This window comes from Gadus morhua, chromosome 18 (genome assembly GCF_902167405.1).
Source record: "Gadus morhua chromosome 18, gadMor3.0, whole genome shotgun sequence".
Taxonomy (NCBI): domain Eukaryota; kingdom Metazoa; phylum Chordata; class Actinopteri; order Gadiformes; family Gadidae; genus Gadus; species Gadus morhua.
Genome location: NC_044065.1, coordinates 8,311,397 through 8,373,896, shown reverse-complemented (window position 1 = coordinate 8,373,896; position 62,500 = coordinate 8,311,397). Strand labels below are relative to the sequence as shown.

The 62,500-nt window shown below is 45.7% G+C and overlaps 2 protein-coding genes and 1 long non-coding RNA gene across 5 annotated transcripts; 1 reads left to right on the top strand and 2 right to left on the bottom strand.

The window, feature by feature from the left end:
• Positions 1 to 7,503: 7,503 nt before the first annotated feature.
• Positions 7,504 to 10,344, bottom strand: pts (6-pyruvoyltetrahydropterin synthase). Its single transcript, XM_030340916.1, has 6 exons — positions 10,060 to 10,344; positions 9,651 to 9,730; positions 9,499 to 9,521; positions 9,270 to 9,326; positions 8,343 to 8,413; positions 7,504 to 8,196 (listed from the first exon to the last, which is right to left on the bottom strand). Exons 1-6 carry the CDS (start codon positions 10,149 to 10,151, stop codon positions 8,073 to 8,075), a joined length of 447 nt encoding a protein of 148 aa, XP_030196776.1. The 5' UTR covers positions 10,152 to 10,344; the 3' UTR covers positions 7,504 to 8,072.
• A 562-nt stretch (positions 10,345 to 10,906) lies between these two features.
• On the bottom strand, positions 10,907 to 22,447 carry glp2r (glucagon-like peptide 2 receptor). Of its 3 annotated transcripts, none has more exons than XM_030340836.1 (14): positions 21,375 to 22,447; positions 20,879 to 21,189; positions 18,420 to 18,510; positions 18,195 to 18,296; positions 17,285 to 17,406; positions 16,320 to 16,426; positions 15,776 to 15,932; positions 15,390 to 15,549; positions 14,043 to 14,103; positions 13,821 to 13,890; positions 13,476 to 13,564; positions 12,847 to 12,985; positions 12,714 to 12,755; positions 10,907 to 12,531 (listed from the first exon to the last, which is right to left on the bottom strand). In XM_030340836.1, exons 2-14 carry the CDS (start codon positions 20,981 to 20,983, stop codon positions 12,154 to 12,156), a joined length of 1,623 nt encoding a protein of 540 aa, XP_030196696.1. In that variant the 5' UTR covers positions 20,984 to 21,189; positions 21,375 to 22,447; the 3' UTR covers positions 10,907 to 12,153. The 3 variants fall into 3 exon arrangements, with proteins under 3 accessions (XP_030196696.1, XP_030196697.1, XP_030196695.1); XM_030340837.1 differs by having other exon boundaries at positions 21,526 to 22,447; XM_030340835.1 differs by having other exon boundaries at positions 20,879 to 22,445.
• Positions 22,448 to 48,149: 25,702 nt separating this feature from the next.
• LOC115530749 (uncharacterized) lies at positions 48,150 to 49,389 on the top strand. Its single transcript, XR_003973781.1, has 2 exons — positions 48,150 to 48,487; positions 49,332 to 49,389. It is a non-coding gene; the product is annotated as an uncharacterized LOC115530749 (long non-coding RNA).
• The last annotated feature ends 13,111 nt before the right edge of the window (positions 49,390 to 62,500 follow it).

Here is a 62,500-nt window from a genome sequence, read left to right as displayed (position 1 = left end):
ATTGCAGAAATTGATTTTTTTATTTTTTTTTGCTTGCTTTTTTGTATTTTAGAAGAGGTATGCCAAATGTACTTAGCCAACAATAGGCCCATGATTTTGTAGCAAAGTATTATCCATCCTGTTGCATATCCTTTCCACTAGATGGCAATGAAAACTCAAGAATGGAGACCATTGTTAGAATGTATCTGTTGGCGGAATTATTTTTTTCTTGTTGTGGCGTGTTGAAATATTCTGAGGGAAATTAAGGTATATGTTGTTGGCAATTATTTGCCCAGCAATGAGGCTTAATGTAATGTATAGGGAACATGGTGTCATAACTTCAAAAGCTCTGAGATCTGGAGCTTTTGAAGTGAGATTCAGGTCCCGAAAGCCTGCCCCCCGCTCCGCACCTACATCTATCCATCCTTGCAACTTTTTGTTCAAACAAGCAACTGGAATGAATAACACAAGAACAACATTGACAGCCTGTTCGAGAACACATGTCCAATTATCCGACGTGTAGTGGGAAGAGCTTCTATCCAAGTTGTCTAATCCTGTTCTCTCCAAGCCCTTCAGCACTGCTCGTGTTTCTGTGAGGGCCTGTTGGTGTTGGTTAACATTGAGCTGCCACAAACACACCCTTTAAAGCTGCCCTACGAGGTGAGGGTTGTAGAAGGAGAAAGCAGTAAAGAGAGAGAGGGGTCAAGAGGTCAAGATTATCAATCGTTCTGACGTTGAGAAGTGTTGCAATCATAAACTTGTGATGGAACCCAACCAATCAGGGAAGAAATGCCCTGATTGGACAGAAATGACCCGGGAGAGCGGTCTAAAATCTTAATTATCTCAAATCAGAGGCAGTCGCACTCCAGAACTGATTTTCTTGAAGAGCATTTCACTCGCTCATAGCTGAAAGATGGCTCTGGCATTCCTAACAAATTACGCTCCAAATATGAAAATGTTGACAACAGCAACATCAACAATGTGGGGAGAAACGTGCCCCGGCCACAGACAACCCTGCTTTAACTAGGCTTGGGTCGACCACACGCATGACATGTGGTCATGTTCAGCGGGATAGAAGGGGGTCGTGTATTTTGTCAGAACAGTCAGGACCTAATCCGTCCTAATGCTGTAGCTCTAGGCTGAAGTCATTTCCTTCGACGTGACACGGGGAAAGATGAGGTCGGCCCTCATTGGTTGTTCTGTGTTATTAACAGCATGCCACACATTCCTCACGCAGAGTGGAGTTGAATGGAGCAATGTAATAATAACAGTCTTTCGTTTGATAAGCGCTTCTATGTAATAACAGATCTGGCGGAGGTGTTTGGCATCGAGGGCCTGTACAGCATTTATGAAGATAGGCTGTTTCCGGGGAGAGGGTGCGCATTTGAACTGTAGGGTTTAATCGGTACTGGTACACGTTACTGGTATAGCTCCTTGATTCTGGAAAAAATCATAATCACGTTATGGTCAACATTGAAATCTTGATTATTCAAACGATTATTTTTGAGTTTGAAAACATGATGCATTTATTCAGCATTTCTCTCCAAAATAACTGAGAACATTGAAATGTCCCCTTAAAAAAATAAAATAATAATAATAGTTCAAATCAATAAGAATGTATAAATATGTGTCGGTCACACGTGTTGTATATATATCCAGCTGTTCTCTTAATGAATAAAAACAATATACTTAAAAAAAATACATATACATAGTTTCAACTAATAATCGTCTGTCTATCGTTTGACTCAAAAATCGAAATCGCAATCAAAATTCGATCAACTGCACGGCACTAGTTTAGGCTCAGAGATATCTACCACCAAGGTACCACCAGCATCACGAGAGACGCGCTACTCTGTCATGCAGCGGCACGTCCAGAGATTTGTTACCGCATGACAGTCGCATTATGGAATTTGATTGATTAAAGGATTTAGCCGACCTAACTGTATGAGTCTCACCTTCGTGGTTTACTTCTGACATAAAGATTACACCCTGAGTCAAAAGTCCCCCCCCCCCCCCCCCCCCCTCCCCGCGCCATTCTGCTCGTTACTTAGCTTATTCATCCAAGTGTATAATTTACCTGTCACACCTGAAGAGTGTGCCAATAAAGGCGGGGCTGGGAGGCAATTGTGAAATGTGATTGTTTTATTTGGCACATTTTAAATATCGTTATTTCTTTTATTATTATCATTTGTCAAGAGCCTTTTGTGATTTATATATTCTGAGAGAACACAATGTGAGAACGTAGAGTGCAGGAAGTGCAACAGGATGCGTGGCGGTAGATTTCCAACATGATGGAAGGGAGTAAGTCAGAGTTAGGTTCAATCACCAAATGGGTCCGATTATTTGGTATGGAGCCGCCGGTCACAAACAGATTATGTAACTGGCTCACAAAATGGGGTTTATTCATGATTTCATGGAGTCAGGCCCGCTGCTCCCTGTACGCAGAGTAAGCAGAGTGCATAGGGCACCAAGTAGGCTACCTGGGGGGGGGCACCTCAAATTATTGAATTTAAAAAAATAATATATTAGTTATGAAGAGGCCCACCGTTCTTTTTTCCTGCCGGTCGGAGAAATGTACAAGGTCAAGATCTACGAGATGGACAAAAACATTGTGGTGTATAGAGGGGAGTAACACCGTACCGCCACCGGTCCAGTCACCTTACGAACAGAGTGCCAGGTCGTATTCCATACACTCTTTTTTTAAAGTGCCAGTATTTTCGTCACTCTTCTGTGTGGGCGAATGCAGAAGCGTGAATTGTAATCCCAAATGAAAAGAGTGGGTGAAACTCCTCATGAAACAATCACACACTTGTGCGAAACACACCTCAAACAAACACTGGAAAGACGATGAAGCGGACAGACAAGAAGAACTAGCTGATCTGGATGAACTTGTTCTCATTCAAGAGGTTTCAAACCTATCATGAAGAAATTGCAGCTAATGTATGAATAGACTAATGCCTGCAGCCTCTGACAACATAGTGAAAAAGGTTGATTATTGCTTATTCAGTTAACTTTATGACCTTTTGTTTGTGTGCATTATTCCTCAAGAAATGTTCTCCTATCTGAACGTCAGTTAACTATTTAATTGATTATTCTGTAGACCAATCAACGGACGGCTTGTGTAGCTCGAACTTCCCGGCACCCTTTAAGGCGTCTCATGGTTTGTTCCTGAATCCTCGGACGCCAGCCTTCCGAGTTGTTTGACGTCACTTCCGGTCTCGGAGCATTCATAGCGTTCCTGTTCGACTTTGTGATTGTGGCATGAAATTGGCTAGTCGTTGTTAATTGTTAGCTACATTAGCCTCTTTAGCAAACCAGCCCGAAAACAAACAACACAACTTTACATTGTATTGCACCCACAGCAAGACCATGCAATATATAAATTGGTGACCGGAATAAAGTAGCAATGTAATCAAGTATGTAAGAGCATTTCAAATCGACATTAAGATGACCAACGTGGTACAAATACAAAAAATAATCTCGTCACTGGCGCAGCCATTTTTGCCGCGTTTCCACTGCAGGGTGCGGAACGGATCGGTTCGCAAAGGTGCGGTAGGGAGGGGGTGGTATAGCCCAGGGCCCCGTTTCCCGATAACGATGGATCTTCGCTCGTACGATCATTCTCCCGATGGATCTTGCGATCCATCGATCATTTCTTTGGAGCGTTTCCCGAAACTCCTCTTAACGTGAACGCGCATTCGCTGCACTCACGACGTCGTAGGATTGTAACTGTCTACTGACACGGTGCTGAAATGGGCTCCGTAGGAGGGGGAGACGCAGGAATGTCGCAGGAAAATTGTGTTAAAAAGGGTTAAAATATATCCCCATCAAGGACAACAGCAGAGTAGCCTACGGAAAAAATAGACTGCAATTATATGAATGCTAAAGACATTAAAACACAATTGATTATGCTTAAACCGACATATATCAGTCCTAATCCTGAATGCACTGTGCGTTTCACGGCATTTTCCCCCCTGAAATAATTCCATATGACAAAAAATTAAAAATAGCTTGTGTGACAACTACATTTATCTTAATGGGCTGATTTCTGAAACATGCTTTGCGCAGCAAAGAGAGCCAACTTAATCTGATTCCGCATAAGGGTTTCCTTGATTGATAATTTGATTGGCTATAAAAGCCCCTCCGGAAATAGGGTAAGGTATGTATTGATGAGGAATACAACGAAGCCCACCGTCTGGCCCGGTGCATCGTTGAGCGCACGATCGGGAGGTGGAAGTTGCGCTTTAGATGCCTTCACAAGTCAGGCGGAGGGCTCCAGTTTTCGCCGGCCAAGTCATGCGCCGTGATATGTGTGACGGCTATGTTGCACAACATTGCAGCTAAGGCTGGGGTGGCATTGCTTGAACCGGAGGACGCTGAGGACGATGACGACGAGGAAGATCGGTGTGAGGACGGCCTCCCTCATAACTACGCGGCTGGTTTTCATGCGCGTCGAAGAGTGATTGAGACTTTTTTTTAACCCCCTCCACCCTCCCACATGTCACTAAACATTCCCGTCAACGTGACCAATCCCCACCATATCCCAGCCTTTTGCCTGCTCCTTTGCTTGTTTTTTATAATTTATTTTATTTCTTTATTTTTTCTTTATTTTATTTTTTTTAATTTAATTTATTTTTTACATTATTTTATGCTACGTTTTATGAGTAGCCTATGTCAGTCTGCACAAATCCCCCCACTTTCTCTCACACATTTTGAGTGCCCTGCCTGCGCAAACATTTTCTGGACTGTCCCGTTTTATTTTGGCCATTTTAACATCTTTATTAATAAATTAATTAATAATCTTTATTAATTACCAAACTAAGAACATAAAGGCGCAATGCGTTTTAATAAAACGCATCCAATAGACGGAATGCCCGATGGTGTCGCCACTGAGGCTATAGCTGACGATGCTCTTAGCGTCCTACGAGTACCTACGAGCACCCCTGGAGTACTCGTTAGCTACGAGCGTTTTCAAGACGTTCGTTCCCCACGATGCTTTCGGGAAACGCGGTGAAAACTCTACGATGCCCTTTCGACGCACTTCACGATCCACTTAGGCTAACGACGCTTTCGGGAAACGGGGCCCAGCTCAGTTCCGAGGTCGCGTTTCCACCGTCGAAAGTACCCTTTAAGGTAGGCCGGATGTCGATCGCCGCGGCAGCTACGTAAACATCGTAAACAACGTCTTCCAACCCCAAGAATGCAGACGAACGTCTCCACCTCCTTGTTCGCCCAAGCAAGCGTTTTACGTGACATGTTAATTGTAAAGAATAATACCTCGAGGCTACTGTTTGTTTGTTTTTATCCCCACGTCGCCCGCAAGTGATGATTCTGTCGACCAATCAACGGAGGGGGTGTGTAGCTAGAATTTCCCGGGACCCTTTCAGGTGTCTCGTCTCGTTTTCAGTAGGCCTACCCCATCGGAGGAGTCCTGAAAACGAGGCCAAAACGGGTACGGCTAAGTCCGGGTCACGCCCACTTTTGGCGGTGGAAACGCAACCCGTACCGCACCTTTGCGAACTGATCCGTTCCGCACCCTGCAGTGGAAATGCGCCATTTATTGAGAGCGTCATCAATGCTCTCGGTCTACTCTTCGAAAGATGAAGACAAAGAGGGGGCATGCGTTCGAGGAATGACGCAACAAAGCTGGGTGATCTTCGACTTTTGACTCGGAAGTCTGGCGTTCGAGGATTCAGGAACACACCATCAGTACCCCAAAGGAGGAGTACTGCGAGAAGAGGACGGCTCAATACGGCTCAGTCCGGGTCACACCCAATTTTGGCGGTGGAAACGCGACCCGTGCCGCACCTTTGCGAACTGAACCGACCCACACCCTCCTGTGGAATAGCTCGTTACGAGCTAAAAACTGTGCCTGGATCGCAGCATTAGTATTCATTGTGCTCACCGACTGTTGCTTCCATCTGCAGATGTTTTTACTCAGTGTCTGCAAGTATTGTATGGCAAGTATTTGAAATTGTTAAGGCCAATTATAAAACATTCCAAAATTAAGTCTTGGAACACCATTTCCTATTTCTCAACAGCAGTTAAAAATAGCATCATTCCTTGCCACTAGATGGCGATGGTGTTCGGTGTTGAGGCATGGCTCAAATGCTTCAGGCGTTCAGTTCCATGGTGTAGTTCCACAACCTTGCCTGTGAAACCTGCTCTTTACGAGTGAATCATTTTATAACCGAATAGGCCCAAATTATTATACAACTTCAAAATAAATTGCAAGAGCTAACAATTAAACGCTTAATCAGATTTTACGTTTAAAAGCTAAGTAAATTATGTAGAGTTTAGCAGTAGGCAGGGCCGGCTCGAGACATTTTGCTGCCCTAGGCGAGATTCAGATGTAGCGCCTTAACACGACCAAATAGACCAGGATAAATGTACTTGTTTAAAATCCTAGCGCTAACGACCAAATCTATCACATTCCAAATATCTGTTTTTTTTTACATAAAAATCATAAGTCATAAATCAGTCAAAATGCACGTGTCAGATTGTGTTGGCAAACCAAGTTCTTTATAGTCTATCCAGTAGCAGTAAAATAAAACAGATAATTTTATAAATTACACTTTCAAATATACACAAATATACACTCAAATATACAGTATTTAGGCCAACCTGGTCTTTCATCTGCTTTGCTTAAATCAAGGTACATCGAATTCCAATTTACAATATGTACAGGCATCTAAAAGCTGAATTCTAAATGAGAAGATGGCAACATAACTTCTGTTAGCTTTAATGGAAAGTGTTTAATATTCTGTATTCTTCTGGTTAAAGACAATAATCTTCTGTTAAAAGACAAGTTGAGTCTCATAGAAATTCGAGTGGGAAAGCAAATACAAATGTTGTCCCGAACCACCTAAAAAATGGCAGAGATATATAGGTCTTTGATATTTTCAAGATCAAGACCACTGTTAGAAACCGCAAGTTTATTCAGCTTGACCTCCCCTCCACAAGGGACACCAAGTGGTGATTCAGGGTAATCAATAGCTCCTCCCACTATAAATAGAGGCCTAGTTAGGCCTTCCCCCCTTTGTTCTCACCACATCCTCACCACACCTGAGTGTTTGAAGGTGTTTGCCGTGTGTCTTTTGAATTCCCTTCACTGTAAGTTCCCCTTTACTCATTGGGTTATTGTTTGTTTAAGTAATGATTGTGATGGTTTAATGGCTAATCTTTACTTGTTAAATTATGTTATGAAGTACTGCAATGTCAAAGTATTTCATTTGATTTAAAGGCCATATTTATGTTTGTCAAGAGAGATATTATAATTCATCTTTCTTTCTGTCTAGAACCATGGCATTCATCATGGCAATCATCATGACAAAACAACTTTGCTTGCAAAATAAATTCAAGTAAATGAATCGTTGTTTCCTGGTGGTTTGTGGCTCCAGTAGAACCTACTCTTCACTACAACCACCCTATACGTTCAAACAAAATAACAAGATTTTAGGTTCACTGATACATATTCGAGCACGTTTATAGGCTTAATGCAAGTTATCGGGAGGTCGAAAATGGTTTGAAGTTTAAACCGATTTATTTGAACACTGAATAAACAGCAATTTGCAGGGTGACATGACGGTTAATAGACCAACTAGAGAATTAACTGTTGGGACTGCTAGGCCCATAATCAATTAAATAGTTAACTGACGTTCAGATAGGAGAACATTTCTTGAGAAATAATGCACACAAACAAAAGGTCATAAAGTTAACTGAATAAACAATAATCAACCTTTATCACTATGTTGTCAGAGGCTGCAGGCATTAGTCTATTCATACATTAGCTGCAATTTCTTCATGATAGGTTTGAAACCTCTTGAATGAAAACAAGTTCATCCAAATCAGCTAGTTCTTCTTGTCTGTCCGCTTCATCGTCTTTCCAGTGTTTGTTTGAGGTGTGTTTCGCACAAATGTGTGATTGTTTCATGAAGAGTTTCACCCACTCTTTTCATTTGGGATTACAATTCACGCTTCTGCATTCGCCCACACAGAAGAGTGACGAAAGTCCTGGCACTTTAAAAAAATAGTGTATGGAATATGACGGTGCACTCTGTTCGTAAGGTGACTGGACCGGTGGCGGTACGGTGCTACTCCCCTCTATACACCACAATGTTTTTGTCCGTCTCGTAGATCTTGACCTCGTACATTTCTCCGACCGGCAGGATCTTCACCAAGCCGTCCCAAATGTAAGCCGCCACATTCTCAGTTGTGCTACAATCACAGAAAGAGAGAGAGATTCCTTTTGCATGGTATCTCTTACTGATTACATCTTATTAAACCTTCTTATTACCATCATCACCTCCCCAGTTCCCCCCCTCTCATGAAGAAGAAAAAAGATTAAAACACTCGGTGGTCACCTGACCACGTTGGCAAAGTACGGGACATCCTTGTCCAGGTTTTTGTGGTCCAGGGGAACCATGATCACTTCCTGTGGTAGAGGAAACGTATAATTAATATACAGACCTGGGCCCAATCCCATTTCTACCCCTTACCCCTTCCCCTTGTTTTGAAGGGGTAAGGGGTAGAAATGGGATTGGGCCTCTTTTCTGATCTTTATTGTGAACTCTGCTGTTAACCCATCTCTATGAACAGTGGGTTCCACTGGTGCCTTGGTCAAGGGCACGGGCAGGAGTATAAAACTAACATGTGTGTCTTATTATATATATAACATGTGTGTCTTATTATATATATAATATATATATATATATATATATATATATATATATATATATATATATATATATATATATATATATATATATATATATATATATAGTTGCAAAGTGTAAGATTGAGCCAAGATACAGTATGTCCAACATATTTTAAGCTCAGCGGGCCACAAGCACATTCTATATACAACCTTTAGCTTTGGATACGTTAAGGAATAATATATATATATATATTTATTAATAAATGAAAATGTTAATAATTATTATGACTAAGGAATGTTAATTTCAATGAATTACGGAGAAGGGATGGGATTAAATAAGTGTAAACTTCTTCCCACCCTTTTTCGAACATGTTACAATTATCAAGTATTTATCATTTATGGATCGACTTATGCTTTCTATTTTGTTTAACATCAATTTGTGTATGATATATATTTTTTGTTTTCTTTTACATGTTCGAAATAAATTTAAATCAAATCAAATCAAGTAGCTGAGTAAATTTAAACTGCCTCAAAGTACTACATTATTGAGAATGGAGCTATACCGAATAGATAGAGAACACAAGTGTTGACTATTAGAAGAAGAGGACATAGATGAACTATGGGAGAGTCTTACCTCAATACACTCTTTGAGGTCTGTCAGGTTAATAACCATACCAGTCACTTTGTTGATCTGCACAGTCACCCAGTAATACACATGTCATTAGTCATGTCTTCGTCAGGAAGCCATTTGAAATGAGCTTCCCTTGGTTAGAGGTTCAACCCCAAACACCGAAGATGCTTAGGAGTAAAAAAAACATCCACCAAATAGCATACATTGATGAAAGGAGGCTGAAGATGCTCACCTTTCCTCGTACAGTAACTTCAGCTGGAAACAGAAAGAAAAGACTTACAAAATCGCACCATCACACTGTCTGGAGGGTATCTGCCTCAAACAATACTTCCCCTCGAAGGGGACCAGTAAGGTTGTGATATTAGTATATTAGTAGACGCACACCTCTGTAGTTGTGTCCATGTCCATTGGGATTGTTGCATTTTCCAAAGATTCTTTGGTTTTCATCGTCACTCAATCCCAAACTAAAAGGAGACAAGTGACCGTACGGTTGACTCTCTTCGTTTCACACTGGTCACTATATAGCCATTAACCTGATTCTCGTTTCTATCATTGGAGTGAAGAGAGATTGAATGAAGTAGGCTACAACAAACTACAATTCCCGAGAGCCTCTAGGAGTAACGCAACAGGCTGTACAAAAGCAAGTCCAGGAAAAGCATCAGAAGGATCATTAAACCGTAACAGTTACATTCATTAACACATGTTGTAATGTTATAAACCGAGGGTCACATTTTATGAAAACATGCTGTCGGCCTATATATCAGTAAAGGCAATAATGCGAGTCCGAGCAAACCTGTGCAATCGATGAGAAGCGCTGAAGCACTGAACTCGCGTCAGATACGCGATGCGTTCTCCCGTTTGGTGTTCGGCATTCGTGTTGGCCATCTTTGCTTGGTTTTGTGGGAACAAGAGCCTCACAATGTCTGACAGAGGATAAATCGGCTTGCTCCTAATAAGAGGGCTATGACTCAGCGAAGTGGGGGCTGTAGGGCCGCTACTCACTGATACCGCTCAGCAATTGGCTCTCGTCTGGGCGTAAAAAACAGCAGGAAAACCCAGCATGGACCGGCTCAAACGTTTCATTGATTATGAGCCGGTCAAATAAACCACCTCAAACTAAGGTCAACAAAGCACGACCACTTTGTTTTTTTTACAAAGCAGGAAGGAAAGAGTATTTCATTTCAATATGGGTTGTTATTTTATTTATATAGTTTAATACGAATCCGATCAGGTCCTCGAATAGGACTCAGATTTAAACCCTCACATTTAGATATTTTGAGTGTCTCCTTTGAAACGTTATTGTATAGCCGTTATCACACTTAATTACATTGGTGTCATTAAAGATAATAAGCAATAGGTGAGCTTTTGGCTAAACTGATTGAATCATTGGTATCTTTAAGCTTTTTACTATAATTTGATGATATGCCTTGAAATAATTATATATATGAAGTAGGCTTCATATATATATATATATATATATATTTACATTTTTGTAAAGAAAATGTATTAATTTGTTCTGACTCGGTAAATGCTCTCTCCTTGTGTCCCACTGGGTAGAATTGGTAGGCCTACTAGTTGGTATAGACCGCTCGACATTCATTTGATATTCATGCTCCTCCTCACCATAGAAGACATGTAGATTGGATTAAATGCCTGTAAATGCTTTATTGTTAGACAGTAATGGTTCTTGGTAGCAACTGACATGGTTCTTTTATTTGATTTTTGCACATTGATACATCCCAGACAAGGTTGGTTTTTGCCGTAAGCTACACAGGACATAACTGGAAATACAAGATATCGTCTAACTTCTTCACAAAATGCCTTCAATATACACACAAACACACATCCATACATATATACGTATAAAATATACATAAGCATGTGACATTTGCAACACATATTCTGTACTTATATTAATTGTTTTTACATATTCACAATTTTTCCAAAAAAGACAAATACATTGTATTCATATATGATCAATCCATATCTATTGATGTACAGATTATTATTTTTGACTGGCTTCACATTGCAAGACATATATTAAGCGATAATAGACACTTTTAACATCTTTCCATTAATTTGTCCCGCTGGAGGTTCGGACACAACACGAAGGGTTTCTGCTATTAGTAGGAATGTATCATTAGCTGCGTTTCAATCTAAAAGGTGATGCGAATCTTTAGAAAGTTCGCAAAAAAGTAATTCGAATTAGGTGCGTTTCCATCAAGTGGTTGGAGCAGAATAGGGTGATGACGTTACACGTTGATGTCGGCAGGGTTGCTATGGCCGGTCGTTATGAGGAAATCGGAAATACTGTCAGTCCTGTGTGTTCAAAGTTCGCTACGTCACAGCTGATTCGCAAAATGTGTTTCCATCTCCCATTTTGCGAATTTACTCTGTTTCTCATTTCTCAAAAACCACCTCAAGCGAGCGGATAAACTTTTTTGCGAATTGGAGGATTTTGATGCAAATTTTGGTGTTTCCATCACCGTTTACTAATTCGATACTTCAAAGTTCCCATTAAATTAGGGGGATGGAAACGCACCTACTGTTTTCCTCCTCTGAGAGAAGCCTTCCGTGCAAATGGACGCTCATCTTTAAACATCGTTATTCGCTCCATCCTCCCTGTTCTTGGCCAGCGCCATTGTTTTGGAATTTTTTTTGCAAACGGCGGCATTCCTCGCTTCCTCATGAACCGATACTCCCCCGTAGCCCTGATGAGTTCATCATCCTCAGTGTCGGGATCGTTTTCAGAGATCCTTCCAGTGGGGCTCTAGGCCAGACCGACCAGCGGAGAGAAACGCAACGGGAACTCATGACGACCTCCATCAGGATGCGGTGATGTGTCTATACGGGCGGTGTTGGCTGTACAAAGACGGTGATGGAGGCTTCAGAACGCCACCTCCTCCTCCATAATCTCCTCCAGTGTCTCTCCCTGGGTCATCTCTACGTCGCTGCTGGACGGCCTCTTGCAGCTTAACCTGTGCGCCCTCTGCCCTTTGACCTCGCCCTCTAAGGACGAGGGGGACCCGCAGCCGCCGTGGACAGCCACCTGCAGCAGGTGGGGGTTTATGGACGTGGTGGTGGTGGAGGTGGAAGCCCCGCCCCCCTCGTCGCACGATTCGCTCTGCTGCTGGGAGTGGTGCGGGCCGCGCCCCCTGGAGCACTTCCACAGGTGCTTGAGGGGCGTGGCCCGGAGGCAGCTCCTGAACTGGAAGCGGTTGGTGAAGAGGAAGAGCTGCCAGCGTTTCTTCAGCTCTGCTTGGACCTACACACACGCACACACACACACACACACACACACACACACACACATTTTCTCCAAATGTGAATAACGATCACCATGTGATCACTTCACTGAAATTGGTCGGACAATATCGCCCCACACACACACATATTCACACAAACGCAGAAAATGTTTCAGTGCCACTTCCCCAGAGAACTTCTCACCTCTCCATTGGCGAAGCAGTACAACACAGCAACCACAAACCCCTGAAAATGAGTGATGCATGAGCTTTAATACATTGCGGTCATTGATGTGGCCTACAGGATTGTCTTTAAGTACAGTAGGGAGAGGGTCTACCTGGAAGGAGCAGAGCGTGAGATTGATGAAGTTCCTAGCGTAGCGAGCGCTCCCATCCAAGCTCTCAGCATACAGCACGGTGAACACCACCTCGTGGATGCCCAGCAGAGCAAACAGGATCAGCGTAGCGCGCAGCAAGCTAACGGAAACAGCAAAGTTGAGGAACAGTAAGTGACCAATGCTACCAATGATGAGCTCATGCACTAGGTCAGGTCAGGGGGCATGCATTACATTAGGTACTTGTATTTTCATAGATTTTTGGTTGAACAAAGAATGAAGGAGGTACATTTAGGATGGAAGGACACATCCTTGTTGGCCTACAGATCACGAACAACCAATATCTCAAACCCTACCCCCTAATCATTTCTAAAATAAATGACTACAAGTGGGTGGGTGAATTGGAAATTTAAATAGGTATGTTTTCATAAGCGTGAACATACATCTAAGTCGAACTTGTTGAAAATAAAGAAGGTTTTAATGTAAAAGCAGAGAGGATAGTTTCTTTCGAGACCAAATTCTGTAAGGTTAGATGGATAAAATAATGTTACCATCCCCTTTGCTTAGATGGCTATAAATGTACAAATACCTCTCTAATACCATCTGTAAATGCAGGTAGAAATATACAATACCTGTATCTGTAGTCTGTGAACTTCCCCTGATCTGCTTTAAGCTTGGACAGGAGCAGCATCAGGATCTTGATGAAGATCAAGAAAATGATCTAGACACAAACACAAGGTCAAAACCTCAGACAAACGTGTGTTAAACACTTTGACCGAATTCTGATGAATAACATGAAAACCTAATCATTACTAATCCTACTTCTTTGTGACTGCTAAACAAAAAAGCAGCTTTTCCCCCTCATCTGTAATCACCTTGGAAGATATGACTCATCTGCATTTGGGTCGGCGGTTGTAAAGTCCACAAAACCGTGGACTTTACAACCGTGAAAAAATTGTCTGACAACATTAACTCACCAGTATAGCTAGCGTAATCGGGCCCTGGATAATCCACCAGAACCCTGGATTCTCATTTTCACCCCAGCATCTAGACACACACAGGAGAAACAAAACCATCAGTTAAGGATACCCCAGCATCTATACACACACAGGAGAAACATAACCAGCCTTCGTCATCAACATCCATGCGACATTGAGGCACATAATATTGTGGACCTCCAGTTCCACCAGAAAACTCACCCTCTGTTCTCGTACTGAATCTTGATCGCGGTCCACGGCGTCACGAACAACACTGGAGTCACTGCAGGGACGAATGAACACGATGCACATCTGTTAATGATGACAGCTGAACTATGACTGAGCTGGAGCGGAAAGGTTAAACTCCACAAAAACACAAACGTTCATGCTGTGATCGTGACTGATGCGATTACATAATCTAGTTTATGTTTTCATTAAAGCTCTATGAAATGCTCTTTTTCCATAAATGATTGATTACCGTACATCTTTTATATCCCCTGCTGAGACGACACTAATCCAAAACCTTATGTTCTCCCTCCCCTCTCTCTGTACCTCCCTCCTTCCTCTTCCTCCCTCCTTCCTCTTCCTCTCTCCCCTCTCTCTGTACCTCCCCTCCCCTCTCTCTTCCCCTCCCCTCTTCCTCCCTCCTTCCTCTTCCTCTCTCCCCCCTCTCTGTATCTCCCTCCCCTTCCCTCTTCCTCCCTCCTTCCTCTTCCTCCCTCCCCTCTCTCTGTATCTCCCTCCCCTCTTCCTCCCTCCTTCCTCTTCCTCTCTCCCCTCTCTCTGTATCTCCCTCCCCTTCCCTCTTCCTCCCTCCTTCCTCTTCCTCCCTCCCCTCTCTCTGTATCTCCCTCCCCTACCCTCTTCCTCCCTCCTTCCTCTTCCTCTCTCCCCTCTCTCTGTACCTCCCTCCTTCCTCTTCCTCTCTCCCCTCTCTCTGTATCTCCCTCCCCTCCCCTCTTCCTCTCTCCCCTCTCTGTACCTCCCTCCCCTCCCCTCTTCCTCTCTCCCCTCTCTCTGTATCTCCCTCCCCTCTCTCTGTACCTCCCTCCCCTCCCCTCTTCCTCTCTCCCCTCTCTCTGTATCTCCCTCCCCTCCCCTCTTCCTCCCTCCTTCCTCTTCCTCTCTCCCCTCTCTCTCTACCTCCCTCCCCTCTCCTCTTCCTCTCTCCCCTCTCTCTCTGTACCTCCCTCCCCTCCTTCCTCTTCCTCTCTCCCCTCTCTCTGTACCTCCCTCCCCTCCTTCCTCTTCCTCTCTCCCCTCTCTCTGTACCTCCCTCCCCTCCCCTCTTCCTCTCTCCCCTCTCTCTGTACCTCCCTCCCCTCCTTCCTCTTCCTCTCTCCCCTCTCTCTGTACCTCCCTCCCCTCCTTCCTCTTCCTCTCTCCCCTCTCTCTGTACCTCCCTCCCCTACCCAGCCTCCTTATCAAACATCCGCCTGAGGAGAAACTTTGAGCAACGACTCCTGTCCCGTTGGCCACTCTGGTCACGTTTCTACGACCGGATTATGTGTATTATCTTCTCTCCGGTGTCACACACTCTGAACTTCCACACTCAACAGTCTGACTGACCCCATCCCAGGAACATGTATCTCTTCAGCAGGCGTCTCTTGGTGAGGACGGCGGTGAAGAGGAGCGTGTGAAGGAAGATGGCCTCCACCAGCAGCCAGAAGTAGTTGCACGCCACAAAGTACTCCATGGCCACCCGGGCCACCCTGCACATCACCGCCGTCTATACAGAGGTTGAAAACATCATGCAAAATAATGATCTATGGGGATATTGATTTTTATGTGTGTGGTGGGGTGAGATGAGATGAGATGTGATGAAGTGGTGAGATGTGATGGTGTGGTGTGGTGAGATGAGGGGGTGAGATGTGATGAAGGCGTGAGATGTGATCAGCGGGTGAGTTGAGATGAGGTGGTGAGATGATAATGAGTGGCGTGCTAGGTGAACGTACCGCAGAGTTGTAGTAGGAATTCCAGCCTGCGTCGTTGGTGAACGTCCTGTTGTACAGGATGTGCAAGAGCAGCTCCTTCAGGATGACGGACAGGGCTCTCAGGATGAAGGAGCCAAACAGGTTCATGTGGATGTAGTTCCTGGTGCAGTGCAGCTTCCTGGGAGCCAGGAGACAGTGTGTGTATGATGTTTAGTCAGGCATGGTATACAGTCATGTCCTACCATCCACCACTGCTGTCCCAACCACATGCTATGGCTCTGGGGCTGGGTGAGGCTGCACACCTGTTGCACAATGGCACAGGTTGAACCAGCCGTCACCACACACACTCGGGCAGATCTTCTGCATGGACACATGGAGCGCCAGGTCATGTATCATTGTCTGCTAACTTTAACAATAAGCAGGCTTCCAACACCACCGAGCTACGTCCTTGTCTGGAGGAGCCCAGTTAAAGTCCCCACGGTGGAGTGTGGCAGCCAGTGTTTGTGTGTCTGTGTCTGTATGTGTGGGGGGGTGTTTGTGTGTGTGTGGGGGTGTGCGCACTAACCTGAACAAGGCCATGAGGAGGGTAGCCAGGGAGAGGGAGCAGAGGGAGAGGGAGTAGCCCACAAGGGACACCACTCTGAGGGCACTATGAAGGGGCACCATATCTGCCTGGAAGACACACACACACGCAGATACACACACACACACACACACACACACACACACACACACACACACACACACACACACACACACACACACACACACACATACGCAGACACACACACCCACACACAATCACACACGCACACACACACACACACACACACACGCAGACACACACACACGCACACGCACACACACGCAGACCCAGTTGGTATTTCTATTGATTTCTAATGGAACTCAAAAGTACAAATTTGAACAGAGGGATTTCAGTTAACATGTACAGCAGGACTTATCCAGCTGTCCTACGATGTTACTTCCGTAATAAGAATGTGTGAGTGGACGAAGGGTTCAGAGGGGATTCAGTATCTGTATTGCTCGTTCCTCACACCTCCTGACTCCCCCCTCCTTCCACCTCCTCTCTCCCACCTCCTCACTACCCCCTTTCCCCTCCTCCCCCCTCATCCAACTTCATCACTCCCCCCGCCTCCCTCCCCTCTCTGCCCCCTCCTCCCACCTTCTCACTCACCACGCCTCCCTCCTCCTCAATCCCCCCTCCTCCCACCTCCTCTCTGCCCCCTCCCCCCCCTTTCATCACTATCCCCCTCCTCCCCCTCCTCTCTCCCCCCTCCTCCCAACATCTCTCTCCCCACCCCTCAAACCCCCCCAGTCCCCCCTTCCCCGTCCTCCCATCTTCTCACCCTCCAACCCTATTCAGCCTCCTCCCACCTCCTCAATCCCCCCACCTCCCACCTCCTCACTCCCCCTTCCTGCCTCTTCATCCCGCCCTCCTCCTCCTCCCCCCTCCCCAGTCCCCTATCCCCCTCCTCCTCCAGCTCCTCTTCCCCCCCCCTCTCCACCCACCTCCTCTTGGTAAGGGTTTGTCCCCTGGCACTCGGACTGGTCCCTCCAGAGGTCCGAGGAGTTCTCCTTCCGACGCCAGCTCCCGTCCTCCAGACACTCCCGGTGCACACTCCTGGAGCTCTCTGGAAGGGGGTGGGGGGGGGGGGGGGGGGGGGGGGGGGGTCAGGTAAGGTTTGGTACGTTTGAGAGTATCAGGCTTATACTTCAGAATCTTGGGATTTGTTGTTGGTGATGCACCACCATTTTGTGATGGGTCAAATCCTCGTCAACGTAGTCTTGCATGAGAAACGCTCTGGCAGTTTGAGAAAAAATGACACATAATAATGACAAACATCTCACGATTAATTATTTAACAATGACCAGAAGACCATTACGACGAATAGCATTCTCCGATACTTCCAAAATGCAGCCGGTCATTGCGATGTGATGTCATTACATTTACAGGACATTTACTTTTAGGGCATTTGTCATTAGGAACCAGCCCTATAGCCATTAAGCATCTACAACATGTTCTCTCGAAGGGCTTCTCAGAAGGAGAAACTCCCCTAAAGTGTTGATGGTAAGAGGGGAAAGAGCAAGGCAGGGTGGGAGAGAAGGAGGAAGGGAGAGGGTAAGACAGAGTGAGAGGGCGTGGGAGAGGGAAAGGGAGAGAGGGAGGGCTAGGGAGAGAGTGTGAGAGAGAGGGGAAAGGGAAGAAAGAGAGAAAGAGTTGGAGGGAGGGTCCCGATTACTGTCGGCTCAGCAGCTGATTTCAATTATGAAATCTGTCAGTTTGGGCGAGTGTCGATTTGCATTGACTGAAATGTGGACATTGGCTGATTATTTGATTGCTATAACTAGACTGTTATGGTCATTTCTCCAAAGAAAGCACTAAATGAAGACAACTATACGGCGTAGAATGTAAGATTACCATTATTGATCCACGGTAGGTAAGAGGGACACGGGACAGAAACCTTCCCGGCTGGAGAATGGGGCCAACACACAAACATGTCAAAGCTGCCGTTGCAGATTCCTGCAACCGAATAGAGACACGTACAGGATTAAGACAAAGAGGAGAACGTAACGTAGTAGGCCTATGCCGTTATTTTCACATGCTTAACTTTGTTGAGTTATTTCAATTGCATATTTTACTCACCAGTTTTTGGAATCGTTTCGAGAGTTTTGATGCAGTTTTCCAAATATTGAGTCCGTTTGGCAACCAAACCCTCCAGTACAGAACCCTCCACCTTTCACGAAACAAGATGGGTTAAAAAAAGGCCTACAACACAAAATGACCCACTCATGATTAATTGACCTTTTTTATACCTTTACTTTGTTTAAATATTAGCTACAGACTCTATCCGAGCATGCAAATGCCCTGTGATAGGGTACAATATAAATATTCCATAATATTTCCTCTCATTAAATGGATGAGTTTTGACAGCACTGCAGTGCTTGTCTTTCAACACATGATGGGAGTATAATGCCAGAAAACAGGACCTGAACGCTTCGACAACTGACTTGAAAATTGTACAATAAGTATAACGTGTTTTGTAATAACAAAACTCACGAATTAATTGGGACGCTGCAATTAATATCTCTTAGTTGCAATTGTTTTTTTCCCCATTATGTTTTATGAGAACTGTGAGATAACTCTACGACTAAATAGGAAGTTACTGCAGGCCTGGTCTTAGGCCAAGACAGCGGATTAGTAGAAAATAGGTATTACATAATCAATGATTAACACACAGACAATTTCCTATTTTTCTCCAGCAACATTTATATCTTTGAACTGAGATATCAATGCAAATGAAGGTGGTGGATACATATTAAGGTTGTATATAATTTGTTTAACTTGGCCTATGTAATCTTGTTATATTATAGTGGCTTTATGTACCTTGGATGAAAGATATTTTCTTTTCGTTATTCATTAATTTGTGACATAATCCTTAGTCTATTATTTCAAAAATACTAAACGACTTTCCCTAATCCAAGAAATGCATGAGATTTCAATATGTTTTTAATGAACAATACAGAGAACCATGATTCCTTCTGTCCTAGCTTGTTATTCAGCGGCAGTTCCTGGTCTCTGGTCTCTCTACGCCATCACTGACTAACATCTATCAATCTTTCCACCGGGGTGAGGAGCTCTTTATCTGACCTCCTGAGCGTTCTGCTCCACCAGTCCTTTCTCTGATGAGCGGACCCCCTCAAGAGCACGTCAAGAACAATAATGAATGTTTGTAATCCTCCACACGAAGTATCCATTTGGAGGATAATTGTATTGTAATTACTGTCACAGATGATGATTATCAAACTGCAATACACGCATAAGTGATTAGCGTTATCATTTCCCAAAGGCAAAGGTTGAAAGTGAAATGAAGGCCTTTGAAGCCAGCATATATTTGTTTTTATATTGGACTTTAACTTGTATAAGTATTTGTCGACTGTGTTTTACTGCCGTTATTTGGGGCCTGTACTTTGAACTGATCTTGCTTGTTTTGCAGGCAACATGACGGAGTTGGTAGCATATTTTCCATATGCTTTTCTTTCCGTCATCTGTTCCCCCATAACAGGCACTGCCAATATTTGTCTTGTATTTGGCACAGCCTCTATCAGTTTCTGCAGCACAAGCGACCGTCTCTGCTTCTCTCCAACACAAGGGAGCAAAGAATTTATGCAAGCTTTAGGAAACACAAATCCTACTGTTGAGTAAATACTGAGAACACGGCTTCTGCTCTTTATAGGAATGGTGCCTCGGTGACACCGCCGTGGCCGTGCATACGAATTAAAGATGCAGTAGGCCACATTGCTTCTTTATACATCGTGATGGACAGCCGGCGTAGCCAATCAAAGGTGCTGAAACAAATATCCAAGCCAGATAGGGAGATCTGGCTTCTGAAGTTGTTGACACAAAGCAGATAAGTCTTCTTGTTTCACGCCAGATTTTGCTTTTTTCCGGTGGAACCTATTTTCAGTTGAAGTAAACTTGATTTTCAGATCACACGGTTGGTGGCCTCACACGAACAGTTCCACCATGAGATGACCCGACTAGCTGGTAGGTCCCTGACTTCTATAAACCATCAAGGATATCTGCGTAATGGAAAATTACTGGAAGGAAACATTTCTATTAGAAACGTTTTCACAGAAAGCTTCCTTGCCTCCCTGTGTGGGTTGTTCAGATCATCACAAAGATAATTTAGTATGCCAAGGAAAAACTGTGATAAATTAAATACTTTATATTTTGACTCTAAGGTGACGTCATGTGATAGGGATGTCTAACGTTGAGCTTGAGAACCCTAAAAGCTTCATATAAACTCATAAATCGTGCTTAAAAACCTTGCACCGACTTAAATTTCCTCGAACACCTAAAAAACATCCTCTGTGAGGTTACGGTGAATATTCAATTGAATGCATCTACGAACTAACTGTGTGTGTGTGTGTGTGTGTGTGTGTGTGTGTGTGTGTGTGTGTGTGTGTGTGTGTGTGTGTGTGTGTGTGTGTGTGTGTGTGTGTGTGTGTGTGTTGAACACCAGGTCAAGTCCATCACAGAGCATGAAGGTGAGCCGCGGCCCGCCAGGCAGCGGCGCGGTCACCGGCTGGCCGGATGTTTACCTGTGGGCTGCAGAGCAAGCCGAGGAGGGTCAGCAGCAGCAGAGCGTCCCCCCCCGGAGCCCCCCTCCACGACCTCCTGCCGGGGGAGGGCAGCGGCAGCAGCATCGGCCTGGTGGCGGTGGTCACTTTGGTTCCTCGTGAGGTTCTCTGAATCCTCGCGGTTGTTGTGTCTTCTCCTCCCTTTGCCGAGCGACACCTTCGTCCGCCTCAACGTCCTCACTCGAGCTCCATCCTGTTCCCGACGCTCCGCACCTCACGGTGCCTCCTCGATGACGACTTTCTCAACACGATCGGGGGAAACACAACTCGATCTAGATAGTACAGAACAACGCACAGCTCTGACTTCCCGGTTTGGTCTTCAATGATTAATCTTCACACACACACACCTCTACACACACGCACACACACACACACACACACACACACACACACACACACACACACACACACACACACACACACACACACACACACACACACACAAACACACAAACACCTCCACACGCCTCTGGTGTGCAAGAGGAAGAGTTCCTCGTCAAGCCCTTTCGTTTGAGGTCAGTCTTCCTCGTAATCCTCCTCCTCTTCCCTTCCAGCCCTCAGCAGGGGACGTTGTCCAAGAGCCATCCTCCAGTAGGGTTCCACTTAACTTCACTTCCATGCGTCTGCCGGCCGGTATGTCCGTCCCAAGTCATGGTCTCTGAGAAGGTGCTGTTGGTTGGAGACTCTCGGATGAATCCCACCGGCGCTGCACGAGGGGTGGGATGTGTCTCTCCTCCGTGAGGAACTCCCTGTTGACCCAAGCGTTTCCCCGCCTCGAAGCGCCTGTGGATCCTCAAGCACGGCTCCCCTCCTCTCCCAGGCTGCCCTCATCTAGCCAATCAACATAGGGCCCCAGGGAGAGAGGGGGCGACGGAGAGAGAGAGAGAGAGAGAGAGAGAGGGAGAGAGAACGAGAGAACGAGAGAGAGAGAGAGAGAGAGAGAGAGAGAGAGAGCCCACCCTCACTACATAACCAGCCTAACTTCGTTGTGGAGGAAATGTAATGACCCAAAGGATGGGGGGGATCACGACGATTGCTCAGCAGGCACGGTCACCGCTAGCACCTCTAGGCCGGTGCACAGCCGTGCGTGAGGACACACAAAGACACACAGTCAAGGACGTCAACAAACAAAAACTCACAGAAAAACTTGCCAAAAATTTTTAGGGTGTGTAGTTTAGACACAGGCATGTACATAAACATACACTCACTCACACACACACACACACACACACACACACACACACTGTAGGTGTATGTGTGTGTGTGTTCTCACTCCGGGAGATCATGACTCTTACCACCCTTGACACCAGGGGCCAAATCATGGGTGGGCCTGGGTGGTACAGGCCCTCCTAGATTGACAGGGGGCCCACCAAATCAGATTCATTGAATAAAAAAATTAAATGATAATATCTTTTTAAGGTTTAATTGTCTTTTCTCATACAGTATATGTCTTTTCTTGAATACATTTTTAATTCTGACTTTCGTAAAAGGCATATTAAAATGTACGACCGATCTGAAAGTTCTCTACACTTCATCATTTTATATGTGCCTATATATGCATACGCGTTTGTTTCAACTTTAAAAAAAACTTTTTTAAAAAAAAAACTTTAAAAAAAGGAAGTCGAGTCCTAAGTGGGCCGTCAACCTCTCACCGTCGTGAGGTATAGATGCACGGCCCGCTATCACTTCGCTCTAGGCTGCGGTACCAAGACGTGCCTGCCATCATGTCGGATGCCCTCGGTTAGCTCGTGTGGAGACTCCTGTTACAGGCGTGCCCCTCTCAGTCGATCCCTAGGGTTATATCTAATTTTAGGCTGGCACGGGTCGATCAACGACCGATTGCCACTAACAGATCAAGCGGACCAAACCTCTGTGTGATGCCTCACTCTCCTTATATGTCACGACCCCAGACCCTTTGTATGATGCGCCACTTACCGTGTGGATAACTGGGAGAGATGGTCCTCTGCCGGTCCCCTGGATCGTCTTGAACGGACTGAGTAAAACTGGGGCTTTAATCTCCTACTACAACACGTAGTCAGGTAGTTTTATTCAGTAAGTACAGTTTCTAATAAAGTTTGCAAATAATGCTACTGTTGATATCCCTCCGGTTGGTGCTAAATCCTTGAGTTTTCCAAGGTAGAGTAATGCAAAGTATTGCTAAATTCCCGAAAACGGGGTGAGAGGCTAGCTAAATACAGCGCGGTATTCGCCCTATGGGTTGCTCTGTAGCTCCTCGAGTCAAGGTGTAAGGAGTAGCTCTGCAGAAGCCTGAGAGCCGAATGTATTGAAGCTTGGTCTATATACACTAGTTCTAATGAGTTTATTGCATGGATAAGGTGTCTAAGCACGTCATTGTGGTTTGGCTACATCCTGTTTTGTCCATTTTGCATCTAGGTTTGGACACGTCTCAGTCAGGTAGACAGCGCCACAGCACAGATTCAGTCAGATTGAACGCCCACGCTACATCCTGTTGCATGCAGGTTCGGTAGCTTAGGTACGAACACGTTTTGTGCTGGCTCAGGTTGCCTGAATAAATGCACATACAAGGTAATGCTGAACGATAGGAAGCGATGTCCATAAAAGGTTGTTCGTCCGGACAGCAGAGTGCGTTCTCAGGTGCCTCCTGGGGGGCGACACATCCTCCTACGCACGATGCTGCAAGTTGATCCATTCCCCGATTGAGTCCTGGGGGCCCCTCTTTGTAGAGAGTGTGTAGTCCATTTGAGCTCTGGGGGATGCAGAATCTCTTTCTGGTGGGCTTGTGGACATAGAGCCATCTGGCCATATGTTAAATCCGTCTGCTGGGGATGTCGAAACCTCGCTGGGCCTGGACATGCCCGATCTCTTCCGATTGTTGGATGAGATTTCAGGTTGGCGTCATGTCAGTCATGGGGTAGATGCTCGTATAGAAGCCGACGGCCTCCGGCAATCCCCTCTGGCCTTGCCGGTCCCCGACCATGTTGGCAAAAGTCCAGCTCGGGTCACTGGTGTGTCGAATGTTGACCTTGTGCCATCCAAGGCCATCCACCGGTTTGGGTCCAGTGTTTCGACATAATATCCCCTGGAGTCCCTCCAGGGGGCTGTTGGTGGTTCGTCACGGCCTCTCCAGGACCACTGGGACTTCTGGCGCCTTGCTGGGGCGTTGTTTGGGGCGGCAGTAGCTCAGGTGGTAGAGCGGGGTTGGCTGGTAACCTGAAGGTTGTTGGTTCGATCCCCGGCTTCACCAAGCAGAGTGTCGAGGTGTCTTTGACAAAGCACCTAACCCTGACTGATGTCGCGATGTGATGTCGAATCCAGACATCCTGCTGATGCTGGAACAGAGACTTCCAACTCTCCAGCAGAAGCGCCCCAAGGCCATGAAATGCGCCAAGCGGGAAAAAATGATGATGATGATGATGCTGGTCTGGTGATCTGGAGCTTCATCAGTTATGGGGGTCTGGGGGGAGGGTTGGGGGCTGATGGTGTTGGTGGGCCTGTCTTGGCTCTGACAGTCTCCCCTTTGTTGGTGCATTCCACACAGCCCTCATCGCCTTTGTGGTAGCCGCTGTCTCTCTGGATCCGGACCATGCCATTGGAGTGGAGCGCTACTCGGTCCCCCTTGTTCAGGGCATAAGGTTCACTTCCCCATGCGAGGCTTTCCCCTGGGAAGATGAAATCAAGGGTTATATCGGGAAATTGTATATTCTCTTTCTCGTCCCGCTCTATCTCTCTCTCTCATTATATTCTTCCCATGTCATAGATGGGGATTGGGGGGGGGGGAGGGGAAGGCAGGGATTCTAATATTTCCGGAAGATCCTTAAAGATCCAGGAGTCTTCAGAGCATTCCAGGGCCTCCATCCCTATCACTTTTGTTTCTATGCTATGTCTTTTGAGGATCCTTGTTCTAGCTTCGTCTAACTCTACGGCCACTGTGCTCCCTATTTACCCTAGCTTGGGCCATTCATCACGATCTAGGTGGGTACCTTGGAGGTTTACCACAAGGGCCTCTACTGATCCCCCCTTGGGGGTGGCCTGCCGGTCGGGGCTTTGGGAGGTTTCATCCAGTGGCTCAGCTGTGATCTCAGCCAGTCTGACCGTCTGGTGCCGTTTCCTCTCTTTTGGCGGTTGGGGTCCCACCAGGGGAGGACGTGATCGGCGGGCCTTGGGCTTGGTGCTGGTGTCCACTCTAAGGGGGCCTGCCATAGTTACATCTGGGCCATGAGGGTCTCCCTATCCAGCCCTTCCTCCCGCCCTTCGGCCACCCCATGGTGGAAGGTTTGTACGGTATACTCCACACGGCCTGGATCCCTGTGCTTTCCAGGAGATCCTGCACGTGCTGATTTTAAAGTGGGTAGCATTGTCCACCAAGGGTAAGTGCCCTGCGACTGGTAAAGAAGTCGGCCATTCTGTAGGCCACAGCTCTTCCTGTCGCGGAGGGCATGGGGTACACCCTGGCGTCGTGACCACCATTATCAGCGACTACAAGGAAGTATTTATTGCCAATTTGCGTTTTAGTAAATGGGCCTGCGATGTCCGCAGAGTAGTGTTCTCCTTGGGTACCACATTTGATTGCTTCTGGAGGACGCTAACCTCGGAGCGCTACCTTTGTTCAGGCATTCCGGGCACTGAGATTTCATCTGCTGAAACACAGATTTTTGGGATTTCGGTGTGCATTTTTCCGTAACCATGCCTAGGTCCTTTTCAACCCGACATGTCCCAGGGCAACATGTATGACTCAGAGTTGCTCTGAGAATTCTGAGACCGGAGTGTCTTTATAGCTGTTTACAGCATAAGCACTGTCCGACCAGATATGGGCTCTCGTGTGTCTGGCAGTCTCCATCCAGGCCAATCCCTGTAGGAGGGCCGGTATTCCTTATCCGGACCTTGGCTTTATGGAGGAGGCTGGCATGTTCTGAGTAGCCTGGGATAGCCATACTCACAACGCCCCAAGACGGACTCCATTTGTTTGACTGTTGTTGTGGGGTACTTAAAGGATTTTTTCTATGAACCCCTCCACGATTTCCGTTCCATCTCAGTAACCTGGAACCCGAGGTACTTTACCTATTTTGCATTTCCCTCCTTCTATTTTGAGGCCCGCGTCACAGAGATTTTTAATTATCCTTTCTAGTTTTTCTAAATCCTCTACCTCAGCATCCTTGATGGGGTACTGGGCTACTCGGGGTGGCATCCCTCCTTTTATTTCATGTGGGTATCCCTATTGGGCGTACCTCACATAATTTCTGAATCTGCGTATACCCCGAGGTCGAGTATTGGTGCAAATTTCGTTTTATCCGCGATATCCGATTCGGATATCGCGGATCAATCTCTCTTTTATTGCCTGGACATCGTTTAGCGGATTTACACGCCTTGTGGAACATTTGGTATTTGTTGGCTCACCATCGGGGGAAACGACTTGGGGATGTGAGTCGGCTTTCTGAAGGTCCGGGATCCCTAAGAGATTCATGTAGCTCTCCACCCGCGTTATGGGCCCCAATGTTATCATTTTTGCCCCCTTGAGCTCTCCGTCTGCCAGCTGGATTATCGTGGTTTGATCATTGTGGGTTTTTCCTTGTTTTCTTTTATACAGGATACGTCGGCTCCTGTGTCCACTAATACTTTTGTTTTTCCCTCTTTGTGAGGTATTATGGCAGGTATCATGGCCTTCCTGGAAGGCTACCCTCTCTATTTCCCTTTTTATGTTTATAACATGGCTTCATAGCGTGGCTTTCCACTGATCGCCCGCTTTCCTTTTCGTATCCTTCTCGGCGGGACTTAATTTTGCATACTCCTCAGCAGCGAGGTTTGGCAATCTCCCTTCCTGTTGTGGTTTTTGAGGCCCATGGGGCTGGTTTCCAGCTGTCTGGCTTCTGGTTACCATGCCCAGTCCTGGTCTCCTCTGTCCAATCCCCGATTGACCTTGGTTTGACGGGGCTCCCCTGCCTTGTGGCGGGCCGGATCTTTTTATTTTACTGAGGTGGACCCTGGTCTGGTGGGCCACATCCATTGTCCCTGTTATCCCTGTAATCTCTGTTGTCCCGTTTTTCAGGATTTTTTGGGCTGACTTGCTCTGTTTTGTTTATCCCTTTGTTTTGCCATGGTTGCGTCATCATATATTGTAAATTCTGCGCCGCGCTGCATCTCGTCCCATGAGCCCCATATGCTAATCTGCTTGCCCCAAGACACACTAAGAATAATCTTTCTAACTCTGTGTCGTTGCCCTTTGCCTCTACTATAATGTGAGTGGCGCAAAGCAGGGTTGTCATGCTTGTGTTGATGCGGTTAGCCTCAGCCTGGATTATTCCCTCGATGGGGTTATCACCTGGCACGGCGCTTGTTTGTCGTACCCACTCACTTAGGGTTTGTTGTTTGGGAATTCTCAATCCTTCTCTTAGGGACAATCTCATCCGCACAGTGGGGTGGTCTAATTCTTCTGCGCTTGTCCCGGCACTTATTATTTTCCTAATGTATGTTATGGCTGCATCGTTTTCCCTTCTTTGGGGTAGCAACTCTAACAATTGTTTTACCTCCTCGCCGTGGTAGGAGGACTGGCTTGCCATGGGCTCCCATGTTCTGCATAAGCCCTCCGCTTGGTGGGCCTGCTACCGGGGAGTAGTATAATCCTACGTCCCCTGCGTATACTACGGGGTTATTCGTATGGGGCTCCAGTACTGTGCCTGATCCTGAGGGAGCATACCTCCGGAAAGGTACCGGGCCTAGGGGGAGTATTGGGTCAGGTAGGGTGAAGGGTGGGCTGGTTTCCTGCTGACCATTCTCTGTCTCTGATCCCATTGCTGTTGGGCCTGGGTCATTAAACTCTGATCTCTTGTTATACATCCCTGTCTATAGGCGTCATATCCTGATGCCAGGTAAGATTCCTTGCAGGGTTTTGAAACCCTGGTCGCATACCTGGCGTGCGGAGGGGGCGTATTCTATTAACTGCCTTTCCCTGTCAGAGGGGTCATACCATGTGGGTTCCCATTCTACTGATGGTTCCGGAAGAGGTCTATCCTCGAACTCGGTCAGCATGGGGTGCTGTGAGTAGGGGTCCCTTGGGTCTCTAGGGACTGTGTCTTCCCCACAGGGGTATTGTCGGAATAGGCTGAGAAGGAATAAGTTTGAATGATCAAAGCTTTATTGTCACTGTTCAGAGTAACAACACCACCTGAGTTTGTTTGCAAAGAACTGCCCCATCTCTGAGGTAACCTCAACATCTGTGACTTCCTTGACCAATCACAGTGCTCTAAAATCCAATCTACGGACACTCCCCGTTCCCCATTAGCATTTATCTTCCCTCCCCCATGCCCATTTTACATTCTCATACATTATAAAATGATGTACAAAAGGGTTACATATTGAACATTATAGTTACATGAAGTTACATATTATGCATGACAGTTATATGAAAGCAGGTCTTTCATTATAATCCATTCATCACCTTGTTTATTAACCTGATCTTAAATCATCATTTACATTTTACATTTAGGGAATTTAGCAGACGCTTTTATCCAAAGCGACTTACAATAAGTACATTTGTCATAAGAAGTGCAACAATATATTAAGTACTATAATACAATACAACACAATACAATACAATGTACAATGGTGGCCAGAAGGGAAAGGGTGGCTATGCAGAGTCGAGGTGGACTCTGAACAGGTGAGTCTTGAGTCTTTTTCATCATGACTTACCACATGGGTTTAAGAGATGAGCCCTGCGAAAGCAATATTCATTTAAACAGTAAAATATGCATTTGTAATAGTTAACAATGCCACTTTATTTGTCTGTGGCATATACAGTCATAATCATAAAGCTGGTAGTGTCTGATTTTAACCAGGGTATGGATTAGTTACCTTACCGTCTATGTCAAAGCCTACAGAATAAACATTCTTAAGTCATAAAATGGGAGAAACCATAGGGGGTAACAGATGTCTCTGTAAGGGGCCATTTACATGAGGCGTCAGGGTTTCATCGGAATGCAGGCGGGCCGAGTTTTGGGAGGGCCTGGAGATCTAAATAGTGATTAACGTTTGGCTCCATTGTAAATATATTTATCTCATATTCTTGTATACTTTATACTTAAAGGTAACCTTACTTATGCTCAGGCGTCGATTACGGGGGACATGTCCCCCCCACTATTTGAAATACGAATTTTGTCCCCGCCACTTTTAAAAATGTGCAAACCAATTGCGACTGAAAAAATCCCCACATACTCAACCGAAATCGTCGAGTCTAAAATCATGCGATAGGCGCGCACGAAGACATCATTTATTAGATAGGCCTACCTAATAAACCGTTGGAACACACAAGACCGGAACCCATAGCAACGCCGGTAAACAAACCCCGAGAAGCCCAATCCCTATGAGCTCCCCGCGCTACGGCCATCCGGAGGCGCACAGAGCTTTTGGCCGTGATATCATATATACAATTATATTATATTATATACTATTATATATAGAGCTCCGAGAGTCGCAAACGGCAACAATCACTTTCTCCTCCATGCTGCAGTTCACCCCGGACTGCGCTGCACTGAGTTTGACGGTTGAACGCTGATTGGCTGTTACGTTACACATGTCACTCAGTCGCCACGATGTTGAACGCTGATTGGCGGTCATCACGCGAAATTCGTGTCAAAGTTGAAATATTTCACCTCGAGCGAATTTGTTGCGCCACAAATCCTCGTGAACGCGCTCGCATGTGCACGGCGAAAGTTGTGTTGCGACAAATCAAAACAAATCAAAAAAAATCGCCCGGTACGCGTCTATATGTTCACTTTGTATGGGATCTTGTCCCCCCGTCGCGTTTGGTGTGAACGCACTGGAGAAGTTTCAAGACAGACAGCCAAAATTGACATTTTTATTCAGAAAATAGCCGGTCCTTTTGCTTCCTGTAAAAAGCATGTTTGTGACACTGGAGAACTATATGGATACATCATCTAGCCTGCATGTGGAGGGCCACATAAGGTAAGAAATTGGTTTACGTAAACTTTGCTGCTGGTTCTGTTTGCTCGTGATGACCTGGCCAAAGGTTACCCATGGTCCTAAGCGATTGTGATCTGATTCTGGTTGGTGCTCCAGCTAGTATGCATTGTATATATAGATTGCAGCTAGTAGCAGCTACACACGGTGCGATTGCTATGCCAATGTGGTTATAGTTGTTTTGTCTGATTGAGATATGTGACGACTTGGAGCCTGGTAGGCCTATCCTGACATAAATATGTTCTCGCATAACCTGTGTGATTATCCTAAACTGTAGGGGATTTTATTTGCGGGCAATTTGCTTATGATTTTGTAACGAGTGAAGTCTACTTTGGTCCTTCGCAAGTGTTTACTGGTGGTCAGGATTTGGCAGATGCAATTCTCCTCTGGGCGCTTGTTTTTTTCTTCTTTTTTTAATGCAGCATAACATATGCTACCAGCAGCCCATGCTCGTCTTCAAAAGGCTGATGCTCAGTACCTCGTTTCATTTCGTACCCCCTTTACAGTCTGGCATTGTTTGTCTGGTAAACTTTGTTGATGTCAAGATAAGTGTTAAATTGCCAACACTGTTCTTTGTCCTGTGTGTATTAGTATTACATATCCCGAGCCAATACCAATAATATTTTCAACACCTGACAATACACTGTAGAGCATATTGTAATGCAGCGTTGAATGGATGAATAGCTTACATAAGGGTACCCAGCACTTTTCAAACCACACTCAAGCTTATGGTTAATGTCCCCACCACTTCTAAAAACAAACTGACGCCCTTGCTTATGCTTATACTTATTATCTGAGTGAACTGAGAAATAGACTAATGTCATTGACTACCGCGGGATGTCTGTCTGAGTGTTCGCCGGTCAGCCCAGGACCCTCTGAGGTGTCATGAATAACAAGGACAGGGCCCGGAGCCCGCCCCTCCCCTCGTGATGCGTTTCTCGCTACCAATATTCCAACAGTTTGGCCTCCAATATTTTCCACCATAGTATTCTACCGGGTCCAACCCTCTACCTATATTGTAATGGGAAAAATCTGTTTTCACATGCTGTGATTTTCTGTATTTGTTGGAATAATGTCTTCAAGGGCTGGATTTGACCCCCTAGGGGCCAAGGGGAAGGGAGACATTGTTCAAACTGATAAGCGTTGGCCACAAACCCCATTTTGTGACACCTTAAGGAGATCAATCTGTAGATTACCATCTGGTTACCAAAGGGCTTTGTTTTATTGGGAGACATTAGCTGCTCTCAGAATCCCTACAGAATCTGTATAAGAAGTCAAGAAGTGTTTGAGTCAAAACAGCCGTCTTCAGATTGTGCATCTCTTGGAGGGGCACAGCATGATTTTCCATCCGGGGACTTCTCCTTGCGGAGTCTGTGGGGGAGGACTCCCATCTAGGCCTCGGATGATTGTATGATAGCCCTAGGATCATTGTTTGTTTGTTTGATGGAATATTGTTAGTTTGTTGTATGATGATGGTTGTATGTTACTGTACCGTTATTACACAAATATATGACCATAATTGTTATAAGTTCCAATGACTCTTTATTCTACCCAGTTTGGTCAGGTTATAACTGACAAAATTCCCACCACACTATATCCCTGGGCATTCCTCCTGCGGGCCCTGGGGGGTCTGTATGGGTCAGGTTCTTCCTCTTCCTCTTCCTCTGAACTTCCCTGGGGCTCAGCCTGGGCTGGAGTCCTAGGGTTCGAGGTTGCTCTTGTTTGTGACCTAGCCTGAGGTTTTCGGCGTGACGGGATTCCCCATCCGACCCTATGTGTCTCGGGGTTGGGGCTAGATTGTCTGATTGGGGGGTTGTGACGCTCGCCTGGGGCTTTCGAGGTGGGCAGGGGTTCCCGGTCTTCCTTATCGTTCCCATGGAGGGCGATAAGCTAGGATGTGGGGGCCCGATTCCCTTGTATCGGGTGTCTGGGTTTGGGGTGGGGTATCATCTGCACCATCCTTGCCTGGTCTGGCAGGATTCTCCCTTCTAGGACTTTTATTCTTGCTTCCATCACTCTTACTAGTGTGGCTGTCTGTTGGGGTATACTTCGACCATATACAATGGGGTTATAGCAGCAATGTACTAGTCCGGTCACATCTCTCTTTACCGGCTGTAGTGAGGCGGTTAGCTGGCTACTAGTAGCCCTTGTGCGTTGGTTATTCTTATTCTATGCGCATTGGTTTTGAACATTAATCGATCCCTCAGTGCTCTTGCTACCCCTCCCACATGCTCCAACTGGCAGTTGGCGGGGTTGAGCACCAATACCTCTGTATTAGCGAAAGGCTGGGGGACTAGATGACATGTGGCCATGTCTGCTTCATCATGGCAAATATCTGTATGTTGCCTCACTCTCCTTACATGTCACAACCCCTGACCCTTTGTATGATGCGCCACTTACCGTGTGCCGTGTGGACGACTGGGAGAGCGGGTCCCCTGCCGGGGGGAGGCCCCCTGGATTGTCTTGAAAGGACTGAGTAAAACGAGGGCTATAATCTCCTACTACATCACGTGGTCAGGTAGTTTGATTAAAGTTAAGTGTTGCTAAATTCCCGTAAACGGGGTGAGAGGCTAGCTAAATACAGTGCGGTAATCGCCCTGTGGGTTCCTCTGTCGCTCCTCGAGTCGAAGTGTCAATACATTTGGGGCTGAGCCTTCTGCAGTAGCTCTGCAGAAGGCTCAGCCCCAAATGTATTGACGCTTGGTTTATATATACTAGTTCTAACCAGTGTATTGCATGCAAAAGGCGTCTATATGTGTCGTTGTGGTTCGGCCACATCCACATGCCACATCCCAGCCAGGCAGCGGCACAGCACAGATTCAGTCAGATAGACAGCCCACTCTACATCCTGCTATGCGGGTTCTATAGCTTAGGTACGAGCACATTATGCGCTGGTGCAGGTTGACTGAATAAATGCACATACAAGGTAGTGCTGAATTATAGGAAGCATGCCCATAAAAGGTTGTAGGTCCGGACAGCCGAGTGCGTTCTCAGGTGCCTCCTGGGGGGCGACAGAGGATTCAGTATAAAACAATGACATCGCCACCTACCAGCACCAACACTACCTCCTCCGGCCCCAGCCCCCTTACCCCTACCACCACCATCCTCACATCCACCAGCAGTAGATTATCATTACAATAAAGATTTTACTACAGCATGTTGTAGTGACGCTGAAATCGCACACCAACAAGGGTCTTCCGAAGCCCCAAAACTCTTCACTAGCTTGCAAGCTTCAGCAATAGATCTGCATAGTCTCGTGGAGGCTTGGCAGATCTATTGCAATCATTTTATTGAGGCAAATTGAAATGAGTGGACTGACGAGATACAGGCCTGCGACTGCCACAGATACCAAATATTTCTCATTTTCATGTCAGAGCATTTGATTTATTAATCGCTGTCGGATATGATCAAAATTGCCACTAAAATAAAGTGCATACCCTGTTGTTTTATATGCTGAGCTAAATATACTAAGGTCATGTGGTGCATGTTTTGTCCGATTTTTATTTACTGCTGTGTACTCTATGCAGGCCCTACTTGACAAAATGCATGCAGCTATGTGACTTCCGCCTATATTTTTAACCACTAACAACAGCATGAGCTAACCCTCACCCTAACCTCTGAAATCTGTCTGGTGAGCTCAAACCTATGATTTGGCTAACCTTCCCCCGGACCCTAACCACTGGGGTTATTAAGTTGCTGCTCCTGTCAAGATAAATATTGGAACCCGAGAAATCATTAGTGTGGCCGCCTCTGAAAACCTACCTCACAGATGATTGCATCAAGCGTCACATTGAGTACCGCGATATCATTACTCCGGAGCAGAGAAAGGGCTCCGGGAAGCTGTGGAAATCTACAATGTTGTGCCGTCGTTATAATGTAGTGATGGGCTTCAAAATGAGGAGCTATGTTTATTGGTTTCCCAAGTAAATCGGTTAGCATAAGCGACGCCTCGTGAGGAGCAATTTTGCTTTCATTACTCTCCGATACCGGGGCACAGATGAACCCATGCCCCGGAACCGACAGCGAATCCATTCCAGTTCACTCCAGTCCATTCCGGTGGCTTCCATTAGCTCATATGAGGGGTGGGGAAGAAGCAGAGGAGCCATATCAGGGTGAGCCACAGTGCATTAGCCATGCAATAACTCCCGAAGGTGCTCCATACAAAGAGGAGATAACAAACTGTATTATTTATATCTCTATATGTTTATATCATAGGCAGCTGTAGCCTAGCAGCCTGAGGCGGCAGAGGGACTATGCAACCACCGCTCAGAGTTCACCATATAAGAGAGAGAGAGACAGACAGACAGACAGACAGACAGACAGACAGACAGACAGACAGACAGACAGACAGACAGACAGACAGACAGACAGAGTAAGACTAACGACAATATGGGAATTAGAAACCATTTACATTATATAGAGTGAAACATGTACACTAGGGCTGCTCGATTATGGGAAAAATCATAATCACGATTATTTTGGTCAATATTGATATCACGATTATTCAAACGATTATTTTTGAGTTTGGAAACATGCATTTATTGACACAATCAATTATGACATAGAAACATGCTCTCACACTCCCCCCTCATTGAGGCAGGGGAAGTGCTTGCCTCCAGTCTCTTTCACAGCCTTTTTTATGTAAGGTCAGGCTTCTAAATAGGATCTACACATACGTGAAACAATACATTCCCTATTTAATGTCTAGAGAACAACGGTCCCAGCATTTCTCCATAGCAAAGTTAAAAGTCACAAAGCCATAACAAACACATGGCTAATAAAAATCATATTGTTGTTAAACAGAAATTCATATACAAGATGTACTTGGCAGTTCTGCCTTAAAGAACTCTTAGTTAAAGTCTGCTTTAGGAGCTTGTTATCGTTCATCAAACTGTAACGTTACTGAAACTTTAATATTCCACACGGTAGGTCTACTCCAACATGTCTGTCAACAGTCGATGCTGCTGATTGGCGGTTCACTGGCATGTCCCGCCTCCTGCCAACGGCATACTTCCTGATGCAGCACGCCTGTTAGATTGTATTCCCTCTCGCCGCGTTGAATGCTTTCGCATGCGCGTCTCTTTCATAAACTTTCATAAACTCTCTAGGCCTACTGTAAAACGGAAAATGTCAAATTAATCGTTTCAACTCGATTATACGAGTTTGGAGATCGTTTGACCCCAAAATCGATATCGCGATCGAAATTCGATTAATTGCACAGCCCTAATGTACACCTTCTAATGTTCAGGACCATTGAAATGTAGGCATTACGGTTGAGGTGGAGAGAGGGAAAAGGAGGAGGAAGACAGGTGGAGGGTAGATGAAGAGGAGGAGAGGAAGAGGGGAGGGAAGAGGAGAAGGGGAGAGGGTAGAGTAGGAGGCATGGGCATTTGTAAGGCTCCTCTGTCTGTCGTTCGAAAAGCAGATCTAGTACAATGTACTTTGGGTGTCAATAATGTGCCCAGAACCCCGGATGCACTCGTTGTACCTTTTGCAGAAGGAAGATAACCGAGACAAGGACCGGTTCTGAGTTGAGAGGATGCTGTGATGGATTTTTATCTCTCTGGGAAAGTCCACAGTCATTAGGTGTATTCATACATAGCATTTGTATCGTTCCCCTTGTGGAATTAAAGTTACAATACTTTTGAACATAGAGGGTATGACCTATGATGACTCAATATTACCACAATTGTCGTCCTCATACTTCAGCTACCGCATTCGGTTTCCTGAGCAGATTTGACCTTTCAAGTTCACATCGATGCACAAACGCGCAGGCACCCACAACACACACACACACACACACACACACACACACACACACACACACACACACACACACACACACACACACACACACACACACACACACACACACACACACACACACACACACACACACACAGGCCTCCACGTTTGGTAACAATTAACCACAGCAATACTGCAATAATATTCTCCTCTGACAAGCTTATACCTCTAGATTTGGCCAGATGTTAAACAGGATAAACTGTTGTCTTTACACGTGTTTAGTATATACATTGCTGCTCGGGATTTACATACCTTACTTCATATACTGCAAGCACACGCACAGCTGTGTGCTTGAGCATAGACAGACCCACATGTCTTGCACTCTAGGAAGCAGCCAGAAAACAACAACAAAAAAGAACACGCAACACAAAAGAGCTCCTCAGACTTGCTTGATCGCTAGTATCACAATACACACGCCTAGGAATAGAATGATTAAATTCATGGCAGTCTATACTCAAACAAGTGGTTTCCAACACTGCTTTCTGTCCGAGTTCACAGCCAATGTATCTCTCTTTTACGAGGTAAACATCTCGCAGAGGAATTGTTTGAAAAAGGGGAAGTAGGAGATTCTAATCTATACTAGACAAATTGTGTACTGTGTATAAGTGACGGGTGTACACACACACAAACACACACACAAACATGCACGCACACACACACACACACACACACACACACACACACACACACACACACACACACACACACACACACACACACACACACACACACACACACACACACACACACACACATTAGCAATGTTCTTCTCCGGATTATCAAACTTCGGGTTTGATTGTTGCTGTTGTTATACTCCTACAGTCCTACAGTAAAATGGTAATAAATAATAATCGGGTTGATAATGTCTACATGCTTTGCATGCAAACGTTGCATACTGTGCGTTCTATGTAGAGCTGATCAACAGCATGCCACGGTGACTAGTCTACAATCAGGAGCAGCTCAGTTGCCTGACTTAGTGTGTTTTTTCACCCTGAAACTTACAGACCACTTTGGGGATCAAACCGCAGACCCTCCGTGTGACAGACGAGCTGCTCACAGGGCCGTAGTGCTGGTCTGCTGTGTACATAGCGGTAGCCATGTTTATCTCCACCTAACATGGAGCCGGTAATGTGTAAGTTATGACCATGAGAGGGTAAACACCGAAGCACGTTTAAGAATACCAAGATGAAAAATATCTAGGATTCCCCCACACACACTCCCCGACCCCTCTGCTGCTAGAGATGGGGGGTCCGCCACCTGTGTTAAAGGGAATTTCTCCCACCCTGCATTCCCTGCAATTCCAAGAATTGATGTAGCGTTATAAGTGATGAGGTACTGCAGACTACACCTGTTTGCAGATTGTGTTATGTTATCGTTGCACAAGAAATGTTTTGATTTTTGCTGTTTTTCTTTTGCGTTCCCTATCAAGAAGCTTTGATTGCTTTGAAGCGGTTATCTATTGGTTACGTTAGTGGTCGGGAAGTTATTGGTTTGGAGACTTGATGGTGGTGCCGAGAAGCTACATCACTGAAGGTGCAATCTGCTAATGAGGCAGAAAGGATAATTGTCTTAATTCGTTTTGAGTCGCCTAATGTTGTCGTTAAAATTGTAATGTCGTAGGCCATTCAGAGATAGGTCTCCACCTTCCACTGATGGTATAATCCATTATAAACTGGTTACATCGGTATAACCTAACAGACACACTTAACTCAACAGCCATTACATTGCAAATAAAACGTTCCATGTAAATATTATTATCCCATCAATTCAATGTTCATACGTGACTGTGTGTGTGTTTTTGTGTGTGTGTGTGTGTGTTTGCTTGCTTGCGTGTATGTGTGTGTGTGTGTGTGTCTATGTGCTTGCATGCATTCAGCACATAACACCATCCAGTCTTCAGTGCACACCAGTAAAGCTATCAATCCACCAGTTCAATTTCAAGTGAAAGGTCATACAGGTCAGCCCCTCATCACGCCCTGAACATATGCAGGGTGGAATTTAGAATCCAATGGACCGTGACGGCACGGGGGGGGGGGGGGGGGTGTGTGACACACGCTAGGTAAACATGGCACTCCAGGAGGCGAGGAGAGGCTCCTGAGCGCCTCCTTACTGCCGTGTTTACGATCCGCCGTTAATGGGTTTACAAATTGTTTAGCGGACGGCGCTCTGCGGACAGGCGCCCGGCGGAAAACCAAACGCATTGCCAACGGCTGCGTAAATTGTTTAGGTATCAGCTGTCTGTTCTGGGTTCGCCCTCCAAACACAACCCCTACGCCTTACCTCTCACCCTCGCTAACCCTCCACCTCCCTCTCCCCCTCACAGGACCTCTCACCCTCCACCTCCCTCTAACCCCCGCCTTCCTCTCGCCCTCCTCCACCAGCTCAACCTCCATCTCCATCTCACTCTCCTCCAACATCTTCCCCTCCCTCTCGACGTACGACTCCCACTCACCCTCCACCTCCACCTCCACCTCCCTCTCCCCCTCCACCTCCCTCTCCCCCTCCACCTCCACCTCCCCCTCCACCTCCCCCTCATCCTCCATTTCCCTCTCATCCTGCCACTACCCCTATCTAAACCCTGACACTTTTCAGGTGAAATCAGTCGCGGCCAGTCTGGGTAAAGCAGTGGTAGAACATTGTTATGTTACGCTGGCCGCTCCAGGGCCTAATGTCTCCATGACGTCACTCCCTGGTCAGCTCATCAGGTACATTATACACTACCTGGACAGATGCACCTGTGTGTGTTTTTTTATTTGTGCGTCGCGGTGAACAGTAGACATGGGTTAGTGCGTATGCGTATCTTTAGGGTCCTGTGCATACATTCTTGACAGGGCAAAGCGACGGCAGAGACGGAGGGAAGGCAAGGAGGGCGAGGGATGATAATCGTCTGCTCTTGTCCGGAAAAGCAAACAGTCGATGGGGGGGGGGGGGGGGGAGAGAGAGAGAGAGAGAGAGAGAGAGAGAGAGAGAGAGAGAGAGAGAGAGAGAGAGAGAGAGAGAGAGAGAGAGAGAGAGAGAGAGAGAGAGAGAGAGAGAGAGAGAGAGAGAGAGAGAGAGAGAGAGAGAGAGAGAGAGAGAGGAACATCCTTTCCACTCCATTTCCTCTGGGTCAACACACCTTGGCTCCTGCCTCCCAAATCCAAGAACAACCAGTGTGTTGATGACAGGGGCCGTCATAGGGCTAGTATAGGGCCGGCATAGGGGCCTCATAGGGCTAGTATAGCGCCGGCATAGGGCTAGTCTGGGACCAGCATAGGGCTAGTATAGGACTAGTATAGGGCTAGTATAGAGCCGGTATGGGCTAGTATAGGGCTAGTATAGGGCCAGCATAGGGCTAGTATAGGGCCAGCATAGGGCTAGTATAGAGCCGGTATGGGCCAGCATAGGGCTAGTATAGAGCCGGTATGGGCTAGTATAGGGCCAGCATAGGGCTAGTATAGGACCGGTATAGGGCTGGTATATGGCTAGTATAGGACCGGTATAGGGCTGGTATAGGGCTAGTATAGGACCGGTATAGGGCTAGGAGTGGTGAATCAAGTTTCTCGGCTCTGACACTATAGTTTACCCCCTTTTCGGGACACACTACAGCGCTTCGTTGCCCTGTTGAGAGGACTCTCTGCAGAGCCAATTTTTCCATAAACTCATTACGTTTATTCTGAATTATGATGTCAATATAGTTCGAGGAATTTCAAAAACATCGCCCCCACACACACACACACACACACACACACACACACACACACACACACACACACACACACACACACACACACACACACACACACACACACACACACACACAACAAGATTAGATCAAATAAACCTTTAGAAATCCCTGGAGGGAAATTCAGGTGATAGAGCAGCAACAACAAAGCACACAGCCTTCTTTGTGAGCACACACACACACACACACACACACACACACACACACACACACACACACACACACACACACACACACACACACACACACACACACACACACACACACGCGCGCGCGCTAATGTTCTAAGCTATCTGGAGACTCTTTGGTCTGTTTGCTTCAGGGATGAGCTGAGAAGCTATGAGTCAACAGATGAGCTAAAAGGCTAAGCTAATGAAGAAGTCCTCAACCTGCGTAGTGATGAGAACTCACTTCCTGGCAGCCATGACATCGCAAATAAAGAGGCAAGCAGCAAACCAATCAGGAACCAGCTATTCATCTGTATGAGCTGACGTAGTCCCTCCTTTATTATTCGTTTATTTGATCTAATGTCTTAAAATAAACATTGCCATACTTCTGGTGTCCACAACAAGTTATTCGTTGGATGTATATCTATAGTGTGTGCGTGTGCGTGTGCGTGTGCGTGTGCGCGCGTGCGTGCGTGCGTGCGTGCGCAGGAGATGTTTTATGCACCCTTGAACAAAGCCCTATCACATGTCTGAAAATATATAAATCCTTTCACTTGTAATGTGATTGTTGGATTCAAATAAAGGATTAAAACGTGTGTGTGTGTGTGTGTGCGAGCGTATGTTTGTGTGTGTGTGTATTTTGGTGTGTGCGTGTGTGTGCATGTGCGCTCATGCTATGTGTATGTGTGTGTGCTTGCATGTAGGATAATAATCTCCCCTCACTTTTCCAAACAACATATGAAGGAAATGCTTCTAGCCGACCAGCAGGTGCCCGCGAAGGTCCTGGGGCGATGGCGTTTAGGAGGACATTGGACCGGCTGATGAGGCTGTGACACACAGTCAACCCCCCGATAATTCCCTTTCAACCGGCCCTCAGGGGCCCGATGTCCCTCAGTGGGTGAACGATGTTCCCTTCTCACCTTATCTGCTCCCTTCTCTCCTTATCACCACAAAATGAAACATTACTCATTCGTTTCATTGATCTTCCCTCTTTCCTAAGGATCTTGCTTTGGTTTGCATGCATTCTACAGCTGGCCGTGGTGATGGAGGGGATATTTATAGCCCAACGTGTAGTCCAACGGTTGACTGGGAACGATTAGCTTGTATTCAACGTGAAGAAAAACGGAGGAGGATTCTGTCAACCCCAGATATCAGAGATGTGTCATCCATTTGTGACTGCTTTAACCAGAATAGAACGACTGCAGTGTAAACACAGACAAGAGAATCTGAGATGGCTCACGTCATCTTATGGAAAACGTGTCTCTTTCCAGACCCTTAAGAATACCTTGTCATGTTGGTGGTCTACCTCGGGGTCACCAGACTGTGATCCTGTTGAATGTGCATGTTCTCACCGCCTTCATCCCCAGATGGCTCGGGAGTGCACGGACAAGGGATGTTGAGTAGCCGATGATAGATACCAGACTCCGCAATCTGCCTCGGAAAAATACAAGCATTCCAGGATCTTATTTTAGAAACCCAGTGAAGTGGAAGCGAAAGCGAAAGACGTGTGTGCGGCGGGCAACGAGCTGATGGAAAGGGGAGAATTGGATTGTCATACGTTTTGCATCTCAATATTTAGATCTTAATGAGACAGCTTGAAATTACCATCACATGTAATTACGTTTCAAACAATAAACGTCACATTGCATCTGTCGCGATGACCGTCGGTCAGATATTTGCAAGGGTAAGAAATCAGCAGGCCTCATTCATAATATTACATTCGGAATAGATCAAGCAAATAGGGAATAAGTATAATAGCGGCTATGTTTCCTGCAATAAACTCACTTCCTGTTATATTATGTTGCATGAGCTATTATTTTTTTCAAATCCTTATCTAATTTACGGGAGCCCTTTATCACTGTTTGGTTGATGATAGTCATAAAATAGGAGTCTAAAAGGAGCCGATTCAAAGAGTAGCAGTAATTCATTGCGTGATAATATTCAAACGTATAATAGAATACATTTATTTAACTGCACACATTCAACAGTTTCATTTCAGAGTCCCGTTGGAGATTCTTCAGGCATTCCTGCTTTCTCTAAAGACGCTCTTGTTGCCTGTTAAGCGTTCTTCTACTCGTTTAGCCCGAGATTGTTTTTGCTTCAGCTTGCAGATAGCTATCAGATAATTAATATTTCAAATGTTTATCTGCTCCTCTGGCAGCTCTTGTATACACACTGACACGCACACACACTCGCACACGCACACATACTCGTGCACGCATACACACACCTACACATACACACACCACACACACACACACACATAGACACACACACACACACACACACACACACACACACACACACACACACACACACACACACACACACACACACACACACACCTACACAAACACATACACACACACACCCATATACACAAACATTAGTGAGACGACCGTTTGGCTAAATGTCCAAATTTATATCATCAACACAGCGTGTCACGCACGCGTTGCGGTTGCCTCACTGAATGTTGTTTGGTGTTGTTTGTGACCGTGAGCCAAGAGGACAAAAAACAGCATTTGGAGAAGGACATTCTGCACCGTTCCACCGGCAGACGGTGAACCACAAAGCACCAGAAGTCAGGTCACACCTGGTCTGGTGCCAGGGTATTTAGTCCTCAACATCACAATGACATAATGCGTTCACGACCTCTGTGTTTCAACGTTATGTTTTTGTTCTGATCTAGTTCTCGGAAAAAAGTTTTGAAAAGCCTGTAATGGGTTCAGTTACTTTCAAAGAAGTATAAATGTTAGTATGAAAATGTGAGAATAAAGGTTTTTTTCTTCTTAGTACTTCAGCTGTAGTTCCTCTCTATTTACCTTCTTATTACCAAGGGTAATTATCCAATAATATACTATGATTTACCATATATTTACCGGGTAAATACCTAGTAATTAGAGGACTGTAATAGGAAGGGTTACCAAAATGGGTCAATATAATAAATAGCATGCATGGACCCAATCGCCGTTGGTTGAAAAGAAAACGGTGATAAAGGAGGGAGAACTACGTCAGCTCATACAGATGAACAGTCCTTTTGCTGGGTCTGCAGTAGCAGGAAGCATCCAATGGCGCCATTTAGCTTGTTTGGCGCTAGCTCGTTCTAGTGATAAAAACCCCGGCAGGCATCTTCATCTTCAGGGTCAGGGAACGTCAGTAGAATCAGGGGCTGGTCGTGTGTTTGTTTGCGTGAGCGATGACGACAGTCCACCACCACGCAGACCGTGCGCAGCCAACACAACGTCTCGTGCTAACAGCGTCTGAGAGACACCAGGGGAGCTGTCCATTATGTAACGGCATGTATGTCGGCCATTTTGGTTGGATGGCTGAGGAAACCTCAAGAATCTTTGGGGAAACCATGACGACTCAATCAAATGCATTTTAAATGCGAATAGCCGGGAAAATGGAATGCAGAACACAAAATAATGTATCAGCTCTAATGGTTTTCAAAGATTAATGAAGGTTTCCCCAAAAACCAAAAATAACCAGTATGGCTACAAGATGAATCAGGTCTCGATGGTTAGAAATAAATAGAAAATGATATTATTTATAATAATTATTACATTATAAGAAAGGTGACATGAATCAATGATAGGAAAGTTTATATACAGATTGATGGATAAATTATATATATATATTTCATCTCCATAACTTCATCTAAACGGTTTCTTATATGTACAAAGAAAAATAAGGTGTGACTTAAGACTATTAGTCAGAAAATATTTATATTGGGAAAGGCTTAAGAGCAAAAAGTGTTTACACGAATCAATACACATCCTGCATCCCCTCCAGATATGCCTGCATCGCATCCCCAACATAAACACGATTCAGTCTGCTTCTGCTCCGCGGGCCGCACTCCAAATCACCATCTTTTCTCCCATCCTGCCCAGATTTGGCCAGAAGAGTCTCCCTCTCTGAAACCAGGAATACTCTCTCTCTCTTCTCCGTCTCTGTGTCTCTCTCTCTGGCTCCTCTCTTGACCCGGCCCCGGCCCAATCCAGTTTCTAGTGAGTGAGGACGTGTCTATCTGCAGGAATGTCTCCATGTACTCTTGGATGCCAGAGGAGCCGTTCGTCTTCTTCGGGTTTTCGTCTCGTTCTCCCCCCCCCCCCCCCCCCCCCAGCCGTTCCCCCACCTCCCCCCCCCCCGTGGCTTGACCTAACGCTGACACCATGATGCAACCTTTTTTAAGCGAGAAGGACTGCAGACCCTGGAACCAGAGATAAGCCGAGCGAGCCCTCGTCCCTGACACGACGGCTCGGCCCACTTTACACTCACCTAAATCACACCATCAGATAAGAGCGTAACGTAGACAGAGAAAGAAGAGAAAAACACGCTTATGGGAAAAAAAATGCTGTCAGGAAAATAAATTGCAGAGTTTATACGCCGGACACACAGACTCGCTGCTGCTGACCCGAGATCCCCGTTCCCTCCTTATCACCTTAATCAATCCATGGAATGGAACGGCACTAATTAGGCTAATAGCTATGAGGTAGGTGTTAAAAAGTCTCTCTCCCTCTCCAAAAGGTGTCCATGTGTTATCGAGAGAGCTAAAGGTGAGACACATTAGTCAGAGGTCGGGTGTGTTGTACCCGCTCTTCATCAGCAGGTGACCGGATGAGCTTATGAACATTAACTGCGCCGACCCGTAGCAGCGGTAGGTTACTAGCGCCGCCATATTGGAGAGGCCATTACTGGGCTGTAAACAAATACACGGAAACATGGGAGCCGTGGTTTTTTGAGGGGTTAAAATAACTATAACGTTAACATTGCTCCACCGATTTCAGTGAAATATTTTTATGTTTTTGTACTCCATAATCGACATATTGAAGTTGCTGGAGAGATATAAATATTATGGAGCTTTTGCACAGAGAAACCACAGCTCCGTTGTTTAAATTTGTATACAGGCCGGTCTTGGCCAAATGTTGGTTCAATCCAAAGGCCTATGCAGCGTCTGTTTACACGATAACCTTATCAGCCAATCAGAGGTTATGCATGCAATACCACGTGTATAACCTTTAGAGGGCGTCAACGTACAAACTGATCTACACGGGGCGTTTGGGTTTGGTTCTCCATGCAGGCCCTAGTGTCAACGTTCTGACAAAGTTGTGAGTCTTTAATGTCTTTTAATGCATTATCATGTGCTTTCTGACTAGCGTTTGAGGATTCAATATTCATCCAGCTTTATTTTGACATTTAAGCCTAGTTTGACAACTTTTGACGGACTGATGGAGAGCTTGGTTGCACTGAGGTCCTGTATAGTCCAAGAAATCCAGGTGTGCGTGTTTGCGCCAAACTCCAATACGAGGAACCAGAGCTCCCTCTACTGTCTACTTTACACAACAACACGAAGAGAGGTGGACAGCACTGTGCTTTGATGCTCACGAGACTGTACCCAGGGTAATTGGTGATGCATCTCAGTAAATCACTTATGCGGAGTGGACTCTCATGCGATGACTGAATTTGATTAAACCATAAAGCATCCACATTTTAATAACTTACTTGTTTTGATGTTTATATTTTTTAATGAGCCTAACGTATCCGTGTCACTAGCCTCTGAAGATGGATGAATTATGAAAACGTCATTACAGTTGAAGATGCTCTGACCCCTCATTCTGGAAGACTCACTCCACTAATCCATGAAATGGGAACACAAACCACTTAAACACTCTGGAAGCTGCTCGGCAACTGGAGAGAGGGGCCGCCTCTCTGGCTCTTCAGTGTCTCTCTCTCTCTCAGTTTCTGTCTGTCTCTCTCTCCGTCCCCCGTCCCCCGTCCCCTGTCCCCGTCCTCCCTCGGTCTCGACTGAGCGTCAGTTCAGCAGCAAGAAAAACGACTCGATGTCCAGTTTTGAGCAAAAAATGAAGTTGGGATTAGTGTGTGAGTGTGTGCATGCGCAACACATTTACGTGCGTGTGTGTGTGTGTGAGCGTGCGTGTGTGTGTGTGTGTGTGCGTGTGTGTGTTTGTGTGTGTGTGGTTGTGTGTGTGGGTGTTTTACCAACTTGGGAGTACATGTGAGAGATGTGATAAGCATGTCCCCACGGACCGCTTTTAAGTATAATTACCTCACAGTGTTAAATTCCTAATCGAGGTCATTAAGAACTATATTCGTCATTGAAATTTAATCAAGGAAAACCTCGACTTTTATAAATGGCAGAATGATGAGTTTAGTCAGACATTAATCACCCTGCCCAGCTCCCCCACCCCAATCCCCACACATGTGCTGTCCACATCACAGAAATGATGAGCGAGTAAAGACACCCCAAACTCCTTGATACAATTTCACTTCAGTGAGACGTGAACTTTTACAATGGGTCAAATGGGTTGCCCTGAGTAGAAGCCAATGATGAAATGATTTCCCCAGAAGGCAGAGGTCCTGCAGTCTGCATGCATGTCGTGTTTCAGAGTCTGACTATATGGGTTTTCTTTGTTCGCTTCTCCTATGACAACAGCACTTTGTATTTGTCTTGTAATATAACCGCTATGTCTATAGTAGGCTACTGACAAAAACGGGCCAACCATTCTCCTGAGCTTTAGATTAACAAACACAGTAATCTTTTGTATTTTTTACGAGGCAAAAAAAAACACTTATACAATGCAGCATAAGTTATTCAATACTCTTCCATAAGTGTATTCATGCAAAAACAGATGGGCATACATGATGCTGCTACTTGCTGTCACAGCTGTCATTTAAAAGGAATATAAAACACTTTCAGGCATACACAGGCTTACCTTGTGGAGGGCCTACTTACACAACAATATTGAATGAGATCCCAGAAATAGACCACAATAACATGAATTCTACAAAAATAAATGTGATGTTAAATGATAGAAGCCAGCGGCCCTAAATATACTGTATTGTATTATTCATATTCGGCAGCATGATGTTTAGTAATATTTATGCTGAGGTTATCATGATTTAGATGGTTTGTATTGAGTAGAATTGTTTTATATTATTCATATTGAGGTAGTTAGGTTTAATATTGAGTGGAATGAGGTTTTGTATTAATTCTATTGAGCAGGCTCCCAATGACCACCTGTGTCTCGGCGAGTGACTGACTGCTCTCGTCTCTTAGGAGTGATTGACAGGGCATCTCATGAATTGCAAATAGAGCGAGGTGTGAGTTTTAAACGACAGTCACAGTGTTGTGTGTGACTCAAGGGACCGTGACCTTGGCCTGCGAGAGACTATAAATCTTCTTAATGGGGAGCTGTGGATGGTCCACGGTCCATTGCTATGCTTGTGACGTTGTAAATAACTTTTGTAAATTGACACTCTCCTCGGGTCTGTGCCTATAATTTTAGTTTGGCCAGCGAGACAAAGCTAGCCATATGAATATAAATACAGCCATAGATTGATTGAATAGTCCCCCGTGCTAACTGTATGTCGTTGAGCTATGCTAAATGCATGGACTGTGCTTCAATGCGCATTAGCTTTTTGGCGGTATTGTTCCACTCTTTCAGGGTGCTACGTGCTGTAGGATGTGAAATTGAGATGTCAGATACAGTGTACAAATATTTTACAACACAGAGTGCTATACAAAAACCCCCATGCCGCACATCAGATATCGCAACCCACTGTGTAGGTTGAATACAGAGCAGATCCAAAGCAGGTGGAGTCTGGGGTGGTGGTGGCGGGAGAAATCCAGCTCAGCTTAACTTCACAGAGACGCATATGGGATGGAAGGTCTTAAATGCACTGCCTATCAGTGTACTGTACATGCCTTTGAAAGTAGCCTACCACGCTAGCTGCCAGCTGATATAGTGTCCCGCCAGAACCAGATACTCCCATTAATTAAATCAGATGACGCACACATTTCCATTTTCTGGGTCAAACATGGGATGAATAATTTTGCAGTACTTTGTTAACAGTTGTAGACACAGAGTTTGAATAATAACAGAGGGTGAACAATTAACGTGACATTTTTCCAACACGTTTTATTTATGCATATTTAACAGCTTGGCTAGTTCTGGCCTTTATTTTAGATGCGGCCGACCACAGTGGCTCAGCACGGTATCATTCTATTGTCGGGGCGACTGAATAGAAAGGAAAAAAACCTGCAGGCTATGGAGCAAATCCAGTTACGAATTCATTTGGTTTGAGACGCATGCTGATAAAAGGTGTCTCTCTACCGCTAATCAAGAGGCGGAGACGGAGGAAGGACTCACGGCAGGACCGGAGAAGGGAAATCAGAGAGCATTGTGTCCCTAATCCGACCGGGATCCGGACCGGCTCTACTTCACACGACAGACAAAGCCGGTCGAATCATCCTAATCAATGACGTCCTGTATCCTCTCCTAACCTCTCTTCCGTGACCCAGATGGTAAACGTCATGAGGTTCAAAGACAGGCGTGACGGAGAATTCATTCATTCATGGACTCGGAAGGAGACAAACGGGGTGCTAAGAGAATCCGAACGCACCTAGGCTAGGGTAGGGATGCACCGATCCGCTTTTTTCACCTCCGATACCGATACCGATATCTGAGGTTTAGTATCGGCCGATACCGATCCGATACCGATATAGAAAAACAGCGCGAAATTATGGCTACAAACTGTAAGTTTCATTGAGGGGAAAAGACTGGGATCATGAGACTTGAATTTTTGGAGGTGCTTTATAAGGTTTGTGGTATTAAAGCTAGAAGGTTTAGTACCACCCCTCGGGACATTTACTTTGCATATGTTGCATGTAGCCGTGGAGCTTGCTGGCTTAGGTAAAGTGAAATAGCTCCAGATAGCAGATCCTTTTGCTCGCTCCATTTTGCAATCACTGTAGGCTCCGCACGGCGTGTTGCTTGTTTGTGACGTCACTCACAGCGCACAGCATAGAAACTGAATAGATCAGCCAATAGATAGATAGATACACTTTTATCAATCCCGTGAGAACATTTTCGTGGGAAATTCAATTATCAAAGCAGCAAGGTAGTAGGGCTGTCAACGAATATTCGAAGTTCGAATATTCGTTCGAAATGTATCCAAAAACGCGAATTCGAACGTGAAAATTAATATTCGAATGTGAAAAAACACTCCCGCGGTACAAGCGCCTCTATCTGCTTTGTGAATGAGCCTCTGTCTGTTCGCGATGTCCCTCATAATATTCGAATGTGAAAAAACACTCCCGCGGTACAAGTGTAACAGACTACTATTGTGAAGAGCGAATGTATTTTATCCCCTCGGGGTTTCCGTACTTGGATATAGGTATTCCAGCTCGGCTATGCCATTCAATAAGCATCCGTAGTAGAGCTCAGGGAGCTAGTAGTCTGGCTGGTGAAAGCTGCTATAACGCAATGTTCTCGGCAAAGTCCGAGACAGCTTTTTTTTCATGAATCCGAACGGTGCGTAGTGCTGGCCCTTTCGCTGGCATGGTGAAAGACGTAGGCGACATGCATTTTTTTCTTTATCGATTTTAATAGGCCTTCTCGATAAATGGTAAGCAAAGCAAGGAACGTTACCACTAGCATACTTTGTAACATTCAGAAGCGGGCGTCTTCTTCAGATTACTATAGTTTGCGCGCTTGCAGGTGTGGTGGTGAAATGCAAGCGATACAAAGTTGTGGCTTTTCATGATTAGGCCTCCACGTTACTGGGCTGTTTATATGATATATATATATCCCACTAATTTGAACCATGGTTTTGTCGCATTATTGACATATTGACGGCAACTGCGTAAAATAGGCAACCAGATATTCGAATAGTTCGAATTCGTGATTTTTTTCCAAACGAACATTCGAATGTCATTTTTGAGCAATTTTGACAGCCCTACAAGGTAGTAGGAATAGGATTCAAGTATGTACATAAACGTAAAAAAAAAATAAAAAAAAAAAATATTTTTTTTTTTAAATATGGATCGGCCCATTTGTCACCGATTCCCGATCTAGAAATGTCTTCAATATCGGTACCGATACCGATACAAATATCGGATCGGTGCATCCCTAGGCTAGGGTACGTCATTATGCGACAGCGGCTGCAATTTGCCACGATGAATCTACAATATTCCGAAGATGGATTACGAAATGCGCTGCTACAGTATTTTGCCCCAGCATTCTTATCTTGTTGTTTCAGGCCAGCTGTTTAAACGTGGACAACCTGGTGAAAAATTCCCCCCCAAATTACCAAGGTTGATAGAGCATTTTTATTTTTTTTCAGTGACGAAAGGGAAACTAAGTAGTTGTCTAGAATGGTTGCTCACGCACATACCAAGGACAGGAGATAGTGCCGCCCGTCCCGCAAGGAATTCTGGGACGGCACTATCTCCTTTCCTTTCGTAAAGGATGGTCCAGTCTTCCCTACACCAAAGGAGATAAGAAAGGAAGCATTGAAGCACCTTTCCTAAGCATTTAGGGAATTGAAACCGCTCTTATCATGGCTGCCACTCAGATACTTCCGGGTCATTTCAGTCAGTTAGCAAAAAAGGCAATGCGACCGGAGCCTAATTAAGTCGGATGCAACCATTACACTAACGACAGAGAGGAAACAATAGGAAGTGAGTGGGATTGGGATCGTTACACAACATGGATGCTGAATCATTTGTACACTCCAACATGCTGCATATTCATTCTCTTCATCCATAATTCATTTTATCTACAAAGGGCTAATGACAGTATCTTATACAACGTACAACTTATATTTGAAAGTTTTTGTAAATATTTGATTTAATTATTAAAAAATAATACATTTAAAATTGCATTACTGACGTGAAATAACTTATATTCTATACGCACGCTCTTAGATACACTTATACACTCAAATGATTGAGAATAGTATCTTTAAACTCATGCTGGGTAATAGAAGCAACAATGTGTGTATGGGTGTATGTGTAGATGTGTGTGTCTGTGTGTTTGTGAGGGAGCATATGTGTATGTGTATTTGCATGTTTTTCTGTGTGTGTCAGTGTGTGCATGTCAGTGCATGCTTGTCCATGGATGCGTGTGTGTGTGTGTTTGCATATCAGTGCATGTAAGTGCGTGAGAGTATACAGTATGCATTAGTGAGTGTGCGTGTGTCTGTCTGTGTGTGGTAAGTATTTAAGACATCAGGGTAGCTGGCTGCAGATCTGATGTCACTCCGACCCACAATCACCGTAAACATTTTGGAGGACTTCTTTGAAAGCAATGATGCAACACTTCACACTTTGTTGGCATTTGCTCCGTACGCATTCATCATTTAATGGCTTTTGGCCGCGCTCGGCTGAAGTCCCGGCGGTTGTTATTGTTGTTGTTGCTGGCCAACGGTTGGCCGAGGTTCAGGCAGAGCCCAGACTTGGATCTGCCTCTCAGGGCCTGGCGGGCTGCAGCAGGAGAGGAGCAGTGTGGGGCGGCGGGCGCCGTCTGGTGAGGCGGTGGCTCGGCGTTGGTCACTTCCCAGCCCTCCATGAACGCCGGTCCGGAGGGGCTGTGTAAACCTGGTGAACCCACCACCGCCTGCTGGCGTAAAGGGGGTTTAAAAGCTGTACAGAACACAATGGTGATAATAATACAATCCATTACACAAACAACAACAATACATTTGTTAGCATTTTTCACATTTTCACTGTGGTTTTCTGGGATGTTTTATTAACAAAGAGACGTAACCCTCCTCCATGGTTTACACTACTTCTATCCTCTCGGCCTTAAACCCCTTATTACTGACCCTCTGGCCATGTACTACTGGACATTTCTTTAATAGCACACCGACACTTACGTTTCTCAATAATATAGCAGTCAAGCTGCTTAATGAAACGGAAAATAACTGGGAGTAGGTTCATCAAATATTCATTAACTTCTGAGCAGGCGTAACTTGGGCGCCTCAGTGAGAAACTTTATTCACACAGAATAGAAAAGTTTGATGATGATTTTGTCGGATCGGTGTGTGCGTTCCTCAGAGTGTGACTGCGAATCTGCCCGCCGAGGATGTCTCTGCCTTCAGTAAATTATTTTTTTCTGTAATTAGGCTTTGGAAGATTAATTAGAATTCATGATTATTCACAAAAATTTGAGTAAACTCCTCATAAACAAAATAGGACACTTCACAGGGATGAGTAATAAGTGACTCCTCTGAATGCACCTCCCCCCCCTCCGCCCAGACACATACCCACGCACACACGCACACACACACACACACACACACACACACACACACACACACACACACACACACACACACACACACACACACACACACACACACACATACACATGCACACACACAGTTTCTAAAGAAAGTATTGGGATTGCCGTTGATTTCATCATCGTTTCAATCATCGATTCGGAAAAAAAGGGAATAGGGGTAAAAATATGGGATGAAAGAGCCACACTCACACACAGATGAAGGAGAAGCGATAGGGAGATATGAGGGCAGAAGTGTGTTAAGAGCACTAAGGCTCATTGCGTGGTTCCCCCTCCGTGCCTGTGGAGATCACCCCGGTTGGCCAGAGCTCCTTCCTAAAGGCTTAGTTATGGTTCCATGTTGACGCAATGCAAGGGGGTTTACAGACCCATTATGCGCAAGGGCCTGACGTAGGCCTCCCAAAAAGTATAACATTGCGTCAAACCGACGCAGCAGATAGCGCTGTGATTGGTCGACTAAAGTAAACCCGAAACAGAACCAAAACAGGTTCATCACGACTGCGTCGAAGCGACCGCGTGGTCATTGTGTTGCGCCGACGCGGAACCGTAACAAAGCCCTCAGGCTACACCCCCCAGCTCAGAGGGTCCTAAACGCTTCTCTGGCTCGGACAACGGGTGATGGGTGATAAGGGTCACCAAAAGCTTCATGGGAGAGGGGGCAGTGGCGAACTTGGGCCTTTGGGGGCTCCAGGTGAACAGTTATTTGGGGGCCCCTGCAACTACCGGTCTAATGTACCTAATATGGCATAATGAGATACTCCATGCAAGGGATGAGAAAAAAAGTCACTATCCTTCTTTCATGCAACTGTTCGTTATTTATTTAGTTTCCAGTAGGTCACAGAAGGGGGTTGGACAGGGCATTGTGGTCTATTTGTGTCACCTGCAAAGGGAGAATAGCATACAAAACAAAAAGATTGGTTAACGTGACACATATTACACTGACTGTTAACCTAAGATGTCATTATTTATCTTAGGTATCCAGTAGGTCACAGCAGGGGGTTGGACAGGGCATTGTGGTCTATTTTGCATCAACATCATCATCTCTCTCTCTCTCTCTCTCTCTCTCTCTCTCTCTCTCTCTCTCTCTCTCTCTCTCTCTCTCTCTCTCTCCGGCTGCTCTTGTTCCGCCAACAGTCCCGCTGCCACCGCACTGCAGTGCCTGTAGAAAAGCTTGATAGCTTTGGCAGCTTTGAAATAACCTCCTGCCTTTGGTATTTCTTGTTATTTTTCTTCGACCAGCTTTGGTACGTTCGCTTCATTTCTCACTCAATTTGTCTCTTCTCTCTCTCTTACCGCTATTTACTTTTTTGAATTTTACATAATTTGTATTTCTATATGTTTTAATAATTTTTATAAAAACAATAAATGCGAGGAAAAAATATAGAGAGTGCATTTTGGGGGCCCCAATAGGCCTTCTATGGCGCCCGGGGTACGGCCCGCCTATGGGGATAGGAGTACGACGTTTCAACAATGGAACTGAAACCAGTCGCTCAAAGACATGCAGATGGCTTTTCTGCTGATAATTTTGCTCGGATACGAGGGGAGCCAAACCGAAACACAAATTCATTATCTGGTATTTACTAAATATGTTTCAGTGTTTGTTCACGCGTCTTGCGCTTCATGAAACCGTTGTCAGGCTCTTGGGGAAGAGAGGAAAACAACAAACAATTATTGTGATCCGTAATTGGAGTCAGAGCGTGAAAAGCCAGGTTTATTCACCAAGTAATTTCTCCAGTGAATGAGCCAACACTGACAATTATAGGTCTGCAAATTCAAGAGATGCTGCATGTGAATTGACCCGTAAATAGTTTTTGGTTGCTGTTGTTTCCAAGTAATCAAAGATACATTAGTGGAAATGCTTGTCCGCGCCAAACGCTATGAGTGGTAACATTGTGAGTATGCTAATGTTGCGGCTCCTAATCTAATGTGGATGCGTTATGTTAATATATCCCAACTAAGTGTTGGCGTGCCTTTGTGGGGCAAAAAACAGAGAAATTGTGTGTGGCATTTTAATAGCAGTTTTGAGAAGACGTTCGTCAATAAGTAGCATGACTTGGTGTCGCGTTTGGAAGAGCACCTGAGGAGCTAACATGCTAATGCAGCGTGGCTCCAGGTGACGGCACGATAGAGAACGCTACAAAGGTATGCAGGAGAAGAGGTATTTGAGCGCTTGCTAGGTCTAATCATAGGAGCTAATGTGACAGCCAATCCAAATGAATTCTGTTTCAAAGGGCCGGCTGTGAGATAGAGAGAGCAACAGCTGGGAGGTGTCAGGGTGCATTAGGGACAGTCCCAGACACAGCGGAGGAGACACCTGTGTGTGTGTGTGTGTGTGTGGGGGGGGGGGGGAGGAGGAATTCTGGGTTTGCCAGGCTTCCTCCTCATCCAGACTATTCCCAGTCATTCCTTTCCAGGATCCCAAACACCAGATCCATTTAGGACGGTTCGTTGCACCCTGGTTGTTTCTAAGTGTTGGGTGTAATGAAGATGGACGTGCGGTCCGTAAATCCATTTTCCAGTTGAATTGTGCAAAGTGGTCGTTGTCATATTCATATTCATAACTCGGTGCAGGGAGGGGGAGGAGAACTCAGGCCGCACTGTGTGGCTTGAAAGGCTCAAATCCTTTCCTCAGGTATTGGGAAAGGGGTGTGGTGCAATGAATGTAAAACCCAGAGAGAGAGAGAGAGAGAGAGAGAGAGAGAGAGAGAGAGAGAGAGAGAGAGAGAGAGAGAGAGAGAGAGAGAGAGAGAGAGAGAGAGAGAGAGAGAGAGAGAGAGAGAGAGAGAGAGAGAGAGAGAGAGAGAGAGAGAGAGAGAGAGAGAGAGAGAGAGAGAGAGAGAGAGAGAGAGAGATTCGTTGCTACAAGGGATATTGCAAACATGGCTAGCTTTGCCAGATGCCTGTTTTCTTCGAGATGGCTGTGTTCTTCATTCAGGTCAATGAAAAAACTAACTGAGAGTAAAGTTATATTTCTTCCTACCAGACATCATGGCTCTGACACATGCCACCACAGCTCCCTGCTTCACAAGCCAGGATCCACCGACATAGACTCCCTCTGGACCAGGTCTGGTAAGCAAACATCAACCAGCACAAAAAGCATTCTGGGTATTCCGCCCGAAGCTCAAAGAAGATGAAGGGATTTCTGTCTATCTCCTCAACTCTGGGCGTTTTGCTGTTTTCAAACTGAAATTTCTTGTTACGAAGTCTGACGTAGGCAGAATATCTCCAATCTGAAATTCTGTCAGAAAGTCTGAAATATTTCTTCAAATCATACTGCGCAAAGACACGGTAAATCCGTCTACACTTCTCTTGTCTACTTGTATGTTTGACGGAATTAGCATACATGCAGTTATGTTAGAATTTGAATAGAATATTGACAAAACATCTTTAATTTCTTAATTTCTTTGTTGTGTCACAATAACAACCTGCGGTCTGCGATCTCCGGTCACACCACTTGTTAATTCATTTTTAAATTAAAATTCTAAAAGCAAGGCAAAATTATTTTTCGCCTACGTAAGTTGAGTAACATGAAACATTTTAGCTGTTCAAATAAAAACTTAGGATTCAAATCATTAGTTTAGGGTTGGGTTGTTTGCAGTGCAATCAACCTTTATACAAGATGCACTTCGGTCCGTACGACGTCCATGCTTCTACATATTGTACACAGCATGGAGTAATTGGGAAGAACACCATTCCATCTTGTCAGCGTAGCCCTGCTGTGTGTGTAAAAAAGTGACAGCTTGTCCCCCACCAGCCTTATGATCCGCGATATTAATGATGGATGGCATTCACGACGGCTGGCTCAGTCAGAGAGAATCTGTATTATAGATAGAGACTCTCTCACTCTCCCAGTCTCTGTCTCTGTCTCTCTGTCTCTCTCTTTCTCTCTCTCTCTCGGGTGTCAAACACTTCACACACTGTTGGGGACAACTGCAGGAGCTCAAAGCCCCACAGTGACAGCTCTCAGATGGAGACCATCTCTCTAGCCTTGTTGTTCTACATGTGGCAGGAAGACACTCTCTCTCCGCATGTGCTCTCTCTCTTTCCCCCTCTCGGCCGCCTGTCTCCCCCCCTTCTCTTTCTTCTTCCCACAATCTCTTTCTTCCCCCCTCTTCCTCTCCCCTCTCCCACCACATGTCTCTCTTTCCCCTCCTAAAAAATCCTTCCTCCCACTCTCTCCCCTGCCCCACCCTCCAAGCTCTCTCTCTCTCTCTCTCTCTCTCTCTCTCTCTCTCTCTCTCTCTCTCTCTCTCTCTCTCTCTCTCTCTCTCTCTCTCTCTCTCTCTCTCTCTCTCTCTCCCTTCCTACCCTTTCTCTCTGACATCTCTCTCTCCCAATATCTCTCCCTCCCCTGTGTCTTCAGCCCACTGGACATGACGCATGTTTCTGACACTCATGTCTTCACTGGGCCGTTTCTGTCTTAGTGTGCAGACAACATGGCGGTAAGACGCTATGGCGGTGTTGCTCAGCCTTCTACACGGAGAGCAGTGAACAGGGATCCAACAGCCCTGTTGTGCAATATTTCTCATACAGTCTTCAGGCCAATCAACAGTCTTTTAGTCTGAAGAGAACGAGACATCAAGGCATCACTGGGACTCTGGGCTTGTTTGACTCCTGCACTTTTTTAAGTGGTGCGAAAAAAAATGTCTTGCAACTTCAAAAAGGAAAGAAGTCTGGTTGAGAAATTGCTTTTCTCGCAATCCCCAGACCCTACCTCATTACAGTAAAAGAACAACAACGCTGATCGTGGTTTGTCAAAAGATTTGAATGCTGCTTCTAATGATATTTTTGTGTCGTTTTCTATTTTCTCATTTTTTTCTCTCTTTCTCCCACTCTCTCTGCATATCTCTCTCATGTCTGTTTCTCTCTCTCACACACGCTCTCTCTGTCTCTTTCTCTGTCAAACTCTCTGTCACACTCTCACTAGCTCTCTCTCTCTCTCTCTCTCCCACCCCTTCTGTCTCTCTCTCTCTCTCTCTCTCTCTCTCTCTCTCTCTCTCTCTCTCTCTCTCTCTCTCTCTCTCTCTCTCTCTCTCTCTCTCCCACCCCTTTCTGTCTCTCTCTCTCTCACCCCCCTCTCTCTCTCTCTCTCCCACCCCTTCTGTCTCTCTCACTCTCACCCCCTCTCTCTCTCTCTCTCTCTCTCTCTCTCTCTCTCTCTCTCTCTCTCTCTCTCTCTCTCTCTCTCTCTCTCTCTCTGAGCTTAGTGTTTGAACCAATTCTAGTAGTTACCCACACGCCCACGGGTGCATAGCGGCTTTAGAGTGAAGTTTCTTTGCTGGAATTTAGATGGAGAAAAAAATATGGAGGAGTAAAATAAGACAATTGATTATTTTTTTGGCACGACTGAACATGAAACGTGAATATCTCAAAGGTTTAATGAATATCACTCTGATAGAATATAAAGTACAGGGATGAATCGCTTTTCTGCCTCATCATAATATTGTGCTTCGCAAAATATAAGTGTTATATTCAGGAATGTATAACATTGGATTTTCTCTGTGTATATTTTAAGCCTTTTGGGGATGGATTAGTGAATAAATGAATAGATTTCTTTTTAAGTTCTTAACTTTAGGCAATGTGTCTGAAATTACTATTCTTCCTTTGAGATACAAACAGGTGATTCGAAGGAAGAACAGATGACTCAATCATCTGAGGTCTCTAAGATGAAATTATTTAGGCGTAATTGTTGGCAGATTGTTAGCATTATCGGTGGCCTGTTTTAAATAAAGCTTGGCCTTTACTTGGCAGTTCCTCTTCCTGTTGAGTGTAGAGTGAAACCTACTTCAAAGCCTCCGGCCAGCTGAGAGCTGGAAGAGGATGTTCCACACACACTCATCCAGGAGTAATTCAGTATAGTGTGGTTCTCTTGAGGGGTGAACGTGGATCAAAGAAAAACACTCATTTGCATAAAATCGATTCTTAAAGAGTTGTTGAGAAGCTCTGAGCACCCTCTTCCCTTCTCCAACCCCGGTTTACCCTCAGTGATGCGAGGACATCGCTGACCAAGATCGAGGGGAAGGGATTCTTGTTATGAATAAAAGTCACAGGAAGGCGCAGGGAGCAACTGAATATACTCTAACGAGATTCTTCTCCTCTTTTCTTATCGAGGAAAGAAGGGTGCGTTGCGGGGCCACGCCCCCACATTGCGACCCGCTGAATAGAAACCTCAAACCTCCCAGCGTGTACGCATCGCTGCCGCGTCTACAGCGGCTGGGTACGGCTGTCTTTGCGGCGCGGAGAGTGTACCATGAAGAGAGTCACGGAGGTTGGTTCCCGGGGCCCTTCGACACTGGGAGTCCGCGTATCTTCTGGGCTGTGATGGAGTGGAGCCGATGAAGCCCCTTCATCCCTCCATATGCATGACTGGGAGGGACGAGATACGGACGCGGCTGCTGGGGCTCTCTCTGGTGAATTCTGATTCGACACGGCAGATTGAACCATGTGCCACATGCTGTGTGTTCCTCAACACCGCTGGGGACATGAGAACAGTTTCTTTGGTTGAGGTTTTGGTTCTCTTTCTCGGTTTGATTTGGCAATTGTATCATGCAATTGTTTTGTTCAATTGATTCATTGCTAACCGGACTATGCTGAATCAAATCTGAAATGTATAATTTTTTTTAAGTTATCAAGGGGAAATCTGAAGAGGGCCAAATGTGGAGAATATAAAACTGTTATTATTCCGAACAATGATCAGAATTGTCCTTGACATTCCATCCCAAGAGGAGTTTGTGGAGAGTGTATGTGTGTGGCTGATGGCTGGTTTAAGCAGCCTCACCTGGCCTGAGTCAGACCGATTGGACTCTGGGGCCAGGTGAGGAAACCTCCTGCATGGCGAAATGGGGCACCAACGTCATGTCTACAATCTTCTACGATAAACAGGCCTTCCACTTTGTCTGGTGGAGACATTGTTGCAACCATATTTCATAGAAGTTATGACAATAAAGATACGGGAAGCAAATGATGCAAAGGTTCCATGAGACTCCTTCTAAACACCAATTAATCAACACAAATTGGGGCGAGCAGAAGTGACTGATTGCAGCGCTAACCAAAATCACCCACCATGACAAAAACGCATGCTTCCATTTCTCGCCCTTAACACACATTAAACACCTCCTAGCCCGCCAGGTCACACACTTCCTTCCTGATCCCCCCTTAAGTGTTGAACCCGCTGAACCAGACGGACGAACGGAGGGGCGGGGGCGGGGGGGGGTGATTCACTGCTTCAGGTGTCGTTGCTGCTGCTTCTGCTGCCAAGGACCTCTGAAACCAGCCGGCGTGTTTAATGCGTTCTCCGCTGAAGAACCGCGCTGGCGTCTCTCACAGTACGTCATCCATCAGGCCGTGGACCGAAGCCTCTGTTAGAAGCTGCCACCCCCCCCCCCCCCCCCCCTTCCCCTTCCTTCCCCTCCCCAAGATTGAATAATCCTTTCTGCGGATCCGAAATTTACGATGTACCGCATCGACTCTTTTGTTGCCGGTCCCCTTTGAGTTAAGATTATAGAGATTAAAGGATGTCCCCTTCTCAATTCAATTAAAGTGTAATAAAGTTGGCCAGGCTTGGGAAACTTAACATTTCAGATGAATGTATTGCATGCTTGACTTCAAACCAAGCAATTACCGTTCATCCATTATATGTATAAAAGAAATGTAACAGAACAGGATCATTCTATCGTAAATATCCAATCTCACTTTATCCTTACTTACTTTAATCAAGTCCTTAACTTTCTTGCTGCCCTGTGCGTTACTGTGTTGTTGCAACATGAAGCATCACTGTTTGCTCTGCAAAATCACCAATGAATCAGGACAAACAGGATTGGTTTCACGTCGCAAAAAAAGAAAAAGCAGTCTAATAGAGTCCAGTCTCCAAATGTTTAGGCTAACCTTAGAGTCACGTAATCCAGTCGGGCCCCATTACGGCACAGTCTCTCAATCATCTCAATGTTTCTGGATAACACAATTATCATACCTGGACTTCATCCTCCTTCATCTTCCTTGTAAACAGAGGAGGAGGAGCAGAAGGAGGTGGAGGAGGAGGAGGAGGAGGAGGAGGAAGGGGAGGAGGTGGGGCGATTCCAGACGACGAGGGGAAACAGAGACCCGCTGTGCATACTAAACCTCTCTCCCCCAGAGTCTGACGCACTTCATGTATTTGGCCTCTCCCCCATACTCCCCCATTCTCTCTCTCCCATCAACCGCCTCATCCTCGGCACCTCCCCGACCTCCCGCCCCCTCCTCCTCCTCCCTTTTCCCCTCCCCAAGCTCCCCCCAACGGACGGCCTGTGGCATGTGGTTGTTCATCAGGTGGCTCAATAAGTGCGAGACTCCACGCATTGTTGTAGTTGTAAAACAACAACAACAGCCGTTCTCCAGCCTCCCTGATGTATTTATGCTGTTTGTAATTCACTGTGTGCTCCAGGGGCCTCTCGTTGGACAGACTCGGTAATATAGAGGCGTTGTCAGAGCCAGCGGTTCACTAAACCCGCTCCCCTAATGAAAGGCTAGAGGACGGGAAGGTGACGGCTAGGTGAGACATGAGCTCCATGCATGACAAACGCATCTATCTCTGAGGGGCACCTTTTCACGACTCACACTTTTACAGTGTCGCCGGTCTGGTTCCCTCACTCTCTGATCGGCGACACCTGTGTGTGTCCTGTGATAATGGCCTTGTGAAAAGGGGTTGTTATGCATTGTCGTTGATGATCGGAACGGATCACATCTACTCTGGGATATATATACTGTTGCCTTGGAGACAAGGTTAAAGACCTGCAATTGCCAATTTATATAAATTTACTTATATTAAAGATGCAGTGTGTAGTAATAAGTGGCATATAGCTGAAAGGAGTTGGCAGAAATTGAATATTGTTTTAATAAGTATGTTTTAAATTGGGTATAATCTCATGAAAAGAAGAAAAGAAAAGTGATTCCGATCTGTATTACTTTTAAGTTGTGACCTATAGTTTTACGGACTAAACTTCCTAATTTAGGAAGTACCTGCTGACACCTTCTACATCATCTGAAAGAAATGGGCGGAGGAGGGCTGACGAGGGAGGCCAATAAATCCCTTATACTGCACCTTTAATGTCCTCATTTGCAAGCGGACACCAGGTTGTCTGGTAGGCATTGGAGTGGGGAAGAAGCAGTTTATCTGTGGGTAACAGCTCTACCCAGCCGACAGAGGCCCAGGTTCCCACATTATCAATCATTTTCATTTACTAGTCATGGAGGGAATCGTGCAGATAATCTCTCATCCATCCGTCATACAGTGGGGACAGCCAGCAGAATACAGCAACATTATGTATGATATACTTTTGTGTATGTGTGTGTGTGTGTGTGTGTGTGTGTGTGTGTGTGTGTGTGTGTGTGTGTGTGTGTGTGTGTGTGTGTGTGTGTGTGTGTGTGTGTGTGTGTGGGGGGGGGGGGGGGGGGGGGGGGGCGGGAGGGGGGCTTTCTTGTGTGTTTAAAGAACTGGGCATCCTATTCTGAAATGTCTTTCTCTACGGTCTTGTTAGGTTTTTGTTCCCTTCTTGGTAGCTTTACTACATATGATTGTAGAATATATGTTTTAATGTTATTCATTGTTCATGAATAATACTAGTGCTTTCTGGTGACTATTTATACTCAATCATTTAACTTTTCCCATGAAGTGAAACCCAAGACGTTTCAAATGTAGTGTGATATTTACAGTAAGTAACTAGCATTGATCAAGTCTCAGGGCCCTTAGTGTGTTTCATAACATGAGCGATGAGATTATAAATGAAGAGCAACCCGAGGTCAGCCTTTTGCTTTTTGTCCTCCTGTGATCTCGGGGGTTGAACCCAGGATATATGGAGTTATTCTGGTCTGTGTTACCTCGGGTCATCCGTCCCGGCTGTCACTCGGCTGCTGGTGTAGCCATGCAGATAATGCCCCATCATCAGCCCCCCCCCCCCCCCCTCCCACATCCCTGTCACACTCTTCCTCCTTTTAAAGTCCCCCGTGACCCCTGTGACCCCGTTACCCCCCACTACCCCCACATGACCTTCGGTGCCCCCATCAAACGCAACAAAACCCACAGCACACTTCAGGGGCTGACTGCTGGGACAATGAGACCAGACATTTAGTGTGTGTGTGTGTGTCTGACTGTGTGTGTGTTTTTTTGTGTGTGTGTGAGTGTGTGTGTGTGTGTGTGTGAGTGTGTGTGTGTGTGTGTGTGTGCGTGCGTGCATGCGTGGGTGCATGTGTGTGTGTGTGTGTGTGTGTGTATGTGTGTGTGTGTCTTTGTGCGCGAGTGCGTGTGTGTATGCCTGTGTGTGTTCGCGAGTGTGTGTGTGTGTGTACGTGCGCATTTGGGTGCTCGGAACCAATGTTCGCACCCCTATTTAAACGACTTCCCATTAAAGAGGACATAAAGGACTTGCACATGAGAGAAAGAATCCAAAGCAATAAAAGAAAGGGAGGGAAATGGAAAGCTTCTCCAAGGGGTGCTGCTGGGATCCAACGCACTGGCACAGCATTAAATATCCCACGCCCCCGACCGCAGAGCCGTTTACACAATATCATCTCTCAGGGCCGTTGCTTGCCTGTAGTAAATTGGTTTCAACTCATGGTTTGTGAGGGGTGAGGTACTCACCCCTAAAAGAACTGCATGACACTGCTGGAACGGCTAAGGTGGCGGTGAGTGGCGCGGTGGGTGCTGAGTGCTGGGGGTGGGGGGGGGGGGGGCAGAGGGTGCTAGGTTTGGTGGGTGGTTGGGTGCTCGGGCAGGAGTTGCTGGGGCAGGGTGTGCTAGGTTGGTGGTTGCCGGGGAAGGGGGCGAGGGGTGCTGGGTCAGGGGGTGCTAGGGCGGAGG

What these genes read in the sequence shown, in the direction of transcription:
- pts (XM_030340916.1), bottom strand. Translation starts at nt 10,151, where the DNA reads ATGGCCAACACGAATGCCGAACACCAAACGGGAGAACGCATCGCGTAT. An exon ending in AAGTTACTGTACGAGGAAAG is followed by an intron (nt 9,327 to 9,498) that starts GTGAGCATCTTC and finishes GTGACTGTGCAG; the next exon opens with ATCAACAAAGTGACTGGTAT. An exon ending in ACCTCAAAGAGTGTATTGAG is followed by an intron (nt 8,414 to 9,269) that starts GTAAGACTCTCC and finishes CCTCTACCACAG; the next exon opens with GAAGTGATCATGGTTCCCCT.
- glp2r (XM_030340836.1), bottom strand. Translation starts at nt 20,983, where the DNA reads ATGCTGCTGCCGCTGCCCTCCCCCGGCAGGAGGTCGTGGAGGGGGGCT. An exon ending in CTCCTCATGGCCTTGTTCAG is followed by an intron (nt 15,933 to 16,319) that starts GTTAGTGCGCAC and finishes CCTGGCTCCCAG; the next exon opens with GAAGCTGCACTGCACCAGGA. An exon ending in ATACATGTTCCTGGGATGGG is followed by an intron (nt 14,104 to 15,389) that starts GTCAGTCAGACT and finishes TCGTCCCTGCAG; the next exon opens with TGACTCCAGTGTTGTTCGTG.